The sequence below is a fragment of the Eretmochelys imbricata genome, chromosome 13 (assembly GCF_965152235.1).
Source record: "Eretmochelys imbricata isolate rEreImb1 chromosome 13, rEreImb1.hap1, whole genome shotgun sequence".
Lineage (NCBI taxonomy): Eukaryota > Metazoa > Chordata > Testudines > Cheloniidae > Eretmochelys > Eretmochelys imbricata.
The window spans coordinates 7,063,669-7,124,616 of record NC_135584.1 but is presented as its reverse complement, the minus strand read 5'-3'; the positions used below and the strand labels follow the sequence as shown (position 1 = coordinate 7,124,616).

Below are 60,948 nucleotides of genomic sequence, written 5' to 3'. Positions count from 1 at the left end.
CGATGCTACAGAACCTATCAGACAGATCAGTGGCTGGGGAGCCCTGAGCGCGCCCTATAGCGCCGGCCTTGCCTCCTCTACCGCCCTGGGGGTTGGGCAGGGCCCAGGGGAGGGAGGATAGAGGGGATGCGGCCCGCCACATATCCACGCTGATTTTCTCCACCGCGTCCAGGCTGGTTAGTATAGTCGAGGCCTCCCTCCCGCAGTCTCTATGGTACTTCCCCGACCAGCCTCCACGTCTTCCGTAATCTCTATGGTGCTTTCCCCTCTAGGTCTTCTCTGGGTTTCCTCTTCCGCCATCTCAATGGTGCGTGCCGCTCCCCGGCTCCGGCCGGTGATTGGCTGGGAGGCCAGTTCTCGCGAGACGAGAGTTGTCCGCAGAGTCCCGGCTGAGCGAGGCGGCGGAGTGGGGTTTGGGTCCGCGCACCGGAGCCGGCAGCAGTGGCTCTTTAGGTAAGATGGCGCCTGTTGACCCTTTCCTCGCCTGGGGCGATGAGCCTCGGGCCCTGGCTCGGGGGAAGGGCGCGGAGCCTGGGGGTGGGAGCGTCAGGGCCCCGCCAGGGCAGAGGCTGAGGAGGGGTTTGGGGGCCCTGGGGTGTTAGGTGGCGGCAGAAGCGGCTCTAGTCCCCACAGAGCTCAGGAGGCCGGGCCCGTCCCCTCGTGAGCATCGGGGCTGGGGGAGTCTCTGAGGGGCGCGCGCTTGGTAGGGCCGAAGGAGCCTTCAGTGTCTTGGAGGTGGTACCGTAAAGCTCACGGCCCCTCGTGAGGTGTGGGGGATAAGGCCTGGCCAGCCTGTGTGAGAGACGGGCTGTGTGCCCCCTCGGAGAGGGTGATTCGGTGCATGGTATGGGTATGGAGGGGCGAGTGTGTACGGTGGCGTCTGTTGTATGTATATGGGTTGGGGGGCTGTATGCTGGGTGTGGGTGAGGTAGGGTGGGGGAGATGTATGTGGGTCGGTTTCTGTCACAGTGGCTGATCTCAAAAAAAAGCGTTCAGTTCTCCATTCGATAACTTTGTTTAGCCAACAATCTTCATTGAACCAGCAAAGAAGGTATTAATAAGCAAGCTGGTCCCACAGTTCTTATAGGCAAGTTAGACTTAACTTTTCTTTCACCTGCTGGTATTTGTGCCAAGTAAGATACTTTTCATTCCTTATAGTGAAAGTCCAGCATGAGTTATGCAGAAAAACCTGATGAAATCACAAAAGATGAATGGATGGAAAAACTCAATAACTTGCACATCCAAAGAGCTGATATGAATCGCCTGATCATGAACTATCTTGTTACAGGTAACAGTGAGCAATGGATGCTAGTATTACATTTAGTAGGTTGGTCTCTTTTTAGATCATTTGCCATTTATTTTAATCAATAAAATTCATTCTTACTAGAATGAGCTATTAAATGGTTGATACTAATAGACATCACTATTGCCTATATTTTCTGTGATTTCTAGAAAACATATTTTCTAGAATTCACAGAAAATATAGTTGATAATTATTTAATTAAAATAGTTTATAAGTTGGGTAAAGGAAAAACTAGTTCAGTACTGCCTTTGTAACGAATCACCCACACACTGTTAGCAACATGTTATTTTTGCTAAGTAAAACATTGGAGAACCAAATTTTGTTGACTTTGATTATATAGCCTCTACTGATTTTACCCAATATATATCTTCTGTCTGTTTTAATCTTAGCTTTTCTGCTAAAAAGATATTTCCCTTATGGCATTTCTGGTTTGGAACAGCGTTACCTATAACTGCACAGAGCTTAATATCACATCTTTTATTATACTATTTTCTTTAAATTGGAAATGTGTGATGGCTTCTACTAATGTAATCTGGACTGCATTGAACAAGCTGTGTCCACTCTTTTTTCATCACAGAGCAGGAGAAATTATCAGAAAACAACTTCAACTAATTTAGTTGAAAGATCAGACTAATTATGAGGCAATATATACTCAGAACAGCTCAGGAAGACCAGAATACTTAACGTGCTCGGCATCCAGAAACTGCAATTTAAGAGTCACCAGAAACCCTTCAGAAATTGTCCTTTGGCGATGTACATTAATTTTCATGGCCAGATGCACCATAGTGGAGATGGTCATATTCATCAAGCATGCATCTGAGCAATGGGAAACGCATTAGAGTGACCATGTCAAGTCTGTCATAAATTGTTTGTGTATATGTATGAAAGTAGAGTGTCTGTATAGTTCTGTGACTCTTTTTTCTGATGAAAAGAGCCTTCATGTGGTATGTAGATGGGAGTTCAGACTCTCTCATGTTTATGCTAATTATAAAATGGGTAAAACTATTTAAACACCAGACGACTGCAATTTTTTGCTATCATCTTTCCTGCAAAAGAATAACCATGTCCAAATATACCAGACAACAGAGTCCCAATCATGGGGTCAGTGGTAAACTTGAATCCTTCCTAGTAAAATTTTGTTTTATATCCTCTTTCACTTTGCATTCAGTTAAATATAGACTTTTATCCTATATTTATCTATATAGGAACTTGATGAATTTAGAGAGAATTAAAAGTGAAGTCTTTCTAGAATTATGCAACTTATTTAAATTAGCCTTTCGGAGAAACTTGTAAGTTCATATATTTTTAATCATGAATTTGTATTTACAAAAATGCCTGCGTCATGGAAAAGATTCCAAATAGGATCGCTTGGACATCTTGGTATATTCTCTTAACTTGGTTTATTAACTAGAAATTCAGAAAACAACAACATGTTCAGAAAGCAAGGGTCCATAGCATGGAATGTCAATATCCACATCATATGGCTTTACTCCAGGTGTCTAAAAGCTCCACAGGGTTATTACTGATCTGGTGCAGCCCAGCCTGTCTATAACCATGCAGTGTCCCCTCCTGACCTCAGATCTGATTTTAAAGGCTCCATGTGCAGGGACTTTTATCTGTGTGACTGTGTGACCAAAAAGTGCTGATGATGACTTCAGTCCTCTCCAAGCCAGTTCTCAATAATATATCCCTATTACTGAGAAAATCAAACCATCTTATGCCCAGGAATTCCTTTTAGCAACATATATGAAATGTCTCCAGCCTCCTAAGGTCTTGTTTAAGCAACATCTATGTTTCAGATCCATATAAGACAATTGGAAGTATACAGGTTTGATAAATCTGTACTACTGTATATAGCTTATTAAATAGAATTCAGATGTGAAATGTGTTTATATTTCAGAGGGTTTTAAAGAGGCGGCAGAGAAGTTTCGGATGGAGTCTGGAATTGAGCCCAGTGTTGATCTAGAGACTCTGGATGAAAGGATAAAAATTCGAGAAATGATACTGAAAGGACAGATTCAGGAAGCCATTGCATTGATAAATAGTCTCCATCCGGAATTGTTAGATACAAACCGATACCTTTACTTTCACTTGCAGGTAAGACCCAGTGATTAGTTTGTATCTGGAATTGTTTGGAGACTGAAGAAAGGATGTAATTGCAAGCATTCACTGATGTGGTATGGGATGTGATTTTAACTGTCTGTTTCTTATGTTATGGCATGGAATGCAGTAGCGTTTTAAAGAGTGTTTTTAGTTTGTATTTATTAATATATACAACATAACCATATTCATCTTACCTATGATTTATAAACTCCCAAATTGCTGATGGTTAGTCATGTCTTCTGGAAGCAGTTACAAAGTTTCTTTAAAACCTATCTTCCAGGTTTTAAATGGCTCCAAAATCAATTGAAAAATAGGATTAAGTATACTACTGTTAGTCCAACAAGAATGTATTTGTGAATTTTAATACTGACAAAATACTGATTTAATACAGCTTTGCAACTTAATTTGTAGGAGAAGAAATGGAATACCTAGAGCCTAACACATTAAACATCACTTACACCTCTATTGACTAACCTTGCTTTGTTCTTACGTATATAGCAGCAGCATTTGATTGAACTGATTCGGCAGCGTGAGACAGAGGCAGCCTTGGAATTTGCTCAGACTCAACTGGCAGAACAAGGAGAGGAGAGCAGAGAATGCTTGACAGAAATGGAGCGCACGCTGGCATTGCTTGCCTTTGATAATCCTGAAGAATCACCATTTGGAGACTTGCTCAACATGATGCAGAGACAGAAGGTAATGAATGCTCAAATGAAAGCTCTTTCCACTTTTGTTTATCCTTGGGGACAGCTAATATTACAATAGTTTGTACATAATTACTAAATATTTATGAACTGGTATGGAGAACAGAAGTATTTCTAAAGCTGAGACTTCTGTTATAACAGCAATATTTTTAGAACACGCAAGAACTTTTGTAATGTAAAACATCCGCCATTTGTGAAACTATGGGCTTGCTTTGTCCATCTTTTGATACAGTATAACTACTGCAGTTTCCTCTTTTACGCTCCTCAAACTTCAAGGTGTTCAGAATGATGCTGCTAGTGCTGCCGTCTTGCTCTAGGAAACAGGAGCATATTTCCTTTTCACTGGCTTTCTATCCACTTCTGAGAGCAAATCAGAATTGCTCTTAGTTTTGTTTTTGTTTAATATTACTTGGATTTGCTCATTTTGACCTTTTGTTTTTCCAGCTGTGTTCCTCAACTGCTGCCACTATCCCTTCTGTTTGTTTTTTAAATCTGGAATTCCTTTTTATAGTTAGATGTAGGTAACACAGCATAACTTTAATTGCTGCTTGATTTTGCTTAGACTAAAACTGTAACAGATTGGGGTAGATCCTAGAAGCATCAGAACAGTGCTTCCTATATGCAAGGGTTTTGAGAAGCTAAAATGGCTTAATTTCATCTTGCTGTTTCTCCTCCCACACCCTTCCTTCCTAATTTGGGAGCTGCTAATAGAATATGAAAGGTAAACTTGTGCTTTCTGGTGTTGTGCATTAGAATTGCCCTATGTAGGGAAGGTAAGGCAGTTGTAGACTTCCTTATGGAGGGGATATCAAGGGAACTATGTTCTCTCTTACAGTATTTTTTATAGAATTGTTTAATCTTCTATTCTGGGGAAAAATGGCTGTTATTGCACAAACTGGTAGTGGAACTTCAGAGCAGAATTTTTATCTTGAACTTTGGAGAGGCAAAAAAAAACACAGTGAGGTAATTTTCTATGTGGTTAAGTTGCTCTAACTTGTGCTGGTCGCTCCACCATCAGGATCCCTGTGGCACATTGATTTCTGGTCTTACCTCCTCATCCTCACCCTTGAACTTCCTTTGTGCTGGGTGGGCCAGGAGGGGCTGGCATGGTAGCCTTATGCCAGTTGAGCAATCCTCAGCTGCTGCCTTAAGGCAGATTTAACACCTTGTGGCACTGCTGTAATGGTGTGGGAGAGGGTTTAAAAGGCCAAATCCTGAACTCCTCTTACTTGTTTTCAGTGTAATGTGAGACCAGTCAGGTGTTTAAGCTCTGCTTTTTCTAACTTGTACTCAGAGGAATTCATAAACTCTGCAAGACATTCTCCTTCAGTTAATATATATGATCACTACTCTAAGTTCAATATTTCTTTTCCAGGTATGGAGCGAAGTTAACCAAGCTGTTCTAGACTATGAAAATCGCGAGTCAACACCCAAATTGGCTAAATTACTGAAACTACTTCTGTGGGCTCAGAATGAACTGGACCAGAAGAAAGTAAAATATCCCAAAATGACAGACCTCAGCAAGGGGACAATTGAGGAACCCAAGTAAATTGTGTGCAGATGGACACCAAGAAATCTTAGTACTGCACAGTATACATTTATATCAGTCTGTGACTGAAATATTTTTACTACAGTACAGAACTCAACAATTCAGATTTTTTTCAACGAACATCTTATTTAAACAGAGAAAAGTCCCTTTTAAATGCTGAGAAAACAGCATTGAAAGGCGCTGCATCTCTTTGAAAGTCTGATTTAGGCTATGCACTATCATACATTTTAAAAAAATCCAATTAGATAGGAAAGAAAATAATGGCATTTTAAAAAGTACAGTGCTCAAGGTTTCTAATTGGCTACTGATGCTTAGTTTAGTGGCCAGTGAGTTAAATGGGGTTAACTATTCAGTTAAGTTTAACTCTCTCTCATTTGAAATGTATATAGATCAGTGAATATTTTCTACCTTATGTTAAGTTATAGCAAAATATGCATTTCCCCTTAAAACTAACAACTGGTCAAGTTTTCATCTAAAAATTTCTTACTGTACGGCCAATCTTTTGCATAGGAAATAGTGTATAAACTTGTAAATCATAATTTAAGGACTTTTTTTCCTTGTTTCTGACTCTGGTGCTTTATTTATATGGTGAGAGCTATGTTCACAGTGGATCAATGACCCATCTTTTCACAAGTAGTATTGCTGGAAATAAAAGTTTCTTTTTAATTTCAAGAATGACCAAATGGCCTCCTGAAATAAGACATTAAATCATATATTTAAGTAGGGTTTTGTTTTTGATTATTCAGGGATTTTTTCCTTATATTAAACTTTCACCTCTAGTCACTGCAGTGATGCCAGCTGGTTACTATACCTTTAATGGCCACTTGGCTTGGTTAGCTGAAGTCTCCTCGGTGATACGGGGGAAGGCGAGAATCATAGACCTTTTTTGCGCAAGTGTCCACCCTTACGCAGGGTCTGCCTTTGTGGAATAGCTTGCAGGATTTGGGGGTGGGTGGCATAGTTTGTAGTGTGCTAGTGGTAACCATTCTTTTGGCATATTATGCCTTGGATGAATCGAGCAGTGACATTACAAAACCCTTTTCCATAATCCCAGTGACTTCATATCTTTCTGAAGGGATGCGGTTCATCTTCAGAGCTGTACTGTTGTTTGTTGGCTGTTCCACTCGTGTTAGAAACATTATAATGCTTACATACGAGGCCCTGATTTTCTTGGTCACTGAATTGTAATTTGGGTGTAGGATGTTTTGCTGGATGTATGACTTAATCTTTCATTACTTCATACTGGTATATCTCATAGTATTATGTACTGACCTTTGCCAAATTGAGATCTAGATCTTTAAAACCCATACACTGAGTTATTACAAAACTGCTGAACAAAGACCAATTTGGTGGAGGAAATAGCATAGTATCACAGTGCACTGGCAATTTACGCTCTACCCATCAGATACTGTGGATATCCTAGTCTGGTAGCTATTACCCTGTAAATTGAAACTACTTAATTTTCTGGAATACTTACACATCAAACTGTAAAAGCTTTACAGAAACACGACTTAGAATAACAAAACCTGTTACTGATTGCTTTACTATGAACACTGTTTACTTGTGTGTAGCTATTTTCTGGGGGAGACAGTTGTCTCCTAAGAAGCTATAGAGATACCTCAGTGCCAAGATTAGGCTAGGTGATGGATATAAAACACAAGACTGATCTGTCCCATTTTACTACTGATGGTTTTATTTGACATCCTAAGGCTTTCACCATACGCAACTCTTGTAATTCATACAAAACTGTAATGAACTTTCATTGGCCACCACCTGCAATAATGAGCTGGTTTTATTTCACCCTCGTTGGTTATTCTAACAATTTACCTGAACTGAGAAGATAAATACTGTTTTCAGTCAGTTGCTGTTTTTAAAAAAAGTATAATATTTTAATTTGAAATCTATATGGTTAGTGTAATTTTGTTTAATAACAAACTGCAGAAATTAAACTCTGTTTGCTCTGATTCCTTCATGAACAACTGATCAACTTTTCCTCCAGTCTGACACTTTTTGTGCTGATCCTCATCTGAAGCTTTTCCAGGAGGAAGTGGAAAGTGGTGCATTTTTGTGGCATGACTAGCATTTTTCTCTGTGAGAAATGCGATATTACAGACCTGGTTGAAGAGTTCACCATACTTTTAGAATGCTGCATTAATTCCATATAGTCTTTGGGCGAAGTGCATAGATTGCTTATTTTTTTTTCCATTAAAAATAACGTTTTCTAAGAGGTTGAAATATAACATTTTAGTAAAGGATTATTTGAGTTTGTTTATTAATATACCACATTGATAAGCAGCTTTAATCTGTAAAGTCTTTAACTGCAAGAAAATATTCAAAAGCTATGCATTTTACAGAAAGCATAAAGATAGTCATAATGGTACTTTTAGGGATCTTTATATTAGTGTATATAATTTGCATATACAAATATAATATATATACTCTGAAATATTCTTGAATGGTAGGGGCTGTGAAACATAACTTATGGAAATACTGTGCACAGTAAATGCAGACCTGAGTACATGAATGAATTTTTGTCATGCATGAGAAATGTCTTATTTGGTAACTACTAATTATTGGATTTTGTTATATCCATCATTGTTAGATAACCACTTTAACAAGTAACATTAAATACCACTTTGATCAGTTTGCTGTTAGTGTAAATATATTGTTTTGTTCCACTTCACATAACAAAATGGTACGAAGATAGATTTCTTTGCGTATGAATGATATGGCAGCACCTAACTATGATCTGTTCTAAGCTCACTGGTGGCAAACAAATATAGTAAATGTTTGCTATGCTATTCATATCCCTACCACATCCTTTCTTTTGTTGAAAGAAGATTTGCTTTATTAGTGATGTGAACACAATCAGGATGTAAAATATTCTGCTTTGTAAAGATATCTGAACTGTATTTGATTGGATATAAACTTCCCATATTTTCATGATGGTTACCTACTTAATTGTTTCTGCCTCTTGGCTGTTCCCATTATTCCATTTTGCCAATCAAATATGAAAGGTAAACTTTTACTTGCTGCTGCTGTTCAATAGTTTTCTATGATGGAGGAGCAAAGAGTGGATCTACATATGGGTGAAGTACTGAAAAAACTCTTCTACCCCAGAGAATACTGTCTACAGAACTGTTTTTTAATTTTCAATATTAATGGCTGGGAACTGGCTATTACATAGAAACTATCAGATTATAATTTTTATCTGGAATTTTTGGAGACACATGTTTAAGTACAAGGAAGCTACCTGGAAAGCAGATTGAGGTGAAGTTTTTAAAAGTTAAGTACACTCACATTCTACATAACTTTTTTTTAAACAGGATACCACTGTTGCTGTAAAACCACATAAGGAAACTGCAGCAAGAAGGCAGAACTTTTTTCCGCTGCATGTACGATAGGCACAAATGTAAAACATGTTAATTACACTATCCCAGGACGGGGTTTTTTGTATTTTGCTTAAGTTGTAAATATCCCTCTGGTTTGCACATTTAAAAGTGCAAGTTAAGAAACATTGCTTGAGTATTAGAGCTGTGTGTTGCTCAGCTTCTTTACAATACCTTAATACCCAACTTTTTTATGAAAGGTTTTAAATTCAGTAGGAGTGTGATCCCAGGATACGTGTATCTAGATCATCGTTGCCTTGTGCTTTTAAGAAACAGAATGCTATTTCCAGATCATTGTTGGGAGAAAAATAAAAAATGCGTAATACTGCAATTCATAAGCTTTAAAATGTTAGTTGTTCTATATACTCTTCTGATATGGACTATATTGGATTGTAAATATAATCTTAAAGTGTACACCTTGTCCTCAAGTATTAATATAAGCTTTCATTTGGTGTAGAGTGGATATATTTTGTCCTCTTTGACTGCCTTGTATCTACCCTTTGCAGTTTTCCTAAGAAGCATAAAAAAGAGAAAATACAGTAAGCTGTGTAGTTGTCAAATAGAGCATATTTTTCTGCTCCAGCAAAAGAGGTTCATTGTAGGGATAAGACAGGGAAGAAGAAAACATGGCAGATAAGAAATTAGACATAGTCCTACCCACGATTATTTGCATTCTCAAAAGTGCCCAAAAGGGAAGCTAAGCTGAGATCTTGATCAAAATCAGGCCTGTAAGTGAATGTAATATTTCCAAGTAGTGCTAGATTGAGAGTACCGGGATGTGAAGTCGTATTTATCTAGTACACAGGTACACCATAGCTTAAGTCCAAACCTCTTCCAATATGCCTGATCCCTATTCTGAAAAAACATCTCTAGAAATGACAGTATGCCCAATTGTAATCATTTGTTTCATTAGGGAGACTGCCAGTGGGCAATTATCAGTGAAGAACTAGACTGATTCTACAAACTTTGCATGCTGATCATTGAACAGTTGTAACTTTTTTGATCATTGCAGACCTGGATGGGAACTAATAATGTAGAGATGGGAAGGCTTCTCATTTTAGTACATCTATTGAAATGCTCCCACCCTCCCATTTATTTGTAAGGCCGTCATACCTCTGAGTTCAGCAAGATTGCAGGAGTGTAAGGGAGGGTTTCTTACTTCTTCCATGGGTGTGTGACCATAAGTTGGCCTTTAGCTAACTTTGTATTTTCTCTTCCAGCCCTACTACCTTGGGAACACAGGCCCTGCTTACTTTGAAAGCAAAACTGCTTCTCACATGTCAGCAAGGTTAAAGCAGGCATTCACTGGAAAACACGTACAATTGTGTGTTTAAAAAGGACAGGATAGAATATGTATAATATGAACAAAATGTGTTGCTAATAAGGTTGTTAGAAGAAACTGAACAAAGCAGTAGCTGATGTTTTCTTGTGTATGGGGTGAACTAGATTCTCAGATCCCATAGTGCCGGGGCCATAAAGGTGCCTAAATGAATAGGAGCTAATGGTGGTTTTTTGTTTTGTTTTTTTTTTTTTTCCCCATCAGTCTTATTTCTGAGGCAATACTTCCCAAGTCCTGCAGAGGTCTGTCCACTTACATGTTTGCACTTTGTTTCTTGTGTAAGTACTTGTCTAGCTCTAACATTTCCCAACCTCCCTGGAACGATTATTGCTTTTGTCACTCTGCCTTACACATGAAGGATTTCCTAAACTCCCTTAGTGTTACTTTCCTATGTTTACTTTATACTCTACATTTTGCATTTGACACTTACAGAATATGTCTGGTGTGTATTTTTTCCCCTCCTAGAATTTTATTCTCAGCTATATAGCCTCCAAATACCCTTTTAAAAATTATATATTAAATGCTGTGTTCCTAATACCTTATCGCTATAATTCCTGACATCTTTTTACCAAGTTATGGCTCCCTCTTCTGGAAATGGAAACACGAGTAAGGAGGACTAGGTTTCAAAGTGAAGTACAGGCAGCTGCATTCTGGCTTATTTGCACAGTTGTTAGCTTTTATTTTGTGGCCAAATAAGCTGTGAAATAAGGTCAATGGTGTGGTGAGGGCTGAACCCAATAGTTGTCACTGCATTCCTTCCCTCCCTTAATTGCCATCTGCTGTTCCCAAGTCAATATTTTTTATTGTTTGTTGTTTTTTCTCCATCAGTGCCACACCTGTTGACCTAATGTGTGGCACTGTCAGAATCCTTCCTGAAGCTCAAAAGAGTTCATCACTTGTTTCAGTATTGTCACCTCCGAGAATTAAATTTTAAGTATGACTTTGCTTCAGTAAGTTCATGGGAGACCCGCCTTTCATGTGTTGTGTTGTGCCTGAACCCTAACTGCAGAATCTTCCCAGATCTCAAAGTCAGACTCAGCTCTACAATATTGTTAGCTATCTTTTTCCTCTGAACTCTGTAGAGATGGACATCTTGTTGGCTTAACTTCTAATTCCTAGATACAAGAGGCCAAAACTTCCAGATGACGAACCTATTGGAGGTTCATTAGTGTAAGTGAGTGACATGGGGAACAGCACAGTTGCATAGGGGCAAACACAGTGAGGAGTTAGTGTTGCTGGGATTTATGGGTGTTCTGAAGTGGGACATGAAAGAGGAAGTTGGGCTAATTACTGTCTCTCCCCTGGATAGGAGATGGGAGAGCAGGGACGTGAAATCAGGCGTGAGAGAACCTCCCCTTTTCCCACAACTCTTTGCATCATGTTCTCTGTTCCTTTTTTAAAAAAAACTGTCCTTTGTGCTGAGGTGTTTATATGTATGTTCATTTGCTGAAAATTAATAAGATTGTCAGTCAGTAAGGGAGAGGCTAGAGCTCTCTCATTACTCTGTCCCCTTCTTGCCTCCTTGATAACACTGCTTTCCTCTGCAGCAGGCCTATTTTTAACTTGCAAATGTACAAAATTAGGGGAGCAAGGAAGAAGCAGAGGCAGTTTGGGTGGAGAGAAGGGGAGCTCCACCTCCCTACTCATTACCCCGCCCTCATCTTCCTTGAACTATTTTTTTTCTTTAACGTGCACAGAAATGTAATGTTAAATATGCATGTGTATAATTTAACCATTGTGGAGCTTCTGAGCTCAGTGCAGATCTTGCATTTACCATCCATAGAATCCAATACGAATACTCTTCAAAGTCTTGATTAGCATGGTGACAGGTTTCAGAGGGGTAGCAGTGTTAGTCTGTATCAGCAAAAAAAATGAGTCCTTATGGCACCTTAGAGACATTTATTTGGGCATAAGCTTTTGTGGGCTAGAACCCACTTCATCAGATGCGTGTATTTTCCACTCCATGCATCTGATGAAGTGGGTTCTAGCCCACGAAAGCTTATGCCCAAGTACATTTGTTAGTCACTAAAGGTGCCACAAGGACTCCTCGTTTTATTTTGTTTTGATTAGCATGGTGCTTCAACCCCTTTGTCGGTTGCTTGACACCTTTGTCAGTGGTAATCTTTCAATAGCAGCTACCCATCTATGATGACCAAGATTCCTATATTATTTCTTACTAGAAACAAAACTGTCTGAGCCTAAACAACTGCATATACTATGAGACTGGAAGTTCTGAAAACCTACTAGAGCTGAGTATGTACGTGGCCTGAAAAATTATGGCATGTGAGGAATTAAAATGGGTGTGTCTGGGTTTGTACACATGCTATATTCAAATCAAAAAGCCTCACTTTTACCTGTTTCTACCAAATGCAAAGAATTGCAGGTTTGTAGATCTATAGTAATTGTGGGGCGGGGGAGTACATACCTTTAGGCTCCATAAAATATCTGAAATGGGAAAAGAGAGTCTGAATACTTATCTTCATTATCCTTTGATCCTAATATTTGCTTTTTAGAGTTGAGTGAGCATGACTCAAGCAGGAGTTAAAGGGTCTGTAAGGACATAGGCTTAAATATAGTACTTGTAGAAGGGGTAAGAAAGATTTGTGTTCCAACATGCTTTTTGTTTTACAGACAATTCCCTGCCCCCCAGAAGATTACAGTTTGAAGGCCCGATTTTGATACCCTTAAACATTGAGTAATATTTTAATATCTCAAAGCACTGTGCAAGAAGGAGGTGAAATGATTTGCTCAAGGTCACCCAGCATACCAATGTCAGAATGGCAGAGTAGAATCTATGGCTCTGTGCAGTGCCCTATCCACTGGGCTACGCTGCCTCTCCTGAACTAACCAAACTAGCATGCATTTAGCAAACCAGCTTTATCTAAATTGACTTTTCCCACTTTCATGCAGAAAAAAGGGTGTCCATACACAGACTTGCACTAAAATAACTTTTTTTATGTGGTGCAAACTTGCTTAGCTCAAGCCTTACTGAATTTCTCTACTCTGAGATTAGTTCTCCACTCACATTTCTGCAGTGAAAGTGTTTAACAGCCTCAATTTTGCATGTGACGTAAACAGTTCATTACCCACGAAGCTTTAGGAAATGTTGCTTTGATTTTTAGGATAAAAAATAATTTGATATACTATTCTGATGAATTTCCAAATTACTTGGCCTAGAGCTGGGTGTACAGTGGATGGTGGTAAACTAAATACATAAAATAAATTGCCCTGTACAGTTTACTACTCCTGAGGATTTTCTAGTAGTGTAGTGTAGATGTAGCCCCACCCTCTTGAAAATGAGTGTCAGTTTGGGGGTGAGTGCTTCCTGGAAAGACTGCTGGTAACACATAATCTAAAAGGAAACAGACATCAGGTGCCTACAGAAAGGATTGTCTGCATGGGCACTTATGGGCATTCCCCCCTCAGGCAGGATTTTCACATTTTCCCGTTGCTTCCATTTTGTGAGTTAGAGGGAAACTAGTTTCAGGCCCTGCATCCTGGAAAGCATTCTGCATCGAGGACTGCCAGAAAACTGAAAGTAAGGAAAAACTAACACGTGTCTCTCTGCCCCTGTTGCTATACTGATCACAAATGCACGGTGCATTTGTGATCAATATAAAAACACGCGTTACACACAAGCTTGTTAAGTTTTCCATTTTGGCTGGCCCACTTCCACTTACATCTCTGCAGAGGTACAGCCCACATCTATCCTATTCCAACTAATAAAAATAGTTTGTGCCTCGAAGTGCGGTTCTCCCTTTGGCCCTTTCTCCCCACCGCCTGGGAAAGGTTTAAAGCATCTCCACCCTTAGATGCTAAGAGAAAAGGGTCTAGGAATCTATCCTGCCTCTCCCTCCAGCCGCCAACGCCCCTGAGCAATGTAGCTGCAACGTGGTCTGGTATTAACAAGGTGCCTTGGTTATCGTTGGTACAAATACAGAGACCCGGTCCACGGGAGGAATCAAACTGTCGGACTCTAATATTAATAGCGAGAATACTTGCACTGATTCAAGTGAGATGCAAAAGTAATTCTTCTGTTGTTATACTACCCTGTAGCACGTCATCTCTGGCTGGAAGAGTTGAAGGGGAGGACTGGTTGCAGCTCTGCTTATGATCATCATTCCGAAGTGGACCCATTCAAACTCTGCCGTGGTTCTGTTACCCTGGGGCTAGATCTTTTCACAGGGCGGGCGCCCCGGTCCAGTGCACAACGTTGGAAGCTCAGTTCAGCTTGTACATTTCCCCCGGGCTGATCGCAGTCTGTAGTAGCCGCTGCCAGACTGACTTCCTGGAAAGGCTCCAACAGGAAGAGAAGTTGAAAACTGACACGTGGACTTTGTATTGCAAAGAGACAAACTCCCCTCTGAATCCCAAACCAGATCAGCTCGGCTTTCGCAAAGTCACAGGCAGGGCTGCGGTGACAGGCAGGCATTCCATTCACTCCCTGTGAATGGGCTGGGCTTTGCAATTTGCATCTTTCCTTTATTTAAGCACCTTCTTGTACAGTAGCGGCCAGCAAGGGAGCTTGGGGAGTAGGAAACGTAACCCTGTCCTGGGGATTTTTCCTGTCATTGCTGCCTGCCCTTTTTGCTGTCATTCCAGCATCCTTGCAATAAGTGCAACAACCGCACGGTCTATCAGTGTCTTTTTACTTTGTGAGTCACCCTTTTCTAAAAAAAACACTGAATGGCCTCAAGCATCGGCAGGAATGGTGTTCAAGTATACAGTTCTGACCTGGTCTCGCTACATCATCATTACCAGCAGCAGCCTGTAAAGAATACGTATAAGGAAGGCACGAAAAAAGATGGGACGGTGGATTCCTATTGGTCCAGGTAAGACTATAGAGTCTCAGTCGTTATAAATATTTTTATTCTTCTCCTTGTGCACAAACCCCAGCTATGTAGTTTTAATATGCAGAGTTTTCATTCCAGTTTAATGGCTCTTTAATCTGTAGATAAAACAGGTGAGGGTGTCTGAATGACAGTGTCATTTTGTCAGGATGGTCCAGTGGTTGGGGATCCATCCTGAGCTGGGACACAGGGAGGGCTGAGTTCAATGCATTGCTTTGCCACAGACTTCCTGTGGACCCTCTGGCAAATTACTTAATCTCTTTGTGTCTCAGTTTCCCAGCTGTAAAATAGCTATAACAGCACTTCCTGACCTCACAGGGGTGTTGTGAGGATAATTACATTAAGACTATGAAGTGATACAATGGTAATGAGGACCAAAGAAGAACCCACATATAGATAGATACTGTACAAACAGTCTTCCTTGTAAAACTGTGCTATTCCAATCAGGACTGTTTTAATAAGAACAATAGTACAAAAATGCACCCCTGAGAAAGAAAAGGTAACCACTACATAGAATACAAAACACTTTTTTTAAATGCAAGACGACTGAGCTTGTATCTGCCCTGTAGCTGGTTATTCAAACGTGCCATTTGAAACATTAAGAGCTTTTGATCAAAAGGTCTCAGCAGTTATGTTTGCACTGTAGATAATAACTAATTAGGATTAAAGGTAGCTCGACTACTCAGTAATAGTTTTTCCAAGTTAAATGATTGACTTAAAAAACAAACAAACAATTTTTCCAGCCAAAAATGTGCATCCACGCTGCTTTATGCTGATTATCGGTGTGATGCGTATAGTAATAGTTGAGGTTACCAATTACAATGTACATTGTGAAAAATCATATTCTAAAATGGTTTAGCTGCCCAGTCTTAGCTATTAGAGGGTGCAGCAGTGTACGTGATTTTATTTTAATCTGAGTTGATCTGGGAAGGATTTCCTAGCTCATTTTGTATTCTCCACTGTGTGTGTAATAGTGAAAACAGGCTCAAACTTTGTGTCTGAAGTTAGTTGTATAAGTCTATGGCACATGCTAAGTGATTGAGTGACACGTGTAAAATTGCTACACTCTTCCCATCTTCATTACACATGAGTACAGTGCTTAGTACGATGGGGCCCCAATTCCTGACTGATGCCTCTTGACGCTACCACAATACAAATAATAATTTTAAAAAAATGGATTTTTCTGAGGATAGCCGAGTCTCCAGGTTCTTAAGCCAAAATGTACTGCCTATGACAGTGGTGGCAGGTGTAAATTCTGCATCGTCTTGTGTTCTGTAGGAACCAAAGAATTACCAATTTTTAATCTCTTCTCTAAAACCGACTCTTCTCTGTGGCCTTGGGCAAATCACTTAACCTTTAGGCCTCGGTTTGCAGCCACTCTAATAATGCATAAGGGTGCTGTTGGGAATTAATTGGTTAATGTTGGTGAAATGCTTGGGAGATGGGGATAGATGAGGATGTGACTAATTGGCAGAAGCCTTGCAAAACTAAAAGCTTATCTTGGCGAGAATTCTTATTCTTATTTTAAAATGATGTGTGCTTCATAGCAAATAACCATGACATAGGTGGCTGGTGAGACTGATCTTGATCCTCTAGTCTGCAGAGTGTGGCTGTAACCCAGAACCTCCCATCACCAGCACCACACACGCGCTATAGAAAGTCTTCTGATCAAATACCCATTGAAGCCAATAAATCCAGTGGATTTTGTGGCCTTTGGTTAAGACCCCCAGGAGAGGTGGTAAGAAAATAGAATCAATCTGTGAAAACCTATTTGATTTTTTTTCTTGATTTGCTTTGAAAACTATGCTGTTGAAAAGTTAGCAGTCATTTTTAACAAATGTTCTTAGTGATCATTTATGTTGTGGCCTGACCCAGACGCTCCAAGCAGAACTGGAGCTGCACAGTACTGCACTCCGTATAAGCAGAGAGTAAAGGCTAGACATGCAGCCCCAAAGAGTTTACAGTCTAATCTGAGAGGTTGCAATCTGTAGAGCTGGTTGTAATTTTTTTTAAAGCAAAAATACAGTTTTTGTATTGGTCAACATTCTTCACTTGTTTGCGGGGAGGGAGAGAGGATAGATGGGCCCACACAAAAATTCTAAATGAAAATTTCATTTTGCTAAAACTTTGTTTCAAACTTATGTCCCCCCACCTGTGCTTCTCTGATTGGTTTACTTTTTCCCATTAGAAAAAGGGTGGGGGAGGGGGAGTTTTAAAAAAAAAAAAAAAAAGCGAGAGTGCATGAGAATTTGCCCCACTGGTTCAAAGGGACATATTGGCAGATTTTGAAAATTTTCATTCCAAATTTCTTCCAATATATATATATTGTTGATGAACCCCTAATTTTTGATGAAAATTTAGTTGCTGCCAATCCTGTGTCCAGCTGGCTCTATCAACAAGTGGTTATAACAAACCCTATGAAGGAACAGGGCAGAGGATAATGGAAATGGCAATAAGATTAGCATTTGTAGTACTAGTGCACATAGAGGCTCCAGCTACAATCCGAGCCCTATTGTGTTATGCACAGCACATGCAAACAGAGATCAAGTCCCTGCCCCAGTGAACAAGACAGTCAAAGCGTGGGAAGGGAAATACAGGAACAGAAAAGGGTAGTGATTTGCCTAAGGTCACGCAGCAGGCACGTGGCAGATGCATGCAGTTTTATAAGCTAACTATCTGAGCAGATGGATGCTTTCTAATCAATTATACGTTTAAAATAAGACATAAATAAATATCAATATTTCCAGATGAACTTTACTTTACTCTTCATTCAAGCTAATGAGCTACTGTCACAGAAACAAGGATTCATCAATATGGAGAAATGACATAGAATCCATTTTCGTACTGAAACAAAAGACCCGCCAGGCAGCCTTCCAGATCCTCTGTGCCCCCTTGGTGCAGTGAGACAGATAACCACTTATCATTGCACGTTTGTTTTTCTGTCTTTGTTCTCCCTGGTTCATTCTGCTTCCTCTATTGTTCTCCATTTCTTCACCTCACTTTTCACTTTCCCTTCTATTGTTTTTCTCATACATCTTATCCTATCCTCTCCAGCTGCCATTCCTAAACTTTCGGGGAACTCTCCAGTGGTTCCGTTATCCCATACCATCCCTTCTCTTCCAAGGAACAACACTCAAAACATTCTGATTAGGGTGCTTGAATAGCTGTACAGGAAAAGGATGTTACTTTGAGATCTATGGTTGAAAAGTGCTCTCCAAGTGCTAGGTTTTATTAGTTAATTTATTATTGTTCTTACTCAAAGTGCTTTACAAGCAAGGGCCCCCAGGAGGTATGTAAATATCATCATCCCCAGTTTACGGTTGGGAAACTAAGGCACAGAGAAGTGAAATGCCTTGTCATGTCATGGGCAGATCCAGGCTCAGAAGGTGGAGTCTAGGGGGCAGATTCTGGGCTGTGCCTCTCAGGTGGTGCAGCATAAAAGACTCAGCAGGGATTGAGGGCCTTGTGCCTGATTTGTGTCCATTTATTCTTTTATGTAGAGACTATCTCTACGTAAAAGAATAAATGGACACAAATCAGACAAAAGCCAGTAGGAGAACACTTCAATCTCCCTGGACATTCTATAACAGATTTAAAAGTAGCCATCCTTCAACAAAAAACTTAAAAAACAGACTTCAAAGAGAAACTACTGAGCTACAATTCATCTGCAAATTTAACACCATTAATCTGGGCTTGAATAGGGACTGGGAGTGGCTGGCTCACAACAAAAGCAATTTTCCCTCTCTTGGTATTGACACCTCCTCAATTATTGGGAATGGACCACATCCACCCGGATTGAATTGGCCCTGTCAACACTGGTTCTCCAATTGTAAGGTAACTCCCTTCTCTTCATGTGTCAGTATAATAATGCCCGCATCTGTAATTTTCAGAAGTGGGTTTTTTACCCATGAAAACTTATGCCCAGATAAATCTGTTAGTCTTTAAATTGCCACTGAACTCCTCGTTTCTGTTTCAGTGACCAGCATGTCTGTGTGTGATTACAGTTGCACCTTTCCATCTCCTCCATGCCTATTTAATAGTTTTTTTCTGCTCATACTACTGGCTAGAATCAAATTCTGTCTTTATTCTGCCAAAAGCAAGAAATGAAAAGAGGGAATGAACAGAAAATTGCTCTTGCTAAACAGTGCTTGTTGCAATCTGTGGCTCTGCTAAGGAAATCCATGCTCAGGAGGGATGCATGAAGTAAACAAACTTGTCTTCCCAGTGGGGAAAAATCCCTTCCCTCTAGGTCATTCTAGCTGGTCATTAACTGATTGGTTTGAAAAATCAAAGCTACCTTTGATGACTACAGATCATAAGGTGTCAGCTGGTGTATGACACATTGCAATCACTTTAGGGGGGAAAAGGATTCTCTCTCGACAGTTATTAATTATGTTTGTTATGGCAGTGCCTATAGGCCAACCAAGAATGGGGTCCCATTGTGCTAGGCACTGCACAAACAGAGCAGTAGACTGAATAGCCTACAGTCTAATTAGGCAAGGCAGACACAAGGCAGGGAAGGGTATAATAACATAGAGAAGCACTAGGATTTTCAATGGTGGGAGCAATCATTTTTTGAGAAAAAACAAATGCAGGGAAGACAACCATCAAGCTGAGTTAAAAATAACTACTCAACACCCTTGGCAGTATCTCTGATTTCACTTGCTTCCATACAGTGTTATTTGTGTGACTGTGCTGTGTTTAATTCACGTCAAAAGTTGCCACAAACATGCTGTAAATTAAAGCAATGGACAGGTAAACTGCAAAAAGTCACAGGAATAGGACAATAAAGCAGGGAGGATTATCAAACATGACTGGAAACAGGGTTATGGCTCTGACGCTTTCAGCAGCCCGTGAAGAAAAAATAAAGTGACCTCTGATACGGGAGAGGGTTAGGTTTTTGAAGTACTTCCTTAATTACTGTTGACTGCAGTCAGAACACCTGATGTTCTGAGACATCAGAGCAGGAATGGGAATTCTCTGGTAAGTCTCTGTGCAGTGAAAACCTGCAGCAGCCAGGTCTAATTCTAGGCTAACAACACTCTTGCTCTTTAGTCCTTGTGAAGACATGCATGAGGTGTGTGACAACACTGTGCACACAAGCAGTCACCTGCATCCCAAGAACTCTCAGCACTTTATGAGGGAGGGACCATTCTTGTCCCTTTTTTAAAGAGAAGGAAACTGAGCTACAGAGACACTGGGGCGGATTCATCAGAAATAGGGAGAAGGCAGCTTGCACCTCTCCTATTCCAGGGCTGCCACAAGGTAGTTCTGAGCACTGCCCTAACTTGCAGTCTGTCTGCAGTTGTCCCTATGGACCATTGCCCCAGTGTAGAATCACCAGAGGGCTGGTTCACCGTGGCTACCCGCCCCTGTCTGGAGCCATACAAAGCAGCATTACCAGGGACCAGGATCTGAACCTATAACTTCTTCCTACCATAGGAAACTCCCTTTAGAAAAGCAACAAACGTCTGGGGCTACTGGCCCTGTAGTTGGATGAGACTGTTCTTAGCCTTGCTGTCTGAACTCCTCTCTTATCCCTCCTTAAAATACACACATATATGACCATCCTCATTCCAGCCTGAAAGGCAGCATTAAACTAAAATCTAATGATAGCTTGAGCTCCAGCGAATCCATTTGAAAAGTCAGCCGAAATGGCTGTAAACAGACAGAATCACAAATTGAGGGAAAGGGGTAAGACTGAGTCAAGAGAAATGAAGTTGAACAAATATTTGCTCTGTGGCAGCTACTGGAGAAATTCCTCCAGTGTGAAAACACATTGAAAATAAAGGAACACTATGCTGCTTGCTGGCTTTCCCTAGGCTAGAGTGAGGCTTAGGTTATTTATTTAGTTTGCTTTGGGAGGCTCTGCAGCATCCTAGGAAATTAGTCAAAACCGATCTCAACTGATACAAAATTTTAGAGAGCGATATTTGCTTTCACCTGAGCTATTCAGTTTGTATGAGTAGAGTCCCAGGGGATTGTTACCCAGGGACACTTCAAAGCAGAGCTGCAGTGAACAGCCAGAGAGCTGCGTCTGCTTTGATGGAGACATGGGGCTCAGCGCTGCCGTACAAGAAGAAGAAACAAGCGTCAGATACAGCTGTCTGAGGGTTGTCAGAATAAACAAACCAAACCCAAGCCTCCATGGATTACTGTGCCTCAAACACAGGAGCTGATTATAGGTGTGTCCCAGAGTTGGCTAGTGCTTGATAAAACAAAGGTTACTTTCTAGGTAATGAACTTCCCCCATCCCACACACATGTGTCCCAGCTGCTGTGGGAAAGAGATGGAACCACAGGTTTCTATTTCATCTTTATGATTTCCTGTGGAGCGTGGGGGGTTGTGAAGCTTTTGTGCAGGTAAGAGAAGTGGAAGCATTACTTTGACAGCTGATATGAATTCAGTTCCCTGCAGGGGCAGACGTCCTTCCACTTGTTTTGCTGAGGGATAGCTGCTAGGCTCGGGTCTCAAACTTTTGTATGGGTGACCCCTTTCACATAGCAAGCCTCTGAGTGCTACCCTCTTTATAAATTAAAAACACACTATTTTTATATTATACACTATTATAAATGCTGGAGGCAAAGCGGGGTTTGGGGATGGAGGCTGACCACTTTCATCCCCCATGTAATAACGTTGCGACCCCCTGAGAGGTCACAACCCCCAGTTTGAGAACCCCTGATTATGGAGATTGACAGCTGAGGATCTGGTCTAGTGTCTCTCCAGCACTCCCAGCCCATAGTCAGCAGGACTAGCTCTTACTCTCAAGTCTCCAGGGTAGTGGAGAGCACCTAACAGGCTCCTGAAGAGAGACTGGAACTGAAAACTCAACAACGCATTAGGACTAGACATCAGGAAATTGAGTTCGTTCCCAGCTTGGCCACTGCCATGTGGAATTTTGAGCAAGTCACTTAGACCTCTGTTTTTGTGACTCAGTTTCCATAGTGGTAACAGGCAGATTATGTTTTCTCCCTTGATGAGGGAGGTTATTAGGTTGAAATTTATTAACACCTCATAGACTTTAAGGCCAGAAGGGACTATCGTGGTCATCTAGTCTGACCTCCTGCTCATTGCAGGCCACAGAACCTTACCCAGTGAAGCACGTTGAGCTCAGATTGAGAGTGTTACAGACATGCAAAATATTTTTATTTATTAATATTTAGTACTTGAGATAGGGTCATATATTTCCTACCCTCCCCACCCTTCCCAATGTCTGTAAAGACTTGCCTAATAACCTTGTATGTTGTTGTTTTGAGCTAGGCAGAACAGCGACTCATCAGCAGTTACAATGATAACTATAATTAAGGAAAAATGCTTCCGCAACTGAGGCTCTTTCCTCTGATGTAAGCACGTCCATATCCTTCCACAGGATTAATTCTTTCAAGGGTTTGGTGTGGATGTGGGCACCTGGTGCTTATATGGGACATTTAGTGTTGTTTTAGGTGGCATTTCCAGCCAGAAAATCCATTAAGAAGCTTGTACTGTTCTGGAGTCTTCATATTTCTCCACTTGGTTTATGCTTATAGCTATAGCTAGACTTTTTAAAAAAAATCAAAACAATAGAACTAAATAGAACAGAACAGACTAGTAATCAAAGAGAATATTCAGGCCACGTGAAATAATCTGCCACCCTTTAAAAAAAAAAAAAAAAGGATTAAAAACTAAAGCTCATTGGAAAATTTCCACAGAAATTTTGTCAAAACCCAGGTGGGGAGAAAATCATTTTTCTGTTTTCCAATCACCCTTGTGGTGGTGGTTTCTGTGTATTATTTATTATTTTTATTACAGTAGAGCCTAAAGGCTTCAAGCAAGATTAGGGTAGCATTATGCAAAGCACCATGCAGCCACACAGTAAGAGATAGTCCCTGTCCCAGAATGCTTACCATATAAAGACAAGAAAGACAAAGGAAGGCTTATTATCTCCATAGGAAACAGAGATTAAGGGGCTTGCCAAAAGGGGCATAAAGAGTCCATGACAGAGCTGGGAATTGAAGCAATGGTCTTGAATCCCAGTCTAGTGCTTTAACTACACCACTGTCTTTCCTCTCTTCTTCTACCCATGCTCAATAATGCTGTAGGCCTTGATCCTGCATGGTGTGGGTACAGCATGTTACATGTATACGCACAAGGTAAGAAATTCTGAGCTGGGACAAGGAAGGCAGGTGAACCTGATTCAGTGTTAATGAGAGCACCACCTGTACGGCCACCCGGTTACTTCTGTAGGAATCACACTGAATGGGCGTGTGAGTTAAGCAATTCCTCTGCCTGTTGAGGATCAAACAAACTCCTAGACCCAGCCACTCCCTGTCAACATCCTGGGCCTGACTCTCCCACTGCCTCTTGAAATCATTGACACCAGTGAAAAGTAGGTGTAAAAATGTTACTATAGTGATTTGATACAAGGTGTAAGCCCCTTATCTCTGCCGAGGGCCTGATGTAAAGCCCACTGGAGCCAAGGGAGCATATCCATTGACAGCTTTGAGTTTGGGTCAGGCCACTAGCACCTAGCCTTACTTGACTCGTGTGCTTTCTGTTCACACTTGCATTAGGGCATAAGGACTTTGGCCCAGACACTCAGTACGCTCTCGAATGAACTCACACAGAAAAATGATAAAATACAAAAATCCCCTATCACCCGTGGTCAAACACTTTTCCCAAAGCAAGTCTCTGACCTCTCAGTCCTCATCCTCAAAAGAAACCTGCACACCTCCAAAACACAGGCCTGGGAACTGAAATGCATAACTCTGCAGGACACTAAAAACCATGGACTGGTTTTATGGCTCGTTATAACAATTTGTAACATTTCTGCCTGCTAACCCTTAATAGCCCACTTCATTTAAGTGGTCTCTTACAGCATGCGTGAGCCCTTGATACTTAACAATCTGTCCCAACTTGTATTTAGCTCAGACACTCTGGTGAGCTTCCCCAGACCTGAAGAAGAGCTCTATGAAGCTCCAAAGCTGGTCCCTTCCACCACCAGCAGTTGGTCCAGTAAAATATATTACCTCCCCGGCTTGTCTTGCTCACATCCTGGGACCAACGTGGCTAAAACAACACTGGAAACAGATCCTCCAAGGTATTTAGGCTCCTAAATTTCACTGAAGTCAAGAGCCAGGAGGTGGTATCTTCCTCCAGCAAAAAATATTTACCCTCAGTTGGAGTTTCCTTTTCATTTCCTTTGAGGATCTGGGCCTCTGTGTGCTTGCCGCGGCAAAGACCCGCAGGACCAAGCAGTGCAAGGCAATATGGTAACGAACAATTGAACTAGTGGACTTGAGTCACTCTTGCTTTGCACCTCCATGCACACATTCACACCCGTATGCTGCCTCTGCACGCTAGCATCTTACATCCCCTTTGCACAGCCCTAGATGGTAATACAAGATGCCCACCAGAAGGGAATCAGGCCTCTTTCCTGATCATAAATAAGGCGGCGAGTTAGTCACGGAGGTCAAGGATGTCAAGGATTCCATGACTTTCCAGGACCTCCAGGACTTCGCCTGAGCAGCTCAGGCAGCCCCAGGGCCAGCCACACTGGCCGCTGCTGGGACAGTCGCGGGTGCCCCCAGCAGCAGGAGTTGGGGTGGGGGAAGGCGCTCAGGGCTAGTGGGGTAAGGGCATGGGAGGGCGTTAGGACTCTGGGTGGCGCTTACCTCGGGGGGCTCCCCAGGAGCAGCAACATGTCCCTCCTGCAGCTCCTAGCTTCTTGCGCTGCCTCCACCTGCAGGCACCACCCCAGCAGCTCCCATTGGCCACAGTTCCCAGCCAATGGGAGCTGTGGAGCTGGGACTCGGGGCAGGGGCAGCGTGCGGAGCTATGAGCTGAGGGAGGGATATGTTACCGCTTCCGGGGAGTGCCGCAAGTAGCCAGGTAGGGAGTCTGCCAGGCCCCCCAACCCCTCCGCTCCAGCACCAGCGGTGGTCCTGGGCTGCTCCCTTGTGTCCCCCCTGTGTCCCCCCCCAGAGCACCCGCAGCACCTCCCGGCCCCCCCCGCACCCCCCCAAGATTTAGTCAGGCAGGTTTATTGCCCGTAACCTGTCCATGACTTTTACTAAAAATACCCAAGACTAAAACTTAGCCTTAATCATAAGGAAGAACAGAAACAAATGTAAAGAACTTTTTACATCACAAATTAAAATAATGTGAGTTAAAAGCATCATGTTCGATAGACCCAGCCTGACTCCCCTTCCCTTCTTAGGTCAGCCCAACAGTTCAGAATTTGCACACCTGCATTTTTAGTTTTACTGGGACCAGTTGACCACATTAAACAAAACTAGGTCAGGGCCATTTCCGGCTGAGAGCTCCCAAGTAACACCAGCGCACTGAGGATGGTGGGGGAGGACGTTTCCATTTGGGGGTAAAAAAAAGGATAATTTTTGGCTTAGGGGTGAATTAAACGTCCACTGCTGAAATGTCTCCTTTTAACATAACCTTTGAAGGGCGTTTTAAGAGCATCTGTCACAGTCGCAGTTTGTTAAATTAGCCAGGCAAGGTGAAATGTGGTTAATTGTTCTTCAGGCGGGATATGTAATTTTTTGAGTTAGTTATTGTGTGTGTGAAAGGAGAGGGAGGGAACCTTCATAGCACAGAATGAAAAGTCCCAATACCTCCTACTAGAACTTGGCATTGAATCCCTTGCCCTTCCATTCAGGATATAGCAGTACATTAATTTCTAATGGGCACAACAGCCTGGCATGTTTTTACACCTCATTGTGTTTTATCTCAGCCTGTGACAGGGCCCTTTGACATGTTTGTAAATGGGCTTGTGTTCTATTGGGATAACCGGACTCCGACATCTATCATAATTAATTCTAACGAAGAAAAACAAATATTCATTTTCTGTACAAAAGATGTCCAAACAAGGATGGAAGGTGCAGTGGGTTAGTTCCATGATTCCATGTATTCCGTGATCAGGACTGCTTCTTTGTTATACATTTGTACAGCACCTAGAACATGGGGCCCTGTCCTCTACTGTAAAAATAAATAATACTCAATTCCCCAGTCACCGTGACCCTGATTCTGAAATTTACTGTGCACAGGGGGACGACTACATCCACACCGAGGTCAGCGGGGCTCTACACAGGAACGGGGGTGCACCCACACGTGGTACATTGCAGAATCAGGACCCAAATATATGTCAGAACGTTTGACTTTGCTGCAGAATTGTTCTCCAGAATCGAAGTAGAAGCAGGTGCCGTTCCCTACCTGCTCTCAAACACAGTGTGCATCCTATACACAGTTTACTTCACCTCCTCCCTGGGATTTGGTTTTCTTAATACAAAACTAGCAGTAATATATTAATAAAGTTCAGCTCAAACCTTTCTAGCCTTGCCTTTTCTTAGGGATCCTCCCTCTGGACAGATCAGTCCACACCTCAGATCCTCCCTCTGTAGAGAGCTTCTCCTGATATTTGGGTGGTAACAGATCACCTGCCTTTGAGTCAGGAGAACCCACTTAGCCCTTTCTCAGCCTAATCAACACTTGCTATCAAGACAAGGTGCCTCCAGCAAACACTGCCAACCTGTTACACTAACCTTTCATTTGTTGTTTATATTTTTAAAAAGATTAGTTTCTAATCCGTTTAGTTATAAAAACAACAGTAAACAACTCTTCCAAACATGGACCAAGAGTAAGCAATGCGGTGACTTATACCCTAATCTGCAGACAGCATAAATCTGAAACCTAAAGACTGCAATTGGAATATCAGCATTGCTAACTGTTTCACAGCTGGGATCAAAGCAGTGTTTAAGATTAAAGAACAAGCACAGGACATAAAGCCAGGTGGATGAGGCACTCTTTGAATGTGAGTGACAGGATGCAAAGCTGGCATTGCCGTGACATTTAGCTCTTTAAGATAGACTTGTCTGGCTTGCGAAAGCACTTAGGGAAACCTGCCTCACCTGCGTGGCAGCATTGTGTGATCTGAATCACACATTGGCACCTGAATTTGTATCAGTGCTTGTTTGTTCCCTATCTCTTTCTTCATCCTTGCAGGCCTGAATCTCGAATCTGGACTCTGATGTTACTGCTTGGGACTTGTTTACTCTACTGTGCCAGAGTGACCATGCCTATCTGTGCTGTGGCCATGAGCAGTCACTTCGACTGGGACAAGAAACAGTCCGGCATTGTTCTGAGCAGCTTCTTCTGGGGCTACTGCTTAACTCAGATCATCGGTGGATACCTCAGCGATCAGTACTGGAACTTTCTTATATTATCCCTTGCTTAGTTTCTGCAATAAAAAGTCTTGGCAAAGTTACCTTGTATCTAACCTCCATCCCAAGGGGGTGAGGATTGATAAACTATCTGTGAAGTACATCGATATCTCTGGAGGAAAAGCACCATAGGCCTGATCCAAAGTCCATTGAAGTCAATGAGAGTCTTTCCATTGACTTCAGTAAGTTTTGGATCAGGCCCTGTGGCTCTGATCCAGCAAAGCACTTACACACGTGCCCAACCTTAAGTATGTGAGTAGTCCCCATTGGTTTCTAAGTTGGTACTGATCTTAAAGTTACACAAGTACTGAGGTGCTTTGCTGGAGTTTGGCCCATGTGCAGTTTAGGAATTACCTACATGCAAAAGTTGTCGTGCTTTAAACTATGCCGGTATAGTTCAAGCTGTACAACCCCCACCAGTATGGACATAGTTACATCAATTGGCATTTGTACTAGTACCACTTACCCCCATATAGGAAGAGGAATAAGCTAGACAAGTATACGGCACCTCTATAATTGCATCCACGCTAGAGGTTGTACTGTAGAACTATTGCCATAAAGAATCACACCCCTAACCAAAATAGTTATGCCAGGACAAAACTTGTGTGTAGACCAGGCCTTATTATTATGGGATGGTGACCATTGCAATGCCCTTCCAATAGCAAGCATTAGCCAGCTGCTCATGTCAAGCACAATCTATTTATTAACAAAAGCTAAACACCATCCTCGTGTGGATGGCAACTTTCAGACGGGTTATTCAACTGATGAACAACCAGCGAGGGGCAACGTTCCCTGGTCTGCAGGGAAATCAACTCTTTGTTTCTACGTCTCATCCGCGGAATCTGTTTTCTCTCTCTTCTTTCCATGCCCACGTTTCTGTGCTGTTCCTCCCGAGTTTATTCCCCTTTGCAGCCCCCAGTCGTGCTTGGGAAACACATATGCTGCACAGTTTGATTGTATTAATTAAAAAAACAACCAAAACACCCAGTCAGCTGTTTTGTGGAAACTCCAGTAATTACCTGCTTGAGTTCATCCCCCAGACTGCGGTGTCCTCAGGGGGCACGGCTTTCCTGTAAAATCTTGTGTAAGAAACACAGTCTCGGAGTCACACATTGTCTGTGCAGTGGCCTGTGCCATCGCATTGTGGTCTTTAATAGACTCTGCAAGCAAAGTACACACAAGACACGAAAGGTTACAGGCTAATGCTAAAGAGCGGATGCAACAGAAAATGCCATCGTCTTTTGAGAAAAAGAGTACAGTGCTAACTACTTGTTGTTAAAACTTCCCCTGCATCAGGGATGATTCTCTCAGCTCTGAGCTCATGACCAGCCTGCCCCTCTGCATTGCTGATTGGGAAGGGGATCCTGGCTATTTGGGATGGAGTATAGAAAAGGGGATCCCAGTACTGAGCAGGCTGAGAACGACTGCTCCCTCTCTGTTGTTTGTAAAACTCTCTCTGTTGCTTTAAAATCAGGTTTCCCTCCCTGCTGATGTCACGCTCTTTTATCTGTGTTCACCTTGTGTTTCTAAGGTGGGCTTGTAATTAACACACTCCTCCTTTTGCTTGCTTCCCCGCGGGTGCCCACTTGTCACTGAAGATGTAACTGTATGGACAGGTGGAATGGGCAGTCACTTTCCATCCCAAACAGGGTGAATGTGGCTGGGATTCAGGCACTCATCCCCGCTCTCTGCAGCTCTTGGGGAGCAAGTGGGGATTTCCCCTGGGTACCCCTTCACCCCACAGTGCATTCGAGGGCCTCTCAGATGTGCAGTGAAATGGTAGGGATGATGCCGTGTCCTGCGGCTACAGGATGGTAGAGGACACGTGCAGTTCTGGAGATGACTCCAGTTGCGATGGGGAAGGGTCTGCTGTGCTGTGCACCTCACTGAAGGAAGCAGGTGAAGGGAGCAGGTCAGCTGGACATTCCTGAAAACATTTGTGGGATGGGAAGGTCAGGTGGAGAGGCCTGGCTGACGTTCATTATTAAACAGCTAGGAAGAGAAGCCTGAAGTCCTGATTCCTAGTCCGTACACCAACCCCATACCCTACCCACAGTTCCCCCTTTACATAATGCATGCTTATCTTTCAGGATTGGAGGAGAAAAAGTCCTCCTCCTCTCTGCATCTGCCTGGGGTTTCATCACCGCGATCACTCCGCTGCTCACCTATATCAGTTCTGCCCACCTGATTTTCATGACACTTGCTCGATTCCTCATGGGACTATTGCAAGGTGAGACAAAAACCCCTGTGCGTGTGTTTGTTCCACCCATGCTCATACAGCAACTCCAGATATGACGGATTCAAATGCAAGTCATAACAGCAATGTGTAAGTTGCAATGCTGGGTAGAGCAAACTGTTTCTGAGCTGCCCCCCACGGCTAGAACTCCTGGGCGTATAAAACCAGCTGTGGCTGGGTGCAGAGTGTCCACCAAATTGGGCCAATTGAGAAATTTGTCTCTGAGAAAGGTGCTGTCACTTTAAAAAGCTTTAATCTCTGTGTCTGCCTCTCAGACGGTAAAGGTGCTTCAAAGCACCTGAAATCTGATAGGCTCTTTGACCTTTCGTTCTTTGCTTTGATACTTTGGGATGATTTTCTCTTCCACTTGCTGAACTAGGTCTTGGAACTGTGGAAGCCTGGCAAGAGCTACCCAAAAGTTGGCTGGGTGACTTTTTCTTGTTAACCGATAAGAAACTCGGGGTTATTTTCACCGTTTTGTTTCTGGGCTGCTGCCTCCACAGGCTGGGTGCCTGATACATTATTATAAATAACTACATTTTTGTAGGTTTCAGAGTAGCAGCCGTGTTATCTGTATTCGCAAAAAGAACAGGAGGACTTGTGGCACCTTAGAGACTAACCAATTTATTTGAGCATCAGCTTTCGTGAGCTACAGCTCACTTCGTCGGATGCATGCAGTACAACATAGCTTCTCAGTGAGGGCCTTTTCTCCTGCTTACTCCTTTTTTCCCCGTCTTTCGTTGTACTCCTCCTTCTCTATGTAAGTGTTTATTATTTTGGGACCACATGTCTACCAAGGACTAGATTAACACTAGGTAGCATCCATTCCAATTTTAACCATATACAAATTAGCCCTTATGTTAACCATTGCAACAGCTGACCCATCCTAGAATTCACCTCTTTCTCCCCCTCCCCCGCGGGAGTTTCACATCCTCTCCACATCTGTCTCCGTAGAATCATGAATGCCAGCCCCCGCATTGAAACCATCTGGTGCCTTTACTGTACAAAGTCTTGGGATGCTATCCCATGAGACCCTGCCACTCAGCAGAGCACATGATGTTGTCATCACCAGAACCAGGATGAATCACCCACTTCACCATAAGGAAAAGCTGGCAACTGTTTAATAAGGATTAAAAGTTACTTTTTCAACCCTGGGGGAGAAAAAGGATCAGTTTTGGTGTGGCTCAGCTACTGTGTAGCGGTGGAGTGCTGACCTGGTGGTTAAGGTTCCCTGGCCTGGGAATCAAGAGAGCTGGGGTCAGTTCCCAGCTCTGCTCAGACTCCTGGTGTAATTTTTAGCAAGACACTGAATTTGTCTGTGCCTCAGTTCCCCAGCTGTAAAATGGGGATAACGACCCTGCCCTATGTCATGGGAATGTTGTGAGGATAAATGCATTCACACTTAGGAGGGGCTTAAATATTACAGTAAGGGGGGGGCCATGGCAGCAGATACAGAGAAGGCACAAATGAGCTTCCAAGTGGCCATGTGGTATATCAAGGGGAGCGGTGGGCTGCCATAAGACATACTGGTGTGTGACACAGTGAGGTCATTGCTTTGGATACTGCAAAGAGCTCGTTGACTCGTTTTGGCATTTATCTATTGTTGGATTTGATTTGAACATGCTCACCCATGAGTGCAAGTTTGACTGATCTGTACCCTGACTGGCAATGGCTGACACTTTCATTTCCACTGTTGTTAGGAGTGTACTTCCCTGCCTTGGCCAGCCTCTTTTCTCAGAAGGTCCGTGAAAGTGAGCGAGCTTTCACATGCAGCACAGTAGGGACTGGCTCTCAGTTCGGGTAAGTTCCCCTTGGCTTTGGGCGGTGAGTGACAGAGGCTCCGGGGGATGCCATAGTTAGATAAAGTGCCATTAAACGGCTGCAGGCAAAAACACCAACCCACAAAGTACATCTGGATCCTGGAGAGTATCCGTTCCAGTTGAAGAAGGCTCTGACAGTTGCTATAGAATATACACACTCGTTACTGAAGTCTTTGTGTCCTTTACAATGTATTGTTCTCAAGTGTATTGAGGATTTTATCTTTTCTTTTGAGCAAGTGGCTTGAAGGAGCTGCTGTTACATTTGGTTTCCAACAGGAGGTGGCATGGTCCAGCAGAAAGAGCAAGACAGACCATCTAGGGTCCTGAGTTCTGTTTCTGACCCTTCCACTGACTTGCTGCATGACCCTGGGTAAATCACTTAACCGCCCCGTGCCTCAGTTTCTGTCTCTGTGAAATGGGGATTAATAATACTTTCCCACCTTTGTAAAGTTCTTGGAGAACCTCTGATAGAAAGGGCTAATGAGCTGCAAAGCAGCGGTAGTATTTTATGCACCATATGTATGTATGACTCCGTTCCATCCTGTGACTTTCTTTTGCTGACAGATGTATTCTGGGATGTAAATGGTGATCTTGCTGGAAGGACTAAGGGTATGTCTACACAACAATTAAACGCCCACGGCTGGCCCCAGTCAGCTGACTCAGGCTTATGGAGCGCAGGCTGCGGGGCTATAAAATTGCATTGTAGACATCCAGGCTTGGACTGGAGCTTGAGTTCTAGGACTCTGCGAGGTGAGAAGCATCCCAGAGCCCAGGCGCCAGCCTGAGCCTAAATGTCCACACGGCAGTTTTACAGACCCAGAACCCGAGCCCCGCAAGCCCGAGTCAGCTGACACGAGCCAGCCACAGCTGCTTAACTGCTGTGTAGACATACCTAAGTGGACTAAGGGGTCTTTCCATGCTAAAATGTCCCTGTCTCTGAAACCTGTCATCAGAGTGTACATCAGAGTGCTCTGTGGCATCCTTTCATTGGCAGGTATTTCAGACATCAGGAGGAAACAGAGGCCTAGATTTGTGACCGGTGTAAATTGATCATGTTCCAACAACTTCAATAGAACTATGCTGACTTGCACCAGCTGCGGATTTGAAATACCCAAAGTGTCAAACTAGGAAATAGAGCAGGTTCTTCTCCAGTGCAGTCGCAATAGAATGGTCTATAGTACAGTGGAATGGTTTTTCATCACCAGGCAACCTCTCCTCTCAGCATTATTGAGGTAGGAAAGATTAGCCAATGAAAATGTTTGATAAGATGAACAGCTCCTGAGGGCTGGATAAATAACATCCAATACACCATCGTGTTAACTCAGTAACGCTGATGCATGGATTGTGAGTTTGCCCAAAGAACACTCTTATCAGTCTCATGATCTCTCTGGCCTTTCCTTCCAGGACGCTGGTGATCGGTGGGGCAGGGTCCCTCCTTCTGGACTGGTATGGCTGGGAGAGTGTCTTCTATTTCTCTGGTTTACTCACTTTGCTCTGGGTTTACTGCATGTTCAAATACCTCCTGAATGAAAAAGGTAACCCCCCACCCTATTCATTCATACTGGCAATAGCTGTTCACTAGGCTGTGCTGTGGAAGTGACAGGAACGTGATGTATGGCAATTGTTAACCCTGGCACTTCCACCTCCTCCTTTGGCTGGATTCTGAGTGGCACCCGACCTGCTAGGCCACCTCTGAGCAAACCTACTGGATCAGCCCCACATGTGACTTAGGTGTCCAAAAGGCTGGCTCTTCCTGGTTTGTGAATCTCCCGGGGGCTTAGGAAGAAACTTAGGTGCTTAGAGAACTTTTACTGCAAAAACTTAGGAGCTAAGTGAGCTTAGGCGCCCAGAGGGTTTGGCAGGAGATTCATGGATGGTGGTGGAGCCAGAACTGGGACTTAGATCCTTAAGCGTAAGACATGGGCATCTGAGTCCGGACTTTAGGCACCTAAGTACCTTCATGGATTGCAGCCTAGCAGTTGTTAATTTCTTTGTAGGCTTTACAGAAAATGAGAGTTGTAAGGAGGAATTTGAAGGAGAATAATTAGGTGGCTTTTTGAATGTTTATGGGGAGCCAGGAGCACCAGAAGCTCCCTAGAAGTTGGGGGGCACCAACACCAGAACCATGATCCTACCCCTGCTCCACCTCTTCCCCTGAGGCCCCGCCCTTGTTCCACCTCTTCCCCTGAGGCCCCGCCCTCAATCCGCTTCTTCCCCCTAGGCCCCACCCTTGCTCTGCCTCTTCCCCCAAGGCTCCACCCCCACTTGCTCCTCTTCACCCTCTCCTGCCTGTCACTTGCCCTTAAGGCAGGTAAAAAGTGATGGGGCCATGGCCCCCTGGCCCCGCTGTTCCAGTGCCCCGGTGGGGAGCATCTCCTAAGTGTAAGGGGCAGCATGGGAGAAGCACAGAGGTGCTTGTTTGAAAATGTATCAACTGAACAATGGAGGCAGGCAGGAGGCGGCAGTGAATGGGAGATGATAGCTAGGGTGGGGGATAGGCCATTAAGGGCCTTGAAAGTGAAGACAAGGAGCCTATGTTTGATGCAGCAGAGAAGGGGAACCAGTGGAGGGATGCAAAGAGAAGCGTGACGTGGGCAAAGTGATGGGCTACGAAAATGATCTTTGCAACGGCCTTCTGCGTGGATGTGATTGCATTGGTGAAGGCCAGGGGCAGTAATTGAGACTGCACCAGAGTCCTTTCCGGACAGAGGTTCAGCATTAACTCTTGATTTGCTGTGTCTGGAGGCATGTGTGTGTGCATGGGGTGGGTGTTTGGAGGAAGTTCAGTAAGACATCATGGCTACTTGAATGTAGTTTTTATCGCTTAATGCATAGATGTTCCAGGGTTATCTTTTTGAATGCACATTTTAAGCAGTTCTTAAACCATGTGGTTAAGCCCTAGGATAAAACAGATCCACCCTGTCTGTACAGACTATTGGAAAACATAGCTTTGATTTGATATATTTCTTCCCTGCAGAACTCATCATTTGCTTAGAACATTTTTCAAAGGGTCTCTCGTTATCCAAACAGACCAAAGTTCCCTGGAAGCAGTTATTTAAAAAGGCCCCTATCTGGTAAGTAAATGTCACAGCCATGTGTGTTGTGGATGTCAGCCCATCTCTTGTGCAGAATTTGGTTTTGTTGTTGCTCCATCTTCCTTCCATTCTGAAGCCTTTGTGTCCTGCTCCTGGAGTTAACTACCACCATGCATTGCCAAACTAGGCCAGCCGGGGGCAGAATGGTGGGTCTTTCCAAGGTTGCTATTTTTATTTGATAGCTATTTATTTATTTAGGAAGTTTTAACAGGTTTACGAATCATTGCCATGTAAATATCCGAATCAAAACAATAATCATTACACCAATGAGCTTATCACTAGGCAGTAAATTAAACATCATCATTTAGCACGGTATGACCATATTACAGAGTGAGTTTCTTTACACCATCCAATCCCCTGTGAATTATATTTGTCTGTGGTTCTGTTTTACAAGCAGTGCTTCAAACAGTCCAGGGCGTAATGCCACATTCTGTATTTAGAGAGACAAGGTGGGGGCAGTAATATCATTTATTGGACCAACTTCTGCTGGTGAGAGAGACAAGCTTTCGAACTACACAGAGCTCTTCTTCAGGTTTTTCCAAGACCTGTGGCTCGAAAGCTTGTCGTTGTCACCAACAGATGGTTCAATAAAAGATATTACCTCCCGCACCTTGTCTGGCGTTGCATACACTCTGCATTTGCTGCTCAGAGGACACTGGGTGCTGTCATCTTTGCTCTCGTTGCAGAGAGTGATAACCAAAAAATGCTCTTTTAATTGTCATTTTGACTTAATAAACTATCTCAGGAGACATTACATCCTCCTAGTTTAGGGTTCTGGATTTAACACTGTCCAGCCCAGAGCAGGGGAATGATTTTGCGTTGCTCTACACATCTGCCTTGTGGCCATTTAATGAAAGACAGTGACAGGATCTGAGGGAAAATGGCCATGGCTTTAAAGATAGTAAGGGGATAAGCAGGGAAATGGGCAATACCCCAGTACTCTGGAAAGGGTGTAGAGGATGCACTGGTAAGAATGAAGCTATATTAATAATGTGAGCTTAACATGAAGCTAGTAATTCTCCCTGGTACGCTTGCATTGAAGTGTCCTGTCAGATATGGTTCTGTTCAAAACCACCTGTGTTATTGTTTAAATGTCAACACCACCCCAGCTAGTATACTAGATTAAATCAGTTGCTTATTATTGTTAATATCTGGGCTTGAATGGACATGTTTGCCTGACAGTCCTAAACAAAATCCCAAGGAAGGGCACAAGTCCTGCTCTAAGTCAGGAGCTGATGGGATCTTTCATAGTGAGACGCACTCCATGAGTATGACGGTTATCAGTGCTGATTGTATCATAAGTTATCAAGATATCAAGGCCCCATTCAGAGCTGCCTATGGTGAAAGCATCATGGGAATAAGCGGGTGCATTGCTCTATCCTCTTGCTCTGGCAGTCAGCTGGGGTTAGTTATCTCCAATAAATCGCAGGAAGCGGCTTCAGTACTATAGAGGGTTTATTTATATGCCTGACACCACTGCCTTGAAGGAGAGGGTAGCTAGAATCCCCTTTCTTTATCCAATGTGATCTGTCGTTTTGACGGATTCTTTTTCCCATTGTATATTTACAGGGCTGTCATAGTCGCTCAGCTTGCTACGGGCAGTACATTTTTCACCCTTCTCTCCTGGTTGCCAACTTTCTTTAAAGACACTTTTCCCGAGTCTAAGGTAGGCTGACACCACAGCAAAGGGGAGACTCTGAAAGCTCAGTATGAACAAAGAGATGTAGTATTCTCCATGTGTTTACATAGCTCCCGTTAACATTGGGAATCTTTGCATTGACTTCAGCAGGCTCTGGGTCAGGCCTGAAGAGAACGGCCCTTTCGGTATCTGAGCCAATGACACTAGGAGGTTGACTTTAGTCCCCTTCGCCCCTACATTTGATTGTGATTGGTCTAGTCCTTCTGCATTGTTCTGACAGGTTCACTCACATTTTGTCACTTGCCCTGTCTTGCCGCAGGGTTCCCCCTGAGAATATGTCAGGGAGTAACACTCTCGGTCAAGCTCTCAAGGAGAAATCGCTCCTGCACTGTCCAAGGCTTCCTTTGTAGCCCATGAGATCTAATGCAACTCCCCCAAAACACACAGCTGGTAACTGGGCAACAGATTTTGGATGAGAGAGGAAGACAGTGTCAATATAGGAGAAAAGCTTTTTCTTGGGATCAAGCATTGCTGAGAGGGAGAGAAGGGGGAAAAAGAAGGAGGAATGATTTCTGCCCCATATGGATGTGCTGTAACCTTAAATACATGGTGGTTGCCTGTTGCCTTTACCCCTGATTCTTATGTTAAGGTGTTGGGAAGCAGGGAGTATATGCTTGATATATGCAGCTATTTAATAATAGGAGAATAGAAACTTGTACCTCCACACGTCCCTTCTAAAACAAAGTTACAAATGTAGGCCCTGATCCATGCCATCAAATCCCCCCACTTGCACCTGCATGGGATCTGACTGCAGGATCTGGCCATATTGTTTAACTATCCAAATGCACCAGCAGTGCCAAGAAATAGCATTGCCTGCTCTGACCCTTTCCAGTAGCGTCAACATGCTGCTTTTCCCCCGCATCAGCAGCTCTCCGTCGTGGATCCCTTTCTCACAGAGTTTTGTGTGGTCTCTAGGCTGCCCTGTTATGGATGGGGATGGCACAGAGCTCATAGCTGCAAGCAATTTCAGACAGCCACCACGGGGCTTTGTTACTGGACTGGCATAGCTGAGCTCAGAGGCGTGGTGTTGTTAGTTGTTACAATGATGACAATTTTCATTACTAATTAATACACATTTTTTATTTGCAAAGCTCTGAAAAAAGGCCTCTCTCAGCTCTGCACAAATAAATCTCCTGTTTTTCTGAAACTTGGTTAAAGTTCTGCCAGGCTGAGAGCTCGTATTTTTACAATTCATTCTGCCCACAGAACTCCCGAGATTGTCTTTTCGATGGTGGCTCTGTCGTGTGTTTCTGAAATTTCCCAGGGCCCCTTACATTTATCACATTAACCAGGGGCTTTATGACATACTTGATATTTGTATTAAAATCATGTATTAAACCAGAAAACATATTATTATAACAAGATTTGTAGCACTTCTTGTAATACGCTTGGGTAGCAGTGATTTGGTAATTTAGCCATCTGTTACATCTGTTTAATTCCTGTGCCCTTATGTAAGATGCTCTATATAATATTCCTGCATCTGGCCGTCGCTTCATAAATATTAACAACACGTGGATTCACTCAATGTAAATGTAAAGGGTTGACAATAATCCTTACTGTGGTAAAACTATGTCACCTACTGGCCAAACATACATGCTGCAGGTGAGCTGTTTTTCTCCCTCTGCTAATGTCCAGTTCAGTTAAAAGAATCCTGCACCTTTGGCCCATGCCATGAAGTGTGCTATGATTTGAAAAAGGACCCTATAAAATAACAATGTGGCACTGTTATATGTCCTTATATTCTTCTTGTATACTGTGGGCCACAAGCTTAGAGGTGCTGAGCGAGAACAGCTCCAGCTGGCATCATTGGGAGCTGCAGGTGTTCAGCGCTTCTGAAACTCAGGCTCCCATTCTGCAAACTGCCAACGCAATTTAGGAGCCTAAGTTCCATTTTCAAACGTGACTAAGAGCTATATTTCAAAGGTATTTAGGTGCCTAATGATAAAGATATGGTTCTACTGAGGTTGACAAAAGCATCTGAACAGGTTAGGTTCCTAACTCCCATTGAAGTAGGTTAGGGGCTTAACCTCTTTTGGTGCTTTGGAAAATCCACTGGACACCTAAATACCTCTGAAAATCTGACTCTGTCTCACTGAAAGCCAGTGGGATATAAGCTCCTACATTACTTAGGTGCTTTTGAAAATGTTTCCGTTAGTCATCTTCAGTTACATCCATAATACACTTTCTCAGTTGAAAAGACAAAGCAAGATTTTCCTTTTTACCGGTCTTGAAAACTCAACCCTGGCATCAGAAAACCCAGCTGTGTTCCCTCAGCTGCATAGCAATGCTAGTTAGTAATATAGCGTCTGAAGTCTGAATGTAGCCTGCAGTTTTGCTGGTGGCCCATGAGGCTGGATAGAATACACAGTTTGCATATTGGCTCTGTGCTGCAGAATCTTGTTTGCCAGTAAACTCTGCTACTTTTAATCCTTTTCTTATGGTTGTAGAGAGAAATTTCTGCCTCTCTGTCATGGGTGTAAAGCCAGTCAGACTTTATGGTCATTAACAATTCACTTATTTATATAGCAGCATGTGTACACATACATTACAGACCTCAGGCCCCATCCTGGAGTGCACCAGAACACTATAGAGCATTGGGCAGAGTGTTGTGAGAAAGTGGCTTAAAGCTCCTATGTTAGGAGAGCAAAAGCACCAGAAAAGGGTAAACCCTAATCTCCCATGCCCCTCCGTTCCCTCCCGCAGTATAAAACCCATTAGCTGCAAACAAACTCTGGTCCACTAGCAGGATGTGAACCTTGCTTCTCTTCACTTTTTCTGTGAGGATTTTTCTCCCTTTCAGGGCTGGGTGTTTAACGTAGTGCCGTGGCTGGTTGCAATCCCAACAAGTTTGTTTAGCGGATTCCTGTCTGATCACCTGATCAATCAGGGTAAGAGATCCTTGGGTTGTTCATCAGCTCTGTCTTTTCATAAGGCAAAGAAAAGACTGGATGGGCGGAGATGGGTTTGATGAGAGAAAGGGGAAGCTGAGCTTCTGGCCTGCAACTTGGATAATTACTGTCCTCTACACAGCCTCTACGTATTTGTAACGCCCTTTGGCTTTGTCTACACTGGCAGTTCATCAGCAAAACTTTTGTCATTTTGTCAACAAACGTTTTACCGACAAAAAGCCCTGGTGTGAACAGCGCTTTGTCGGCTGGAGTGCTCTCCTGCCGACAAATATGCTGCCGCTCATGAGGGATGGAAGCTCTCGCCTGCCGACAAACAGCAGCTACACTGCGCACATTTTAGCCTCGTGTAGCCATACCCTTTGTCTTGTATGGGAGTTGTAAGCACCTGGCTGAGAACAGAATCTGACCCTGTGTGTTAAGTTTGCCTTATACTCACACTCCTGGCATGAGCCCAGAGCTATGGGTGTTGAACTCGTCTAGTCTGAAACATTAGTCCCAGCTTCATTGAGAGGGGTCTAGTTTAAATCCCTCCAATCGTCTTCCTTTTCCCTTTCAGGCTATAAAACGATCACCGTTCGTAAGTTCATGCAGGTAAGAAAACGAAAGCCTGTGAGTGAAACATCAGTTATCTGTTAGCACCGATTTTGCATGTCAGTCTAACAGTGGAAATCAGATTCGAGCTCTTGGGAAACTGGACTCATGAACTTGGTTACAAAAAAAGAGCTTTTATAGATGTGCAGATAGCTGGTAACCAGCATCCATGGGAAGGGAAATAGAGAGAAAGGCCATGACCTTTTCACTGGGCTTTGACAAACCATTACATTTTAACAGTTTGCCTGGGAGTGGCAATTTTGTGAGCAATATGGAGGGTTTTTGTCAGGCCTGCAGAGCAAGCGTGTTCTTTCACACCGAATGACTCTTCAGATTTTAGATTAAGGGAAACAGCAAAAGAATGAACAAGAATAAAATCCCTGTGCTCGAGCAGCGCATCCCTTCTGTAAAACAGTGGTTCACAAACTTTTTACTAAGGCGGCCCCCCAACTGCATTTGGTCTCTTATGGGGAGCCCCCGTTATATAGAGATGTACAGAAACGACTATTTTTTAAATCCTGGGCATGTACAACAGCAATTGTGAGTTTGTTCTCAGCCTTCTGCTCCTCATTCCCCTTCTCAGACCCTGCTCTCCCCTCACCAGCCTGGCCAAAACCCCTGCTCAGCTCCCCTCAGCCCCTTGCTCTCATGGTCCCAGCCCTGCCCGCTGCTGCACCCAATCAGCCCTTCTCTCCCTACAACCAGGCCACAGTAGCTACCAGTCTCCTGACTGTCCACTTGCTGGCTCCGGCTGCTTCCTCTGCACTGGATCCCATGCTCCCATGCTGCTGCCTGCTTCCCCGGCCAGGCAGAAAAGAGCATGAAATGGGGGGAGTGGCATCGGGGGCAGTGACTGGCAACCCACCTAGACCCTTCCTACGACCCACTAGTGCACTGGTAGTCAATAGGCAGACTGTGGGCCAAATCCGGACCGCTTTTGAACGGACCCTGATATCTTTTCATTTACTTATTATCATTACTGTTGGGGTTTTTTTATTATTATTTTCGCTGGAGGCTGGATCTTGACTATACCATTGACCAGAAATTTGGACCATGACAAAAAATAATTGACTACCCCTTCAGTAGTGGGTCAGGACCAAAGTTCCCTCTAAGATGCACGGCCGCACATCTGCCTATTAAGCCCTGCACAGGGGCTCAGGGCTGCGACGGGGAGAGATGCCCCTCCCCACCGGCCCCAGCACAGACCTGCCCCAGACTTGCTGCGGCCATGGGGAGGAACCCCTACCTCGGCCTGCCCCAGCACCACCAGAGCTGCCGTGGCTGGGGAGAGGCGCCTCTCCCCCGACCCCGAGCTGCTGCGGTGAGAGAGGGCTGGGGGGAGTCCTCTCTCCCCACCGCACCCTTGGGGAAGCCTGCACCCCAAACCCCTCATCCCTGGCCTCACCCCAGAGCCCAACCCTACCCCCCCGCACCCCAATGCTCTGTTTTAGCCCTAAGCCCCCTCCCAAACACCAAACCTCTCATCTCCGGCCCTACCCCAGAGCCTGCACCCCAGCCCTGAGCCCTCCTCCCACACTCTGAACCCCTCGGTCCCACCCCCACCACACGCATTTTGTTATGTGCACCGATATGGAGGTGATGTGTCACACATCACCTCCATATTGGTGCACATAACAAAATTCATTCCGCACATGGACGTCAAAAATGAGAGGGAACACTGGTCAGGACCCATCACGCGGGAAACACTGCTCTATAACATGCTCCATGGCCTCTGCCTCGCGAAAGGGCACTTGTCTGGGCAGATAGGCTGTCGCCTTCGGAATGTGCAGGTGCCATACAGAGGAAAGCAAGTCGTAAGAACCACCCAGCTCTGTGTTCAGAACCGTAGTGAGCCCTTCGGATTTCAAAAAGGGACAGCCCGTCTGCGATAGGAGCTACTTTTTTCACTGCAACTCACTGTGAATCCACTGCGGACACATCTTTAATTTTCTTTTTCCTTCAGGTCATCGGCTCAGGCGTATCAAGCATCTTCGCCTTGTGCATGGGTCAGGCATCCAGTTTTTGCAAAGCTATAGTATTTGCATCTGTCTCAATTGGACTTCAGACCTTTAACCACAGGTAATAATCATCATAGGACTAACGTGTAGCTCTGACAGACTACTTTTCATCTGTGGTTCTCAAAGCCCTTTACGTAGGAGGCCATTATCATTATCCCCAAGAGGGAAACCGAGGCACAAAGCGATGAAGTGATTTTCCCAATGTCACAGCCAAGAATAGAACCCAGGTCTTCGGAGGCTCAGCCTAGTGCCCCGTTCAATAGGCCACGCTGCTTTTATAGAGGAAGTTTATGCCAAACACCTGGCAGACAAATTGAATCAGTGTTTTATTTGTTACATGTGAAGAGATCTATTGGCCATCTAATCTAAGACCAAAGGCTTGAGGATTTATGCAGGCTTTACTGAGCTATGACTGTACATAAAGATGAAGTGTCCAGAACACGAGCACTGTAAGTGTCAGTAACTCAAGACAGCCAGCTAAATCCTTGTAAATACCCACTGCTGGGAAATATTAAATATATGATGCAATTCAAATTCAAGGATTTCTCTCACCGCTTTCCCACTATCTCTGCTTAGTTCTGAAACAGCCCAGCATAGGGCCAGACTGGGGGTAATGGATGAATACGCTGCTTACCAGATGGGGCAGCCAGGTTGCTGCAGATCAGGTCTGAGCTGCATTATGAGGTTTGCATGGGCGTAGCTTCCACAGCACTTTCCTACATATGCCAGCCTCTAGCAAAGTCAATGGCAAATTCACCCCATGGTTTTTAAACTGTTATTTACTTCAGTCCACTTAGAACTGGGAATTTCCCCCCAACTAGCACAAAAATGTGCAGGTGCCATAGTTTCCCCCCAACTATGGCACCTGCACATTTAGCACAACTGTTTGTTTGGTTTTCTTTCTGCCTCTAGCTTTGTGTTATTATAGAAGCAAAGAAAGGCAGAAGAAGAACCAATGGCTAGAAGTTAGAGCCAGACAAATTCAAATAAGAAATAAGGCACTTTTTTTTTTTTAACAGCAGGGGTTGTTAACCTTTGGAACTAACGACCCAGCTCTTTGCTTCTTTTGTTCTGAAGCCTTTCTGTTCAGTTATTTTCCCATCTTGGTCCAATTTCAACCATATTTAGGTTCTCAGTTCCCTCCTTCTTCTCCCCACTGGGTTGGTTCAGACTGGTTCCCTTCATTGAGCAACAGCGTGCTTATCTCGTGTAAATTCTGAAAAACAATCAAAACCTGTTTAAAAATAAAAAGCCTTTACTTTCTCTTCTTTTTGTGAATAGTGGCATTTCAGTCAACGTACAGGATCTGGCTCCTTCGTGTGCTGGCTTGTTGTTTGGTAAGGTGGCGTTTTTAATGATTTTTATTTGCACAGAAAATATACCCATATATGGGGGATAATTCCGAGGAAACTACATGTAAACACATGTAACTGAGGGCAGAACGTGGCTCAATCCAGGTAGCCTTTTGACTTCATTAGGGTTGCAGAAATATAACAGAAGGTAGAGATTGTTAATATCCACGACCCAGCTCTGCATGTCGGAGAGAAATTAACAAAGGACTAGATTGCGCCCTACCAAATTCATGGGCCAGTTTGGTCAATTTCACGGTCATAGGATTTTAAAAATCGTAAATTTCATGATTCCAGCATTTAAATCTGAAATGTCACGGTGGTGTAATCGTTGTAGGGGTCCTGACCCAAAAAATGAGTGGGGGGGAAGGGGGGGGACACAATGTTATTGTAGCGGGGGTTGCGTTACTGCTGTTGTGACTTCTGCACTGCTGCTGGCGGGGCGCTGCCTTCAGAGCTAGGTGCCTGGCCAACAGCCGCTTCTCTTTGGCTGCCCAGCTCTGAATTGCAGCACTGGTGCCAGCAGCCGTGCAGAAGTAAGGGTAGCAAGGGCGGCAATGCTGCGACCCCCCTAAAATAATTTTGACCCCCCCACACCCCCGCAACTCCCTTTTGGGTCAGGACCCCCAATTTGAGAAACGCTGGTCTCCCCTGTGAAATCTGTATCGTGTAGGGTACAAGCACACAAAAGACCAGATTTCACAGTCTGACACATTTTTCATGGCCGTGAATGTGGTAGGGCCCTACTTATGAAACTGAGTGGCTTTATGGGTGCGTAGGGAGAGTGCAAGGAGTCCTCTCCCCACACAGCAGCCAGACTCACGTGCAGTCTCTGCATCCCCCTGGGAGAGCAAGGCATCCTGAAAGCAATGGGGAGGAGGTGGACCCTGCCCTCCACACACTGGACAGCTGAGCTATTACAGAAAGTATATGCTAAATGTGTGCTCACGGATTCCTAGCAAGTATCTTATGGTTAGAAGCACTGTGCGCAAATTGATGTGATGCAGTGTTTTCCTTCTCTTTACAGGTGTTGGAAATACAGGTGGAGCCCTATTAGGTAAGGGATTTTCCTGGAATTATCCCTCATTTGCGGGATCCTCTGGCTGAGCTGACATTACAGGGCAAGGACCTGGCCTATTTCTATTTGATTCATTTCTGCTCTCTTTCTGTACACAGGTGTCATTTGTGTGTATTTAGCTGGACATCTGATTGAAACCACTGGTTCCTGGGTTTCTGTTTTCAACCTTGTGGCTACAGTTAATGCCCTGGGGCTCTGTACGTTCCTGATCTTTGGAGAGGCCCAAAGGATGGACACAGACTCTGCGTACATAGATCTATAGTCGCTGTAAAGATGGGTTCAGCAAATGAAATCTGCTGAAAGGTTCAGGACTGTCATGTCTATTGATAGCTGTTGTGCAAATGGTTGTTTGCAGAAGAGAATATTATTATTTTGTAGAATTTAAATAGAAAAAAATCTATTGAGAGAATATTATGGGCCGGAACTAAACCCAGAGGAGGGAGGAAATCCAGAGTTAAAACTTAGCTCAGGGGATGGCTGATGGGTTATGGAGCCTTTCAGCTCTAGGTCACAAGTTTGAATTTGAATTCACTAGTGCCTGAACGAAGCAGCTCCTGGCCTATGTGAAATCAGTTGGTAGCTCTAGTCCAGTTCCTAGTGCAGGAAATGCCATTCCAGTTGACACTAAGTGGTACCTTAGCTGGGAGTCTCAGCAGAGATGTCAAGGACTGAACGGCTCATTGAGAGCGAACTCCACTTTTATCCTGAGAGATGCTCCCTCCAGGACAGAGACGAGGCATCTGAGCAGTGCGGGAATCATGCATTGCAGGTGTCCATGTTCTACCTGTTCTGTGGCTGAGAAGATCACTCCTATCTCCAGGGCTGTCAATCAGTTCCTTTCATCAACACTAAATGAACTTAATAATACCAAGGACTGTCCTTAACTCACCCTTGTGTGCCTCAGTATTGCCATACATATAACAGGTACAATCAGGGTGTACAAAGGAATGGGTTCAGAGTTGTTTTGCCATATGCTGTGAATGTATATGATGGGTGGCTCACATTCTGGACTATGGATCCATAATATCAAGTGCTTTCTGCTTCACTAGGTCTGTTCCCAGTGTGCATTGAAAGGAATGCAGGAGACATTCCAAAGAGCCCGAAAAGTGCATGTTATGTATTTACATTAATTGTAGGGCTTGTTTCTGTGTTATGGATCCATACTGCTCAATGCTCACCAAAGGGGTTACCATGCCGCCGCAGTACATGCTTTTGAGACTGATTGTGTTAAGTTATTTATAATTTTTGACTTTAAATACCAAAAAGCCTTCGTCCACTTTATGCTCGAAAGAGGTGATTCTGCAAGCTGTCGCGTGTGGACCTCTTGCTGCAATCAATGAGAGTTCTGTGAAAGGAAGGATTTAACAGCCTGCAATTTTATTTTGTTAGGGCTTATTTTAAATACGGAGGTTCATGTAAAATCATAACATGTCTTCTCCCCGCTCCCATGCTTAGAGCTTTTGCAAAACCTATTTGGTTCTGTTTAGCATCTGTGTGTTAAAAAATTGTACTTGTGGAGTGAATGAGCAAGGGACAAAATTTCAAAGGGGCCACAACCCAGCATCTTGGTTTTAAGTTTCAGTTCTGTTCTCCAGTCCGTGGCAAGGATTGTCGCTCAGGAATTGGCCTTTTTAGCGACTCGTGATGCTGCCTCACGACACCTAGCAACTGATCTGCTTTGACACTTATGCCATCATCTGTTGAGGCAGACGGTTGCCACGGCATATGAATCAGTTTCGAGCATGGCTTAGGGCATTTCAGGGCCAGGACCTAAATTGGTGTAAATTATTGTTGCTACATAATGAAGACATAACAATTTACACCTGCTGCCAAACCTGCACTCACCAAAACGTTGTGGATGTGAAATTTACAGGCTCAGATTTAATGCCCAGATTCTTTGAAAATTTGTCCCTCCCGCCCCCCCTTTTTGTGTGTCTGTGTGTGTGTGTGCGCTAAATTTCAGCTCAGAACATATTTACAACCAAGTCATAAACTTCTGAGTGCACAGGTTCATAATGAAAATATTGACGGATCTTTTAACTGCGCGGGTGCTAATGAGCTCTACTAATACGCACTGAACTTTAATGCATACTGAGATATTAATAGATCATGGTGATCCTGTCCAATGGCTTGACAACAGTTTACAGCGTACGTGTGGTCTGGGACCAGAGAGGGGAGCCGAACCCTCCTCCTTGTGTGCTTTTTCTCCGGTAGTAGCCAGCGGTGGACTTGCAGTTACATCTCACTGCCCCGCATCCTGACACCAGATGACACTGCTGGTAGGTGTTTTAAAACTGTCAGGAAACTGCAAGCATAGTTGCTATAAAGAGGACTTACAGGAGAGAATGCAAGGCTATGTCTTTGGCTTCACATTTCCCTCCATCAGCCGCACACCCTATTAGTGAAAATGATGCAGGAAACCGCAGAGCGTACCGATTGTTGTACCCGTCCGTGATGACAGATCTGGTCACCCTGAGTCCTGCAGCGTTCAAGAGGAATCCAGACAATGGTGCTGTTCAGAGTTTTAACCAGGAGATCTTCACATTTTTGGTTTTATTTTAAGTCAATTAGGAATTACACTGGTCAGAATCCAGAGCTGAAACTGGCGCTTGGTGGACCGTGAGTCTATATTTAAGTAAAAAGTGGTGTCAGGGATTATCTACTTAAAGCAGTGGTTCTCAGCCTGTGGCCCGTGGGCCACTTGCGGCCCAATTAGCACACAGCTGCGCCTATGTGACATCCTCAGGGCCATACAGGTAGTATTGGATGCAGCCCACAATGGTAAATAGGTTGAGACCTCTGACTTACAGAGAGGGAGCGGTGGAACTGGGAAGATGTGAGAAGGTTTATAAGAAAATTGGGGGTGCCCACATACAAATTTGCACACAAATTAGTTAAACTGGTGCAAACTCCTGTGTTTTCTCCACTCATTTCAGTGTAAGAGTGGCTTATTTCACTTTAGGTTAAACCTGCTTCCAAGCTTTTTAAATTAATTGAAACAAGCCTGGTTTAAACGGAAACACACAGCCTTTTGCACTGGTTTCAATCAGTTTAAACTCACATATTCATACCAGTGCAAACCTGCATGTTGATAAACCCTTTCAAACTGCAGGAAATTCTTAAGCCGAGATCTTAAAAAAGAAAACAGAAAGGGCTTGTCTTTGCTGCCGTCAGCAGGGTGACCAGATAGCAAGTGTGAAGAATTGGAATGGGGTGTGGGGTAATAGGTGCCTATATAAGAAAAATCCCTGACTATTGGGACTGTTCCTATAAAATCGGGACATCTGGTCACCTTAGCCATTAGCTTGAGTTGTATGTCTAACCTGACTCCCGTCCACACACAAAAATCTCTAGCTCAAGTTAAGCAGTGCTTTTAAGCTGGAGCTAGCTGGTCCGTCAAGCAAGTGGGATGAAGTCTGAGTGCTGCTGATGCTTGAGTTGTTAATGCAGGGGAAGGCAGCAACCCAACTCACAACAACTCAGCTGCTAACCCACTTGCTCTGTAAAGCCTGAGTGTGGTTTTGCAGTGTAGTTGCTCACACGGGGGGTATATCTGCACTGCAATTGGAGGTGTGACAGCAGCACACGTAGACATACCTGAGCGTGCCTTGATGGCACTAGACCAAAGTTAGCTCAAGTCACAATAGCAGTGAAGCTACCTGCGGTGTGTCTTCATGTGCTGCAGTCACTGAGTCCGATTGCAGTGTGGACGTACTGTAGGCTAGCTCTACTGGAATAACTCAATCTGACTGTTGCAGTGAAATTGAGCCCAGAAAAACCAAAGCAGCACTGCTGGCTGCGCCTACTTTTGTAATCCCATGGGCAGCTAACATTTTGGTACATGGTCTTGGTTGTCTGTCTCTGTCCATCTAGCACGTGCTGGTATCTTATATATGTGAAGCATGTTTGATGCTTTTTTCCATGTGTTTTATGCATTTTGATAAGGTATTGAGACCATTGTACAGGGCTATATGTTTTTTAAGAGCAATCTTGCCTAACCTTGCTTGTGTGACAATGGTTGTTGCAGTAAGAAAGACCTGCCGGAAATAAAGGAAACCAATCAGATGAACAAAGCCTTGTTTTCATTTAAATAGATAGGTGCAACATGATAAGGCTAATAAGGGAGAGCCAGATCACTCAATGTGATTAAGTATTAAAGAAGCAATTTATTCAGCTGACTCATCCGCTTTAATTTACATTCTCAAGACCAGATTTTCAAAGGTAAAGAGGCAGATAGGTCCTTTGAAAATCCCACTAGATGCCTTAACTCCCATTGAAATCAAAAGTGGAATCAATCCAGTTTCCCCAACTGGTATAAGCTATACCAGTATAAGGACAGTTGTACCAATATAACTGTGTTTGCAGCTCGGGCTTTGACCATCATAGCTATATCAGTAAAAATCACACCTCTAACTGACACAGCTATGCTAGTAAAACTTTTAAGAGTAGAGCAGGCCTTTACAGTGGACTTGGGCAAGGACTTCTCATTGAAGGCACTTCACCCCCACAAAAATCAAAATGTTAACGAAGGAGATTAAGAATGGATACAAAACAAAAAGCCCAGCACATACTATCATCTAGGGTGAATACTGGGGTTTTCAGCAAGCTACCGTGTGGAGGTGGGGGCTGTCAGTTTAAGAAATGGAAACAGTCACTAGAGAGAGGAATGAGAAGACCTTGCAGGAATTTTAGGAAGCTGTCCTTCAAATTCCAAAGCATTTGCTAGATTAGAATGATGCAGACACGCCAATTCTCACGATTTTGTCTGGTGATATTTGGTGATTTTCTTAAAGCTCTAGCTCCTGGAAGAGTGTGTGGAGGGGAGAGTCTCAACTTGCATTAAAAAAAGAAAAGAAAAAAAGAGTGAGGTTTTGTCCCTCACTGTTGAGGAGAAAAGCTTGAAAACGTGACTCGAGTGCCACCTACATGCTCAAACCAAATGGCAAATAAAACGAACCCAGTGTTTTTCGTGATTAGCCAATCTCCTAATTTTCTGTGGCTTGGGCTTGGCGATGCTGATGATGTCTCTACATAATATCCTCTCCTTAAAGAAATGCGTATTTCAACCAGGTGCTGCATGAATTGCACTGCCGAGTATAGCAGAGATGCTGGAGCTTGGCTCTATACATATGCTTTTTAAAAAGTGACATTATATACAGATGGATAGAAGTGTAACTGGCTCATAAAAATTAAGGGGTGCTGATGTGTCCTGAACCCTGGAACGATTTAACTGAGACAGGGGAGGTAGTGGGGTGAAAAAACTAAAATTGGGGTGTTGAATCTCTGTGATGTCATAAATGAACACTTCTGAACTGGAACTCTCAAGATGGTTTAGTTGACAATTCTTCCCATAGACCCTTGGAACATTTAATATTGTTTATTTATTAGAATAATTATTAACAAAAGCAGACTCAAAATACTATAGAAAATATACACCCGTATTACAAATGTGTCTATCAGCAACAAGTGTCCTTTTAAACAGGAATATAACTCTCATCTCTGTTTCTAAGTATTAACTTCCATTAAAAAAAGCCCAACCACAACAGCTATGTAATAATACAATAAAGTGTGCGGTCATTTTGGGGGTGGGGAATGGAAATAATTTAAATTTGACAATCTGAATTATCAACACAGAGACAATAATTCTCAATATCCACCTTTGGACTGGATGTGCAGATTTAAAATGAAACAATCCTGCATCTTTCAGTTTTACTTAAAATAGACATCAACCTCTTCAGGGGAAAAAAAAAACTTCAGTTAAAGAAAAGTAAATCCCTGCAGTCTTTAAATGTTTTTAGAGACTTTAGAGACTGTCACTGTTAAGACAGGTTTCAGAGTAACAGCCGTGTTAGTCTGTATTCGCAAAAAGAAAAGGAGTACTTGTGGCACCTTAGAGATAATAAATAAATTGGTTAGTCTCTATGGTGCCACAAGTACTCCTTTTCTTTTTACTGTTAAGACATTTGACTGCATATGCAAATCAGGTACTTGCATGCACAAATGGCCAGTTGTGCAGGCAATCATGGTAATTGCATATACAAAGTAGGCACACACATTTCTGTGCAAGCAGTTATACATCTGAGCTTTTGCAAATCAGGCTCTTATAGCTGAGGGGGGAAAACAAAGGGGTTCCTCAACAAAGCACAAACTTAACACGGAAACAGACTCAAGCTATTTACAAGATAATTGAATTCTTAACAAAGTAACATTCTGTCCCCTGTAGCTCACGAAAGCTTATGCTCAAATAAATTTGTTAGTCTCTAAGGTGCCACAAGTACTCCTTTTCTTTTTGTCCCCTGTATGTTAATCATTGTCCTCTAGGACTTCATAGGATTTTTCTTCCTTGAAGAAAGTTCTCATTGTTAGCCTACATAGATTGATAGTTTCCCTTTAATCTGGTATTCAATTATCCAAATAATTATTATTGACATTTATAATCTGAATTTCCCTTAGTTACAATTGTCCATCTTTTACTGCATATCTAAGACTCTTGGGACAATATATTCCTTGTATATTAATCCTTCATTATTCATATTTTGAGTTATTGCAGTAAGTGGGCACTAATTACATTTATTTTTAAGTGTAAAGTTACTGTGTTAATCACTGACCGAGTAGGAGACTAGAGTCGTTCTGGTGTATTTTACCCATAGACAGGTCGCCTTCAGCTGGGAGCATGCTATAAAGAATGCTCTCTTGGCCTACCTAATAGCTTCATACAGATTCCAACAGAGAGAGCTGTTAGATTTGGGATGGGGATGTGTCAATGCACGTCAAGCTTGTTGACTTGGTTCTGAACGGCTGGCACTAATGGTACAATTAGGAGTTAAGTTGTTTCCTCGGTTCTGACTGTCCAAGACACTGGCAGGAATGCTTCTTGCTGAAGTTTCTGACCTCTGTTATTCATATAAACAGAGGCACATTCACTTGGCCTCATGTATGATCATTTGCTTTTTCTTTTCATATGCACGTTCAGCAATTATACAATGATATGATATAAGAAAGAAGTGTAGACATAAATTTCAATGGAGATGGAAATAGCCTTCAAAGGTATTCGAAACCTAAATAATTGAGGATCACAGAATCCATTGGCTGCTCTCTTTTTCTTTTTATTCCCCCTACCTGTAGCTGGAGTGCAGCGTGAAACTTTGTGACTTTAGGCAATGTGCTGAAGAAGTGGTTTGAAAAACCTGAATTCCTTTGCAACATCACCAGGCTTGGGAGCCCAAGCTAGGGTCTTTTGTTACCATGCCTACAATGATGTGAAATCCCCTCAGTTAAGCTATTTTGAGCTATAAAAGCTCTAAATGTCCTGGGACTTACCTAAGAGACTGCCTCTCTCCTGGTGACATAGCTGCCACCACATTAAGCCTCATCCGGATCAGAGAGAGGGCTGACCTCTGTCAGAGCCCCCGACCTTTGCAACTACCTTCCTCTGCAGGGCTGGAACAGCCTGCGCTTGTCAGCATTCCAGTCCAGCTTTTTGCTTTTGTCGTGGGGATAAGGGTGTGAGGTTGGGCTGGGCAGTGGGGTTGGGACTCTGGAGATTGTGTGCCTGGGTGCATTAATTGCAGTTATATTTATGTTGTTGGAGTTGAACTGACTCTGTGGGAACTGATGAAATTTGTCCAGGGCATATTCAATGCATGGCACAGGCCCACAGAGCATTGGACGGATGCTCTTTTCTTACAGTTTATATAAATTTAAATAACTAAAAACATTTAAACATATAGTAAGCAAAACATAAGGGAAAATGCCCGCCCTAGCAGGAGGTGGGGCATGACTATCAAAAAGCACTTTTCTATCCCCTAGTTCCTGTGATATTGAACATGTATTTCCTTCTTTCATCAAAAAAAAAGTGGAAGTGCTCCATAGCCCACTGGAACCAATGGACCCACTGACTTCAAGGGGCTTTGGGGCAGGCTCTGCAAAGGGCAGCTAACACCCAGCACTATACCGAGCAAACTACCACCATTCATTGCAGCTCCTGTGTGTCAAGCAATTTTCCATTTCAAACCTGCCTTCAATAATGAAGATATCTATAAAGGTCCTTCAGTTTGACAGCTTTGTCATTAAAACGTGGGGTGAGGTGGGAAGCAGCCAAGGGCCTCAAAATTCTTTCTGGCAGCTTGAATTTCATCTTCGTATTTCTCTGTGTTTGTTTGCTGGCTTACATTCATCTTGCCCCTCTTGAATTTTTTTGTTTTTAATCATTTGTCCTCAGTGAAGGCTGCTGTCTCCGGGTGCTAGCCAAGGAAAACCAAGATCATCACTTTGATTAGAGGCCATATGCCTGGCTGTTTACCCCAGTGAATATTTTCCCCTCTACCAAAAGGAAAATTAATCCCTATCCCTGTAGTGGCTGACGACCATGTACAGACATGGGTCCTGATCCTAAAATGTAATCCATTCAGGCAGTGCATGGAAATCACTCTCTTTCTGTAGTCTGTTTCCCTGCACACCCTTCTTCTGTCTTATCTGTTTAGATGGTTAGCTCTTCAGGGCAGAGACTGTGTCTTACTATATGTGTGTACAGCTCCTAGGACAATGGGGCCTTGATCTTGGCTGTTAGCTGCAGGAGATATCATAACAATAGTATATATTAATGCAACAAGGCAAATAAAAATACAGCATGCAAATAATAAAACTAATATTTAAGAAATAGACCTCAGTGAGCTTCCACATGGACACAGCTCTCCGGCCACTCAGATCACATTGCAGGATTGGTTACATGGTCATTTTTATTCCAAAAATGAATGGAAAATTTTACCTTTAGTCCTTAGAACGAAACTTAAAATATTGTCTCTTTGTATATGGGGTTTCCTTTCCTAAGTGCCTCTGTGACTTAGATACCTAAATTCCATTAAAACCCAATGGGATTTAAGCATCTAAATCATTACTTAAGTACTTTAAAAAATTTTACTCAAATCTCCATATTGTTGTGAAGGACTACAAAAAAAGTAATGATCTATGTTTGATTGTTCAAGTGAATGCTGGAAAAGCTTTAACTAATCATTGGAATCCCTTCCCAAACCTCTGTCTCCCATTTTGCATAATTGGCCACCAAGGCAATTTACTGACAAGCCCCGTTAGGCATTCAGCTCAAAACTTCGTGTAATCTCCCAGTGCTTTTTCATTAACTATTCTCTAATAAATTGTTTTTAATTTCAGCTCTCAAGGAAAAAATAATTCCAATTTCACGAGAGAGAGTGGAATGGTACATGTGATGCAATTATCTGAGATTGTATAAGAATTTTATACAAAGAATTGTAAACCTACCAGAGCATATCCTGCATTCTCATTAATGGAAAACAGTTAGCAGTTGACAGGGGATTTTCCAGTGAAACCATTGGGCTCATTGCAGCTGTTAACTTCCTTTCATGTTTTTTCTCCCCTACCAAGTTTCCTATAAAACCACTAATTTATAATCTCTCATGTGTGCATGCGTGAGCTAGAGTGAGGTGAACACTTTCATAAAAATGATCCTTGGGCCACTGAAAGGCCTGGCTCGGGGTCTGTCACGAGAATAATCAGAACAAACCGTACCAGCAATGCACCTTTGCAGTGAGGAGTGACAATTCCTCATTCAAAATGATTGGGTTCCATCCATGGACTGCCCAGTTGCCCTAAATAAAGAGCTCGATTCTGCTGTTTCTGATGCTGCTCCTATCCCCATCTAACTCCAGTGATCTCAATGTGGTGACTCTTGATTTGCAACAGGGTACATGGGAGGAAAATCATGCCCATAAACTCTGCCTTTCAAATCTTCCAGCACTGCTGCTTTCTCTTCCTGACACACTGTGTTGCCTTAGGCCGTTGACTCTCTGCTTGCCTCCCTACAGTGTTGCTTATCCTGCATTTCCTAGTCATGTCAAACAGGCCTTTATTTCTTGCTCTGAGAATCATCCCAGCTCCGTGCCAATGACAGGATGGTTCCCTGGTCTTGAGCTGAGTCCTGTGCGATTCCCGGCAGTTTTGCTGCAATCCCCGTCATGTGATTTTGGTCCTGGAAACAAAGTCAGATGTCTGATAAAAATGGATGCAGCTAGGCAGCCATTTTAAATATGGTTCTAACTGCCCCCGGGCTCTTCACAGACCACCTGCCCAGCTCTTCCATCCCCCTGCTCAGGTCCTTCTCAACACCTTCCCTGTCTGCTCCTTCTCAATGGGCCTCCAGTCTGTCACCTTCCCAGATCCCTCATCCATTCATTGTCAGTTAGTAGCTGATGAGTGTACACGGGGCCTGCTCCCCTTGATGTCAACTGCAAAATCCCACTGGCTTCCACAGCAGCAGAACCAGGCACTAAATTACAATATTCAGAGCCTGATGGTTCTAAACCAGGTGGAACTGTCCTACCCCTCACTTTTGGTGACCAGTAACAACCAGACCTAATGGAAGCTGGCGAGTAAATACCCAGATGTTCCCCTTCCAAATGGACTCCGTGCTATGAAGCACAAAGCCTGCTGTAAGTAGCTGGCCTTTGTGTGGGGCACTACAAGGGGCTGGAGCATTAGGCAGGTGAGAGGTTGCACAAACACTCAGACCACTAGTGCAATCCCTATTCTGGTACAATGGCTGCGACCACTGCACGCCCTTCCAGCAGGGAGATAGGGCCAGTGTAGTTGCAGGGTCACGGATCCCTGGCCTGCACTCGTCTAGCTGTTAGCCTGTTTGGGACCCGTGTAGAGACCCCTGTTGGAGTGTGCGGGGTATGCAGAGAGCCCTTTGGCATGAGAAATGTGCCTGCAGCAGCCCTGGGCAATCTTCCCGCCAGGCTTTGAGCAGGAGGATATAGGAATTAGGCTCCCTTGTTCAGTTTCTGGCAGTGATGGTTGTGGAGAATAGCTTGAAAATGTGACTCCTAAAGGCTCAAACAGCAGAAGGCAAATAAAAAGGACACAAAATGTATTATTGTGTTTTTAATCTCCTATTTTTAAGCCAATTTTAAGCCAAAGCTTTAAGTGAGGGGAGGCTGAATCATGACATTTGAACTTTTGGAGTTGGCAATTCTGTGACGGCAAAGTCATGTTTGACATATTAGTTAACATGACTCTTCAAGGTCATTTTCTAACATGGGTTAATTTCTAGTGAGGTTTTCAAAGGCTCTGTCTGGTCAGTGTCAGAACAAAGAACTTGAGCAAGAATTCAGGGAAAAGATCGTAACCTCTTGGGAGCCCTACCTTGCAGCAATGAGGCTCAACTTGACCAGCGAAGTGCTGAGCCAACCCGTTGCAGCTCTACTTTTTAAAAAATATACTTTTTCAGGATTTTACTTCAAATGATGAATTGTCAAAATGATTCTGTACCCAAGATTATGTGAAAATGGGCAAAGATATGCGATTAATATAAGTCATTTTTACATCACACAATTACTCCTCGTAACTCACTTAATACTAGCAAAACCTGCATTCTCCAGTTGATTAACCACCTTAATAACAGATTTACTGGACAGAAAACTAAGAATAACCATACAAAACTCTAAGCAAGAATGTAGTCAAGGATCAAAGAAGGTGAGGAGGGACAGGGACACGGTCTTCAGTTACAAACAAGTGATTTATTTTTCTCTGATTTTTTTTTATTTCATTTTGACAGGGTGCAAATAGACTTTTAAAAGGTTTGCAGCCTGCAGCTTCCACTGTGTGAGTCACCCAGAACAGGGAGGTCTCAGAATGAAATCTCAGACCTAGAAATTTTATGTTACATACATCTATAAGCAGGGCAAGTACAGCAGTAAGGAGGGCGATCTAAGACTGTACACATTAAGGCTGGCCTTTCTGAGCTCATCATGGGCAGAATGAAGAGGGTGGTGTAAAATAAGTGGATGTGATTCTGGTCTTGCTGACACCCATGTAACTACACTGATTTCCGTGGGGTTGCTCCTGATTTACACCAATGTAAATGAGAGCAGATTCAGATTCCTAATAATATTTGGACATTTGGGGACACTTTTTAATAGGGGATTCCATTCTGCCTCTAATTTTATGCCTGCAAACAATTGAGGGTATAAAATGAAAGGTGCACTTCGTTGCTTGCTGCAAATGATGCACATCTAATGACTAAACTGTGGGGGAATTTGGGTTCAGATCCAGATCAGAACTTTTGGCTTGTTCATATCTCTATAATGAACGGAACTAAAACCTTCAATGTAAACACCTCCAAACTCTCTGCACTCTGTGGCTTGGGCCTAACTTTAATTGTTACAGAAATGTTTATTTGATAGGTAGAAATACGATTCTTAACTTTCACTCTTGTGAACTTTTTTTTTTGTTTGGAAAAAGTTACAGAAACACAATCCACAGTGATGCTGAACTAACGATAGATGCTGATTCCTCCTGAAAAACTGCTAAAGGTGGGGAAACTTTCTTTGATGGGTAACAAGTCTTGTGGATGGGGGGAAGCGGTAGATGTGGTATATCTTGACTTTAGTAAAGTTTTTGATGCTGTCTCGCATGACCTTCTCATAAACAAACTAGGGAAATATAACCTAGATGGAGCTACTATAAGGTGGTTGGAAAACCATTCCCAGAGAGTAGTTATCAGTGGTTCATAGTCATGCTGGAAGGGCATAACGAGTGGGGTCCTGCATGGATCAGTTCTGGCTCCAGTTCTGTTCAATATCTTCATCAGTGATTTAGATAATGGCAGAGAGAGTACACTTATAAAGTTTGCGGACGATACCAAGCCGTGAGAGGTTGCAAGTGCTTTGGAGGATAGGATTAAAATTCAAAATAATCCGGACAAACTGGAGAAACTGTCTGAAGTAAATAGGATGAAATTCAATAAGGACAAATGCAAAGTACTCCATTTAGGAAGGAACAATCAGTTGCACACATACAAAATGGGAAATGACTGCCTACGAAGGAGTACTGTGGAAAGGGATCTGGGAGGTCATAGTGGACCACAAGCTAAATATGAGTCAACAGTGTAACGCAGTTGCAAAAAAAGCAAACATCATTCTGGGATGTATTAGCAGGAGTGTTGTAAGCAAGACACGAGAAGGAATTCTTCCACTCTACTCTGCACTGAATAGGCCTGAGCTGGAGTATTGTGTCCAGTTCTGGGTGCCACACATCAGGAAAGATGTGGATGAATTGGAGAAAGTCCAGAGAAGAAGGAAAAAAATGATTAAAGGTCTAGAAAACATGACCTGTGAGGGAAGATTGAAAAAATTGGGTTTGTTTAGTCTGGAAAAGAGAAGACTGAGAGGGGACATGATAACAGTTTTCAAATACATAAAAGGTTGTTACAAGGAGGAGGGAGAAAAATTGTTCTTCTTAACCTCTGAGGAAGAAGCAATGGGCTTAACTTGCAGCAAGGGAGGTTTAGGTTGGACATTAGGAAAAACATCCTAACTGTCATCCTAACTGGTTAACCCCTGGAATAAATTGCCTACGGAGGTTGTGGAATCTCCATCATTGGTGATTTTAAAGAACAGGTTAGACAAACACCTGTCAGGGATGGTCTAGATAATACTTAGTCCTACCATGAGTATAGGGGACTGGACTAGATGACCTCTCAGAGTCCTATGATTCTCTGAACTCTTATCCTTAAATTTCTGGACTCACTCAAATGCTATGGGTTTGAAAGTTTGACTTGTACTTTCATGTTACCTGCTTTGCATTCTGCTCATGAGTGACTATTAAAAAAAGAAGCAGAGAAGGGGAGAGAGAAAACATATCGAATGAAAACACAGGGTGAAAAATGAAGCAGAGAGAAAGAAAGTGACATAGAGACGTAACTAAGGTTTATTCATCCCTATTAGACAGCATCACCCATGCCACCTTCAAAGCAAGACTGAGTATTCTGTGTGCTATAGAGAGGAAGCTCTGTTCTGTGTCTGAGGAGAAGCAGGCCAGTCCCAGACACCTTTGCTCATCTCCAAGCTGGCAGATGGTTCTCTGTCTCTTTCCCAGAACAGAAGCCAATGAGAGCAGTATGTGACTCACATACATTAGGTCCTTCTAATGGGTGCTGTGCAGTACAAGGCTCATATCCCAGTTGTGGAAGGTTTGAAATCCAGGGTCAAAGGACCAACATGTTTTGAAGAGGTTATATTTTAAAAGTGTTTTAGACGGAAATCCTGGTTGAAAGGGCTTGATTAGAATGCATGCAGGACGTGCTGATGCTATTCAGAATGAAAGCTGGGAGCCAGGTTTTTCAACAAATTAGGAATGCGAATACATTCACAATGATGTGCCAGATTTGCAGGTGCAATTGACATGGCTGCACATGCAAATCAAAAACCACGCCTGTACAACTGGCATTTGTACATGCAATTCCAGTTACTATACCTATAAATTAGATCTGTAATTGGGCAGCAAAGCCAATAGCGTTTTCTACCAAACTTTGTTTTCTGCAGCTTGGATTTCAGTTCTGGCCCATACCATTTTATGCCAGATTCCAGGCAGAGCTAGAAGTGAGTCTGAAGAGAGGGCTTCAGCATTTGTTTGCAGAATGTTCAGGTCCAGGTGAAGAAAAAATCATCAGACACATTGATGATGATTTCTCTTTTCCTTCCATCCAATACCAGTTTTTATTCTGCTCTGATGGTGTCTGTGCATCTTCCTCCTCCTCCTTCTTGCAGATATTTGGATTAAAGAATAGAGCGCAGAACTGAGTTGCTGAATGTGCACTAAAGCAGATTATTCCCATAGATTCGTTCGTCTCTCGTGGATTAGTATTTTCCGGGGAGGGCATCTCATATCTTGACCAAAAGTTCTTTAAAAATTTGCCGAAACATCCCTCGCTTTTGGAGAAAGAATGAGCATCTGCAATGAGATGAAACGGCAAGAGCAGTTTGTGACACAAACGAATTCAGTCGAGGGTCTTTTGCAAAACAGACTAATTCAGTCTGGTGTCTTTCATGCAAACATATAAGAAATCTTTTCTGTGGCATATAGACTATGCTTTATTCTGCTAATGCGAAATGAACAGTCCACTAAAGATTTCAACTCAGCTCCCAGCATCACTGAGGTCTAATATAAGTCTTCCGTATAATATCACTGGCTATCAAAAGAAGCCTTTTAGAGAGGGGGCATGGCATTAAAACAAAATCGGGACCTGTCAAATTAAGTAATTTGGCCTTCACTTCCTGCACATGTGTAGCAAATCAAGGGCCTATTGCATCATAAGAGCAATCTGTGAAGCTGTTTTAGCGATGTGTGTCTCTGAATCATGCTTCTGAGGTTAACAGCTAAAATAGAAACTAAAGCTCCATCCCTCATGATCTGTCCTCTGCATGGTAAAATCACCACATATAATTGAGCAGAATGGGCAAACTGCTTCCCAGGAGAGGGTGTGGTGAGGCAACACTAAACCCTAATTGAGACCTCGGAGACCAGTCTTTAGATGCCAGCCAGCCAGACGAAAAATGATTGTTTCTCAATCACGCGCTTGGACACATCACATGGAGTTCCCCTGAATCCCTGCCTTTATTGTGTTCGAGCTGGTGACCACAAACAAAAAAATAAAATTAAAAGAAAATTGTTTGATAACAAGCACTCAGAGGAATGATATCTATCCGTCTGTCCATCCATCCTTGTGCATATCTATCTATCTATCTATCTATCTATCTATCTATCTATCTATCTATCTATCATCTTTTCATGGCATATGTTACTATAGTAGCTTCTCTATATAGCTAAATATACAGTAAATATTATAAAAATAGCCTACTGGGGCATACTGTGCCCTGGATCTACAGGTAGAATTACCACCGCCTACTACCATTGAAGGCCAAAGGGTATAGAATGAGTAAGCCTCTATTATAGGTTGGTCCAGTGGTTAGGGCAGCAGCCTAGGACTTTGAAGATGGGGTTTAATTCTCAGTTCTGCCACAGGCTTTGTGTGTGACCTTGGGCTTGTCACTTAGCCTCTCTGGGCCTCACTTCCCCAGCTGTACAATGGGGATAAGAGCACTGCCCTACCTCACAGGGGTGTTGTGAGAATAAATGCACTGCAAGATTGTGAAGCAGTTTGAGATCTGCTGATAAGAAGTATTATAGGAGATAGGCTTAATAAAAGTAATAATATACATTTGCATTAAAACAGCCCTTTCCTCTAGGCTCTCAGAGTGCTTCTTGAGGTTTTGAAACAATCGGCCAACTGTCTGTTTTTTCCCCCTCCTCGAGCAGGAAGTACTGAAATACCATAGAAAGGCAATTTTGCAGGATTTGTAGCCATGATCAGGCATGCATGTTTCTCTGGGAAGGTGGATTAGGGGGAACAGGGCTACTGCCTCACTCCATTGGGCAATAGAAATGGAGATTGGTTGTCTGGTTATATCTGAAAGCCCCTGATGGACTAGTCAATTGCTCCTGGAGGCTGGCTTCAGGGAGAACAGGTCCAGTGGCTGGCATCCTAGGTACACTGGAACGATCGCCCAGTCAGCCCCTGGAACAGCGCCAGATATTGGAGCAGGAAGTGGTAACCACAAGAACTGGCCCCAGGTAGTGGGAAGCTGGCACAAGGGGTTTGTGTGGAGCTGTGCAGAAAGGGCCCCACAGTACACTGGGGAAAGGGATATGCGTGGAAACTGTAGCAAAGGGTTTTGAGACATGAATGAGCCTAATAGGATAAATATCTAACTTTTGGGCTCTTCTCCATACTGAATTCTGTGTCCCTGGTTCTAAGCTCTCTTACAGCAGGTCTACATTGGTGTAGCTTCACTGACTTCACTACAATTACTCCTGATTTACACTCATGTGACT

The 60,948-nt window shown here is 43.2% G+C and overlaps 2 protein-coding genes across 2 annotated transcripts; both read left to right on the top strand.

The window, feature by feature from the left end:
• The first annotated feature begins 337 nt into the window (after window positions 1-337).
• Window positions 338-8,305, top strand: GID8 (GID complex subunit 8 homolog). Its single transcript, XM_077832220.1, has 5 exons — window positions 338-453; window positions 1,159-1,288; window positions 3,204-3,400; window positions 3,905-4,102; window positions 5,486-8,305. Exons 2-5 carry the CDS (start codon window positions 1,171-1,173, stop codon window positions 5,657-5,659), a joined length of 687 nt encoding a protein of 228 aa, XP_077688346.1. The 5' UTR covers window positions 338-453; window positions 1,159-1,170; the 3' UTR covers window positions 5,660-8,305.
• Window positions 8,306-15,073: 6,768 nt separating this feature from the next.
• Window positions 15,074-44,669, top strand: SLC17A9 (solute carrier family 17 member 9). The gene is made up of 15 exons (XM_077832485.1): window positions 15,074-15,219; window positions 16,834-16,975; window positions 18,609-18,691; window positions 27,229-27,426; window positions 29,537-29,676; window positions 31,383-31,482; window positions 32,907-33,037; window positions 34,480-34,576; window positions 36,167-36,263; window positions 39,097-39,184; window positions 39,762-39,796; window positions 41,760-41,875; window positions 43,096-43,151; window positions 44,191-44,220; window positions 44,340-44,669. Exons 1-15 carry the CDS (start codon window positions 15,074-15,076, stop codon window positions 44,501-44,503), a joined length of 1,623 nt encoding a protein of 540 aa, XP_077688611.1. The 3' UTR covers window positions 44,504-44,669.
• The last annotated feature ends 16,279 nt before the right edge of the window (window positions 44,670-60,948 follow it).

Bases quoted from the DNA above. Each gene is read 5' to 3' on its own strand.
- SLC17A9 (XM_077832485.1), top strand. From the start codon at position 15,074: ATGGCCTCAAGCATCGGCAGGAATGGTGTTCAAGTATACAGTTCTGAC. The intron at 31,483-32,906 runs GTAAGTTCCCCT...CTTTCCTTCCAG, and splicing joins GGGACTGGCTCTCAGTTCGG to GACGCTGGTGATCGGTGGGG. The intron at 44,221-44,339 runs GTAAGGGATTTT...TTCTGTACACAG, and splicing joins TACAGGTGGAGCCCTATTAG to GTGTCATTTGTGTGTATTTA.
- GID8 (XM_077832220.1), top strand. From the start codon at position 1,171: ATGAGTTATGCAGAAAAACCTGATGAAATCACAAAAGATGAATGGATG. The intron at 1,289-3,203 runs GTAACAGTGAGC...TTTATATTTCAG, and splicing joins CATGAACTATCTTGTTACAG to AGGGTTTTAAAGAGGCGGCA. The intron at 4,103-5,485 runs GTAATGAATGCT...TTTCTTTTCCAG, and splicing joins ACATGATGCAGAGACAGAAG to GTATGGAGCGAAGTTAACCA.